At 29.0% G+C, this 72,089-nt stretch overlaps 1 protein-coding gene across 1 annotated transcript; it reads left to right on the forward strand.

Annotated features, from left to right (window-relative positions):
• The first annotated feature begins 13,368 nt into the window (after positions 1–13,368).
• Positions 13,369–44,519, forward strand: LOC121114105 (kelch-like protein 26). The gene is made up of 2 exons (XM_040707960.2): positions 13,369–13,979; positions 43,680–44,519. The coding sequence occupies exons 1-2, from the start codon at positions 13,469–13,471 to the stop codon at positions 44,156–44,158; spliced, it is 990 nt and encodes a 329-aa protein (XP_040563894.1). The 5' UTR covers positions 13,369–13,468; the 3' UTR covers positions 44,159–44,519.
• Positions 44,520–72,089: the final 27,570 nt, after the last annotated feature.

Genomic DNA, 72,089 nt, shown 5'->3' on the forward strand with positions numbered 1-72,089 from the left:
GTACTTTTTCCTATATATATATATATTATTGTTAATTAAGTATCGAGTATTTAAAACTTATAGATAGTTCTGTTTATATTTGATTATATCATGGTCCAATAATTAAGAAATTAATTGTTTTTTGGAGGACGGGACTTACATAAGTGGGACACGGTCCGTTGAGTCATTCTAATCTTTCAGCAAGTTTCAGCACTTTCAATTGGTTTCATTAGAGGATTGAGTGCATACATTCTGGAGCTGTTACATATTTTCAGAGGTTGTGTTAGTCTTGGATCTTAATTAAGTATGGAGACGTTGTTGAATGTGCCTTTACTACGAGCCAAGTTATAATTGCAATAATGTATGACGTATATACATATCTTCAAAATGTTAGTTATTAAAATAAAAAAAATACCACATGGAAAAGTCGTAAGTTTGATGTGTACTTCCATTTTTTGCAAGTTTATAAAAGCTGTACCTTAGTATTTTGATGAAATATTCATCTTTTAGTGTTGCATAAGCTACGTTTCTTTGATGTTGTTGAGTTCAACTAATCCTGAACTATGAAAATATGACATATTTTCTTAATTTATAATCTCAGAGTAATCTTTTCATGTTCATTGATTTTATTCTGAAATTTAAGTATGCATTATTTTCAATTCTCAAGCTTTTAATATAAAAATTATTTGTGGTGAATTTGAGAGATCAAAAAAGTTATTCATCGATTGAGTATTCCGTGAGATATTTGTATTTGAAATCAATTACTAGTTAAGAGGTAAGTTGACTCAAGTTAGTTGGGCAACCTGGTACATATATAAAAATGAGAAAAAAGGAAGAATATTTATGTTTAAATTTGTTATGATTACAGAACAGCACTTAAATATTCAATTTTGAAGTGATTTGTAATTAAAGGAGGATCAAGATTTAAAATGTATTATTTTATATTAAATATATATATTAAATTATTTAAATACTACTGCTTCTTCATAAAATTCTAATAAACCAACTTATCCCATCGATGAGGCAAGCTGGGACAAAATGTTCTAACATTAAAATTGTTATTTCAGCAAAATGACCATTAACTATGTTATGAAACTGGTTCCTATAATTGCCTATTTTTTTAGCTTTGCAAATAAAAAAATCAAGTCTCAATATTACTTCTAAAAGGTGAGTATATATGCCTTTGTGTTTTCTCCAAATGGGTGGTCATGAGATGACTTTAAATGATTGATTCAAAGCCATGGATATTTTTTTTTATTATCCTCAAGTTAGTATACTTTAAAAAATGAAATATTTTTATCGTTAAAAACAATGAGATCTTCGTAATAGGATTTCATTATTTATCAACTACTCTTTTTGAGTGTGAACCTTTAGTTAGAAATGTAATCATGAGTTGATCAGAGAAAAATATGGTAACATACTTAACTTATGTTAAAATTAATCTTTTATTTAAATGTGACTGTTTACATTTTGAAAATATTTTCATTAGCTGCTTGTTTAAGTATACTTACTCATGCGTCTTACAAAGTGCACTTCTCAAACTGTCTTTAACAAAACTACGTCAAATTATTTCACAACTGAAAAACTATTCTTTTTTATGTAGTCGGTCTTAGTGTTGTGTCAGTCCTTACTCAGGGCTGAAGTCTGCAACCCCGTCTAGTTCAGTCTCGGTCCAGTCCAGTTCACTACTAAAAACTTAGCTGCTTCCTTGTGCATCACTTTTTTGACAAGACATATTATGTGCAACGTAGCTTAAATAATTAAATACTTCATATGTAATAAATTTTGTATTCAACTTATATTTTAATGAAGTACTCTTAGGAACTTTATATTAAGAACTAATTAAACCGGAAATTCCCAAAGAAATATTTTTTTCAGGCTCATTTCTCCCAGAAGTAAAACTCTGAGAAATCCTAATATTTCCAAATCTTAGCTAAAATCGATGCATCTTCTATACTTTCTTTGAGAATAGATCCAAAGATGGCTGCAAATAAGCCAGTTACAAGTACCAAAATTAATCTAAATTAATGATTAGTAATTTTGGAACACTTTCCTATAACAGATAAGATTCGAATGATAGACAAAATAATAAACCTTCATTTAGTGAAGGATATGGCTGTTTTTTTTACATAATGATATCCCCACAACATCAACAATTTATTTCCTATTGAAAGCCGTTGATTTATCGTCTGATGCTCTTTTTTAGTGCTCTGAACTTTAATTCATAAAACTCAAATTAAATTTTGTTAAGCTGACTCTAGTATTAAAGGAAGAATATTCCTACAATTAGTGAGTTTGACAACATAAGCTAACTATAAATGTATTTTAAACCTGTTTTTTGTTTTTTTTTTTTTTGAAGCAATGAACCTATTTCTTTGACATTATGATAATATAATAAAAATCGACGTCTCTTTCAAAAGAAATCTATTCCTCCTTATTCTTTTAAAATGTTAAAAATTGGTAAAAAAATAACATGAAATAAATATCGTTTTTACTATAGGTTAATATACCACTCTCGAATTTAATTTTTGAGTGCTCTTAAAAGGTTCCTATTGTTATAAAAATGTATATTCTTTTCCGTCAGCTATTGAACTATTACCATAATTAGTATTCTAAACAACCTGTTTTATTTAAATAAAATAATTAAAACTGTTAATGACCCTTATATTAAATAGAAAATGACGGCATTGCTGAACTTTCAGTTCAGTTTTCTCTTCTCTTTTTTTCCATGTGGCATGAATTCAATTATCAAATAAAATAGAAACATTCCTGGTATTTCTATTCGTTTATCATTTGAATCTCTGGCTTTTCCACTACCTCCTCCTCCTTCATTATTTCAATTATCAACGTAACATTGTCTTAATGGAATTGTTTTTCACCTGGGACGAATACGTTTGAATCACCATTCATTCTCCTTCTCAAGAAAAATGAACGTCAATAGAAAATAACAAAACCAACCAACCCTCCTTCACGAAGATAGATCGAGTAAGATATAAGAATAGGGGAGACTGGTGGGAATTGCAACGCTGAACGATTACCCCAGGCCTTATGTCTCTTAAACATTAAAAAAGGTTACATCCACAGATTTTATATTATAATTGTTTAATATAATAAAAATTATCTTGAAACCAAAATTTTCTACTTTTTCGAGCTATTGAATAAAAAATGATTATGAGGGATAAAGTAATTTTTGAGAGGACAATTTTTGCGCAATCATAAAAAAAATAAATCTTTTGTTGTTGTACATTCAACCCTCTGTAAGTAAACATTGTTCAGTCACGCAGTTAGTGACATGGGTATATAAAAAAATCCAAAAATACAACATTTTTATTTACATGTCAAAAAGTTTGAATTGTTGTACTTTTAAGAAAAACTTTATTAATTAAACCTATATTAAAATGAGCAAATATACAAATAAATCCTAAAAAGTGTTGGCAATTTCCTTGTATTTAGAATGTGCTATTTTCAAAAACCTTGGAAGTCTTTGTATCTTACCTAAAGCTACCAAACATGGCGTTTTACCCGGTTACGATAGATTTATCAAATTTGAGTTGGAAATTTAAAAAGTTAGACTTAATTATAGATAGGAGAAATTCACACTTAAAACGTATTTCATGACATGTTCTTCATAAAAAACATGTTTGATATGATGTTTAATTATATAAAATCATAAAGAAAAATAAAGATATGATGAAAAGTTGCATTAATCCTATTTGTACTTAGAGTTACCCCAAAGTGTAATTAAAACATCACGCATGTTATTTCAGCCAGAGCCGGGCTCTGAAGATGCTTATGACAGTGAATTTCTCTTATCTGTAATCATAATTAGTGATCTGGTAATATCAATCATCTTCTATAATAAGTTGTAATTTAATAATTCAACATAATGAGAAGTCTAGTTATTTATTCATCTAAAAATATTATTTATTCTAATTTTCTAAATTTCTGACTCAAATTTTATTTTTTAAATTGTTAAATGGCAATGGCTTTAAAGAGATGTAAGGGTGTTGCTAGCTTTTTATTATTATTATTTTTTTCCATTTGAGGGGGGAGAGAAGGGCTTAGCCCCAAAAAATTGTAAACTCCGACGGTATAAAGCTTGAGGACGTTGTTTAACTACGAACTTTGAGCGCACGAGTAGATAACATGTTGATTGTTGTTTTGGCAGGTATCCAGAAGTGTTTGGCGTAAGTTGTTTTTCTTTTACAAAAATGGCATGTATCATTAAAGTATTTTCCACAATCGTGAAAAAGGCAGAAAACTCTTGTTGCAATCTATGCCGGACAAGACAGTGTTGAGATACAAAACTTCTTAAGTCTAGACAGTCAGGAGGTACTTATGAATCACTTGCAGATTGTGCTGATTAGAAGATGAGCCAAGATTATTTTTTTTACTTTGTTGGACACAGTGTTTGGCCTTCAAACTCATTGGACCTCAATGTAATGGAATTCTTTAAGTGAGGTGCAGTTGAGCGGCGATATTGTAAGTAAAACCTGCTCTAAGGAATTACGGCAAAACAAAAATTCTTTCAACTGCTCTGGTCTTCCCTACATATACGAGTACACATAAACTTACTTAAAGAAAAAAAACACCTTACGTTTACACGTTAATAATTATCATTGTTATTCACAACTAATTATCTCTCTACCTTTTGTTTTTTCCTTAAAGACGTTGAAGCTGTAAAGAAGAAGGAGGGAAAAGGGAAAATCAAGTGTCATTGTGGTTTACTTAAATTACTTCTGTTAATATTATTGTTATTTTTTTACCTCCCCCGTTCAAACATGACGTGAATAAACTTATTAACATTACCTTAGGAATATGTAAAAAAAATAAGGGGGATGAGGAACAGGCCATGACGAAAGACAATACAATTTTCCTTCACCTTTCTTCCGGTTACCTCCTCATTATTATAGCCACATTAATTCATTAGAAATTTTTTACATATATTTATATTATATCTGTTTTAGAGAAAGGCCAAAGTAAAGCTTTTGTATTATGTACTTCATATAGATACATTATCTTAAGAGACCCTCTAATTTGGTAATAATTCCCTTAAAACAATACAGATTTATCTGAAAATGTTTGTGACTTATATATTTAGATATACGACGGAAATTATTAATTCGTTAATTTGTAGGCTATATTCCAAAAATAAATAATTCCATTTCTTCTATTTTAGTTGTAATACTTTTGTACAACTCTTTTACAACTATCCTGTTAAATTTTTCAAGATAAATTTTATTGCTAGATTTGCAACTTTTTTTTCATTAAATTACCTTTCATTTTTGAAATTATCCACTGACTTTCTTTTGGATGTAGACTTAATACGACAATTCAATATATTATTATTTTGGTGTTGCAACAACTCCTTGGTTGTTTTTGAAGCCTGAAATGTTGCATTGTTCGATTGAAAATATGTTTATTACTATCAAGATTATTAATTCCAGAAAATACCACATACCTCCATTCATATTTAGTGATTGTGACTGCATTCCTTAGACAAACAAATTATATCATCATATGAAAATAGTTTTGGTAACGGTAGTTTGTCTTGTTGATATTGGAAATTAGGAAATATGTTGAAGAGGGTCAAGCAAATTGAGACATTTTTGAATGTATTTTGTTTTTGGTTGATCATGACTATCTTCCATAAAGAATTCAATATAAGTAATATTGGAGTTAAATTTCCTTTCAATCCTCAAAAACTTTTATAGAATCGATTTCACAAATGTCTATAAAAGTATTAAAATAAAAACATTATAGATTTTATTGTTGAATTTTGTGAATATTAATAAATTAATCACTAACGTCTGACATTTATTTTGACACTCAAAAATATATTTTTGTAAAACAAAAGAACATTGACAAAAATTATTTTGTAACTAAATATTTATTATGGTATGAAACTAATTTTTGTAGTAAATACAAATTATAAGATAAACTAGTGCAGTTTAAAGGGAGTTAAGATCAATTTGAACAGGCGTCTTAAGATTATTTCCAACACTTAACTATTATGAACTTATTTAAACAGAGGAAAACATTTTTTTTTATCATTATTAATATCATACATGTGTTTATATAGGAATCAAAAAGTAATATAATGTATTTCAAGAAGGATTTGCATTACGTTAACATGAATAAGCATTTTAGCTTAAAATTAGATCTCCTAGGCAATACCAATTACACCTAAAAACAATCAAAACTTTCAATAAAACAAGGAAAAAATTGTATGAAACAAAGACAAATTAATTATTAATTAATCCATTGCCCGCGTCAACGAAAGCGTTTATAATCCAAACACTTTTTCTAAAATTATTCATGTATGTAGCAGATTCTGACAGTTTGTATTTGTTCACGTCAACAATATTATCCTAGGAACCACTAAACATCCTGGGTATTTTATACATTTTTAAGTTATTGACTTTGAGATCACTAATGCTTTTTTTGATCCAATTTCCTACAATGCTGTGAATTTTCTCTCTCTGTTTGGGTTTTTGTATAAAGAAAGTATGTAACAGTAACGTTGTTAGTCCATTATTTTGGCTGGGGGATTGAACCCCCTCCTCCCCCCCCCCCAAAAAAAAACAGGATGTATTATAAGAATTAATTTTTAAATATTTTATTATTGTTAATACATTTTGATAAACTACACAAGTAACAGAATGATTGTATATGGAAAGTTCTTTAAATATATTGCTTGTATACTTATTTAAATTTGTGGGTTTTTTTGTCCATTTCACCTTTTGCATTTTATGGCAGAAACTAAATTTGTTGGTCAATTTCCATGAAAATTATTCGGATTCAAAAGCATACTTACATCCATTGATGAAATATTTCGCAGAATGATATGTTATAAATTTGTACCAAGAATAGTTTATGAGTGATGTGGAAAAAAATTACAGTATAATGTTATCATGGGGGATGATTCAAAATATGATGAAACTGAACGGATAGCCATTTGTATCACTTTTCCTTAATAAAGAATAAAAAACTTTCCATTTCATTCTTAATATTTCTATGTTTTTCATTTTTGAGACAAAGCCACCCAATCCAAAAAAAAAAATAGCTACAACTCTGATGTAAGCTGGTATTTTGAAAAAAGTATATATATACAACTTAATTTTATAATTAGTTATAAATTTTTAATTTATTGACTGATATTGAATAATTTTTTTATTCGATAGAGTAAATAAATATTTTTTTGAAGCAAAAATATTTTTTATTATACCTCATATTTCTAATTTTAATAAAATGCTAAATATAAACCATAAAAGCGATTATAAACTTTTTTTTACATTTTTTATACAGATTTGAAAAACAGTTTGTTGTCTTTGCGTCCAAAAATCCTAATCCGGAGCGTCTAGGTTTGAACTGATTTTGGAAAACTTTTTTGGGCCAATAGGATAAACTCTTATCAAGCCACTACTTGACAGATTTAGACGTTTGGGGTAGGTCCCGTCCTATTTAAGGACGTACTTTCCATCTGGGAAAACCTGATCAACCCATGGTAGGGTATTTTGATCTTAATTTTTCTTTATATTGATCAAAATTAAGGGAATAACCTTGGGAAACAATGTAGGATGTATAACATTATATTAGATGGTTGTGGAACTCCAAACTGATTCATCAATAAGAGTACCTATAATTAATTATGTTCTCGCTGAGTTGGCTGACTATGTCTTTTCACTAGGGAAGGTCACTTCTCTTCTTGATAATGAATTCAGGTTCTTTATTAATCTTTGGCAACTTTGGAAATGTGAGTAATTAGAGACAATTAGTAAGTATCGTGTTTCACTTCAAAAATTATACAATAACTTATAAAAAGTGTTTAATAATTTCATATATGTATTTATTGTTTTTGTATTTTGTTCTTAATACAATATATAATATTTTTTTATCTAAAAAAAAAACTGTAACTTTTGCTCTAATCCTGTGGACCAACAGATAAACATTTAAAAGAGGCCAAAACATATCCTCTGCTCAACTTCGCTGGTAGATGTTCTTTTCTGACGGCATGCAATTAATAAGTCTTTGATAATTCGGAGTCCCATAATGTATAAATGCCCTGTAGCATTGTACATTTGCTGATGTTCTCTTGCAGCAATGGGCATACTATAAATGCTGCATAACCAAAGATTTCTTAATATGAAGTATGTCTGGATTTGAAAAAAATCTCGATTTTTTTTTAACATTTTAACAATATGATTTATGACACACTATTTAAAAAAAATGTTTTATTTGGAGTTTTTTAGTGTTATAATTAATGAACTACAATAAGTTTAACCCCTTCACATTTTGATTTTATATATATACAGAGCAATATGAGTGAACAAAACATATATTAAAGTTTTTATATGTAATTTTAGTAGATCTCTTCGTCTTAATCACGAATTTGGATTTTTTTTCGTATCAAATCTGGCTTCCAATTTTTTTAAAGTATTTTTAACCAATATATGTGTAAGATAAAAATCCTTAATTTAGCTAAAAATAAACTGATTTCCTAGAAATTCTTATTTTAATTATAAATATGGGTTTAAATATATATAATAAGGTTATATTATGAGAAACTGCAGTGTAAATATCAAACAACTATATTTTAAAGTGGTTTGTTCAGGAAGAATGTTCGAAAATCTAATTTGATATAGAACATATTTGGTCTATGACCCCAAAAGTATGCCTTAATGGTTTTTTCTTTTTTTTCCAAATTGAGAATGAACTACAATGGTTTTTTTAGACAAATTTTCGTTCATTTCTATCAACAAAATATTATTATTACTTCTTTAGAGATATTGGAAATTAAATTTATATTAGGAAAAAATGTATCGTTACAATGAAAGAATTAGAAATTAATAGATTTTATATGAAATGCCATATGGGAGACATATGTAGTCTCATAAATAAAATATAGATTCTAAACTATAGTAAACATATTCAGATATCTTAACTTGTCCCAGAACTGAATACACAGCCTATAAAAGACCAAAATATGTGTATGAAATATTAGACTATATGAATATATGATGCGCAAAAAATATATAACCGTCCAATTCCTTGATTTTTGTTCAATATTGTTTTAGTGTTAACTCACAGCCTTTGTACATAGTTGGTGGTTAACTGACATGACTTCAAATTTATCCTCAGTAATTATGTATACATTAATAAATTTAAAAAAGGATCGCGTAAAATTACTTTTTGACTATAATCGTATATATTTAAGGTTTTTTTAAATTTTTCTTTATTTAGTAACATTTAATTATTTATTAAAATTTTGTTCCTGTGTGTAGTGAATATTATTAGAGTTAAACTTTAGTTAATTTTGCTCATAATTAGATTAATCAGAATAAGAGAATCCCAGGGAGGATTTGTAAAATGAAATAAATTCACTTTACAATTATAGATTTATACAGTTTGCCTCTTTTCCATAGTTCTTGGTATGAAATATAGAAAGCTTCTTTATAGTGTTCCTTGAATACCCTTATGTGGGAATATTTGAAGAGTTGTGTCATAGAACATTGATATGACCGACAAGAGCATTAAAAAAATTAAAGTCATAACTCTAATTGGTGTTTCACCGAATAATCATTCTAGGGAAGTGGAGCAATACATTTTTTTCTGTTAACTATCAAAGCTTTCATCACTTCAAAGCTAGCTAATGGTGTAACAATTTGCAACCAAGATCTGAGTGCAATAATTATTTCTATATCTGTATTATAATTATAAGATATGCTCCAATTTCTGTAAAAATCGTACACTTTTTAGGTAGCTAATGTTGCATCCATCCCTATTTAGGACTAAAAACTGCAGTCCCTTCAAGTTTAGTCTCGCTTCGGTCCAGTAAAGTCCTGGATATCAGTTCTAAAAACCGAACAAATTTCAATCATTTATGACGTCAATCTATATTAATCATTCTTTGTTTAATCTGTTCTAGTACTGACAGTCTTAAAGACAGGTCCAAATGACCGATAGGACCAGTATAGACTGAACTGGACATATTAAAGTAGGCCCAACACAACACTAGCTACTTAAAAAGTCTTCAATTTTTATTATTAGATATCGTATGTCTAATACCCTTTGCTGTTATTCTACGTTGAAGAAGATCGTCCGAAAACGTATGAAATATTTTTGAAGAAATTCACGTCATAAATTGACAAGTTTTAAAATAGTCTTACAGTATTTTATTTTTGTTGTGTTTTAATAAGTTAATTGTTTTTGAATAACATTTACTGCTGTAAGGTGGTTTAATTTTAAGTTAAAATATTTTTTTATGTTTAATAACACAATTCTTCTTACCTTTACAGATTGTTTTAAATATACATATATCAACCATATAAATTCATAACTCCAGATTTCCACATTATTACCTTAAAAAAATAACATTGAGATCTGTTTCCAATGTTCCCTTACTACTACCTATAAAAATTTGTTTATTTTCTCCTTCTTTTTTAAAATAATGTTTATGTCCTTCGTGTCTACATATGAATTACTAGAAAGTTATAAAAAAAATAGTGCCTTTTTTTCCTTATTATTTTTTTATAGTTTAAACGTCTTTATCATGAGTGAGTCATCAAAAAACTCTCTCTATTACATATACCTATATATGTATCTATGTCTATGTATGTAATTGGAGATTAATTTTATTAAAAAAGTTGTTTGTTTGTGAGCTTTAAGTGAGAAATTGAAGAGAAAATTGAATCATTATATAGAAAATATGGACTATGGATTAAAAAAAAACAATGCTTCAATACCAAATATAGGGGAAAAGAAATCTTCATTTATATTTTTTAATATATAGGTGATTTTATTTTTGTTACACGGCAAATTTTGTATATATAATTGGGAAATATACAATATTTTCTTAAACTTATCAGATTTTTTCATCCCAACCATTTGTCAAATAAATAAATCAAAGTAGAAAAAAATGTGTTTTTTTTATTTCTATTGGTCAGATGGAATTAAATCAATTCCATCTTAAAGTGAATTTGATCCATTTAACCGAGAAAATTGAAGTCAATAAACATTTTATATCTAAATCTACTTCCATAAGAGCAATTAAGTATCAAATTTACGTACATTGAATTCAAAAGAATAACTTCTCATTTCAATCCATAGCATTTATTGACTAAGAAATACAATCATATTTTCACGTTATTTATTCAAATAAGCTTGTCAAATTCATAGATTAACCAATTATATTAGTCTTACATTCTCTTTTCAAAGACTATGTTCTATTTTTACATCCTGTCCCGGGCGTCTCGGGACTTTTTTATACATTCGTTCAATGTCTAATTTTATGAAAGACCAATGGTGCTTATTAAAATATACATAAATAGGTAAAAAAATATAATCCTAAATATTTTCTTGAAAAAACAAATATATTTTATTCCAAAGTATCTTTTGTAAATCAAAGATCCAAAAAGTCTTCTTCAAAAAGCAAAAACTGGAATATATGATATTTCATTCTTCTATTAATTATTATTTATTTAATCAATATATGGTAACTCTAATTAATTAGTGTTGGGTTTCAGTCATCATATTCTGGCCCAGTCTGAGACTGTTATAATTATTTGGAAATAATAAAATCCCTTATAGGTGTTCGGTCTGTATCGGTCACGTAGAAAAATTTGATCTAGAAAAAAAAAATCGGTACATATCGATTTTATAAATAATTCTTGAAAACGTCATTTGTGTGTCCAAAATGTGAACATCAGTACAAATTTAAAGTGCGACATGTATCCCCGATAGGGTGATACCATTAAAAAAAAATCCGTATGTTGTGGCTGAAAATATCTTTTTACTATTTGGAAACGATTAAATTTCGATCCAAGGTTTGAAACGTAAGTCTTGAAATAATGAGTTATAAAATACATCCTAGTTTACAAAAACTCAGCGGTATGATAGAGGGATCATTTCAATAAATTTCACCATACCTCCAAGTTAACTTCATAATAGCTTGCAACTACAGGTACAGATGTATCAAGTGAAATAACCTTTTGACAGTAGGCGATATTGTGACTGCTAATTGGCCTTGTATATTATCAGGAAATGTAGACTAGCTCCTATTTTTGCAGAAAAACATTATACATTCATTAATAATATTATATAACCTGTGTATATTTTATATAAATCTTTGTTTTTTAGACAAACTAAGTATATTTAAAAATACCTTCTGTGAACAGAAAATAAATTATTAATGAATTAAATATGAAAAAAACTCCAGAAACTATATTAATTATATTAAAAAAAAACATTTTACTATTATACCGTACCAAACTGTGAAGGATACAACGCGGTTGGTACCAAACCGTGGGTTTAGCGTAACATAATATATCAAAAAATAAATACCCAATATGCCTGAAATATTTCAAAGACAGAAGCTCAATCTAGAAAGACATATTATCAGTTACAAAGTCAAATTTTGTTGGTCTCACCTTGTTCTTTGAACTTATTTTATAAAGTAAGGCAATATTTTTGTTCTTAGATCCCATTATCAATGTCTTTAGGACCAACTAAAACTATTATTGATAAAATATAGGCCTATATGTAGGAACTATATTTGAAAACTTCCTTCTTCAAAAGAATATTAAATGATAAATTAATAATCCTGAAACTTTTTACAAATATTATTTTTCAAGCTACTTGTTACCATTTGTCAAAAGATGTCCATTGTCCAAGCTTATTTTTTTATAGACAAAACTTTTCAAAAATTAAGGAAAAAACAATTTTCTTGCATGAATTCTCATAATGTATGATTTCAAAACCAAAAATAGCAAAACTAATAACACGTATATCAGAAAAAAAAATAATAATAGAATTTCGACATTGTATAATCTAAATGTATCGATTGAAACTTTTAATAATCCTTCATGGAATGTCATTTTCTATAATATGAGACTTGCTTCAATACTTTACAATCAATATTAAAGGAAATAATGGTTTGCAATCTCCTTAAAAAAAAAAAAAAAAAAAAAAGAGGGCGCGCATTTTGAATCAGTATCATGTCTCTAAAATTGTTTTGTTTTAAGTAACCACAATGATATGTGCTATTGCTGGACATCTATTGGTGGAAGTATAAGAGTTTGGAACTTTAGTTCCTTAAAGGGTGAATTTATTTGTTACCTACCTATCAACCATTGTGTCAGTTTAATAATAATACTATATTTTCTGCAAAGTAAGAGATGATTTGAAGTAGTTGTATTATCCGAATTAACTCTCTCAAGCTTATTCAGTATTTTTTGGCGTGTATTTTTCGAAGGAAGAAAAATACACGGCTACTACTGTAGCAACAGGTTTATGTATTTCATTGTGGATTTCACGGCGAGTAAAAAAATATATATATGACGAAGGGTTCAGCGATTATTATTTTTTTTTTTAAATAAAAGTAGGATAGTTTTTTTTTCTTCATGTTTAGTCATAAACAAAAGGTTCAAGCAGACATTTGTTCATCTAATACAAATTTTTTATTGCTACCGAGTTAATAGTGTTACTCAAAATGAAGTACTTTGTCCTCATAAGTACCCTTCTAACTACCCTTTCTAGTGCATTGGACGTGGCCATTATTGTAGGAGGTAGACTCAAAAACACTACCATTACAGATAAAGTGGAGATATTTGCTCCAAATTGTCGTAAATCCGCAGTGGAACTCCCTTCCTTCCCACGGCAATTGGAGAACATTCAAGTGGGATTCGTTCCAAATAAGGAAGTGAATGGAGGTGGTATTCTCCTTGCCTGTGGAGGTGGGCGGGATGACTACGCTTCCCGTGAATGCTTTCGATACTTTCCACGAGCTAGAGTATGGATCTTTCATTCTCAACTCAATGTAGGGCGGCATAATGCGGATAGCGTTGTCGTTGATGGTAATTTCATCATTGTTGGAGGGAATGATGAGAATAGTAACGGACATTCTACTATGGAGATCCTCATTAAAAAGGAATGGCTGTTGAATCCGGATAAAATGCCTAAAGGGGGTAGAAGAAGTCACTGCGTTTCGAATGCAAATCAAGGTAAGATTGATTTTTTTCTTCAGTCATCATTATTATAATATATAAATGATTAATTGGACGTATAAGGATGAATCAATGAAAATGATTTTCCATATTCGTGAGAAATTATTATAATTCATGTGTCTCTCTCAATGAAACCCTAATTCTCGTTGGTTGTGTACAATATATCTAAATACTCGTGTACGTGTGTAACAAGTTATATGCTAATATTTGCATGTCAAAGCCATCGTCACGCATCTGTAAACAAATTTCCCAAAATTAATGCATCATAGTAAAAATAATTTCCGTATTGTCTGACAAAATTTTTTTTTCCAAATCAGAACTAAACTAAGGGAAAAGAAAATGTATAAGCATATGTAGACAAGCTTTTCGAACCATAGACCCTATCTTGACTCCCACACACGCAAAAAAAATATGGCATAAGTTTTGAGCTAATAAAGAAAAATAAACATGAAAGAAAGTTCAAATTTGGTTCTTTTCTTTTTCTTTTTTTTTTACACAAAACCAAATAATTATTGGAAAAATAACCGATCTATTGTTAAAAAAACAAATTTAAAATTTAAAAAAACAACACTTGCAACACTTTACATCATTCAAGTATTTGCATACATATCCAATTTAAGATTTGAATTACTAAGAGCATAACCCAATATAAGAATAGTTTGATTTAAAAAAACAGTTGACAATGTTTTGGACTTTAACCATTCAAAAGTGTATATTTAAAATTCTACTCTTTTTATATATTGTATCCTTGATATAAAAAAAAGCTTACATGTGCTGAGTCCTAGAGTTTTTAATTCCTTTTAGTTAGAAGTGGGTAATTTTTGTAATGTGTTCAAGAAACAAAACTATTTAGTTATAAGCTGGAGATTCACAACTAATTTTTCGAGTCCAACTAAATTCTCAAGTCCGAGTCGAGTCAAAATCGACATATTCGTAAGAATAGACTGTTATTCGTAAGTGTATTACTTCTCAGTTAAAAAGTAACAATTTGAAATGAAGAATTTTTGAAAATTTCAAGCCTCATGTCGTTTTATTTAAGTCTATACCTTTGTTTGTTGCACCAGTTTAAATTTAAACAAGAAACAATGACGTCTCTACATTTAAACTAATGTAAATTTAAGACGAGTTGGTATTGCCAACCCATAATTTCCAAGTCATTATGCTAGCATTTTTATTTAGTGTACAAGCCTGATGTTACAGCTTTACTAGACTAATTATAAAGTATTCAGTTCTGGTTTCAAATCCCTTCTGATAGGCGGGAGTTAAGGGGTATTATATTTACAAAATGTTCCTTTTTAGTAATTATGAAATACATTAAGAGTCATACCCTTACTCACTCTGTATTACTTCCCTTTAAATCCTAACATGAGTAATTCACTAAGGTGTTTTGAAATTCCAACATTAAAATTTGTATTTTTCAATATAATACTTTATTTGTCAGTAGTAGAATTTAGTATTGTCTCAATCCTTATTTAGGACTGAAGACTGCAGTATAGTTTAGTCTCGGTCTGGTTTAGTTCATTTCTGTATATCAGTACAAAAACTAAAAAGTTCTGTCCTTCAAAAAGTCATTCAAACTTATTTCTTTTTTTTTAGTCAGTTCTAGTACTGACAGTCCGAAGGAGATTGTACTGGACCGAGTAAATAAGGACTGATATAAAACTAGTTGTTATTAAATATAATAAATTGAGTACTTTTTTATCACTATAGTTTGTAGTACTTGTGAAGCCATGATTTAATGTATTCGTTTGGGAAATGAATATTAAATTTGGTAGACTTTAGAGAGGATATGTAATTTATGAATTGATTAAATTACTGTCAAAGAAGGCATATTCTATTCAGAAAGGGGCATTTCCCATCTTTCTTTTTTATATTCATCGTTGTGGTAGAAAAATAATAAGAAACCATTAAATACATTCTTTGAAACCTCGATAATTAATTCCATAATTTGTTAATAACTCAGAACTTAACAAAGTGTCACCGCTTAAAAAAGTAGATTAAGCATGTATATGATAAATTAAGAACTTATATAGAAGTTAGAGCTAAAAATATGAAGCACACAAGATATTACAAGGATATTTCAGTTTTTTGGTGGAATAAACCCACCAAGTCAGGTAATAAAGGGCTTATTAAAAATTATTATATTTAGTACATACACAGAACCCATAAAAATTGTGATACAACAATTAAATAAATTTTGAAAAGAAACTTGATGCATATTTGAGCAAAAAAATATCTCTTTTTTTTTTTGCTCAATAAAATTTATATATCTCTACGTATAACATGCATAACCCTTGGGTTGCAAATACCTACCAGATTTATATATTTTTGTATCTAAAAAGTTGTAAATTTTTTTTTAAATGTACCTATGTGATAAATTTCCTCCGTTATTTGTACATTTAATGTACTTAAATATAATTCGTATTTATGTATATATATTTAAATTGAAGTAGCTGATATCCACGATAAACATCTCATCTCTTCCAATTGTAAGAAAAAACGTATAATCTGTACACGCTCCTACTTTTAGATTACATTATTTTTATATTATACATGATCTAGATTTTTTGTGTTATTTTTTTTTCAACATGGACATAATTTTCTCTTCCAAATTGTAATCGGATATTTATCATTGCATGTATGCAATTTTGTCATTGATAGTGCTTTGTATCAGTCTATCGTTTTGCTCTTTAGGGCATTTTAAAGTATGTAGTGAAATAAACTTACTTATAATTGAATAATACATAACTAATAATTTAAAATATATTGAATAGGCGTAAAAATGTCGTCGCCTTTATTGTATTTCTTAACCTTTCCACCAAAACAGAAAAAGAATAAAGGTCTAAAATCAAATAGTAAAGATTTGCCAATTCTAGATCAATTCTTTCCAATTACTACAGAATCATTAGAGACAAATATCCTACCCTCTCTATTGTTGTTTTCACCTTCAATAAAGAAATAAGATTGTATAACGATGTAATAACCTATTTTTAACAGATATTAGGATCAGATTTATAATAAAACTAAAAATTATGATAGATAGCAAATAGCCTGTCCTTATTTCTGGTATTTGTAATCTCAAGAATAAATTTTCTTTTCCTAGCTGGTGTCATTTAACCCTTTTTCTTATGAATTAAAAATAGTTAAAATAAAAAAAATATATTTTTTAGCAATGTTTTGAGTATAAGAAACATAACCCTAGAATAAAAAAATATCATCATCATGAAGATAACGTCTATATATATAAAATTATTTTATTTTAACATTTTATAGTAGTCATTATTATATTTAGTTAATATTAAATTTTATTATATAAAACACAATTTTTATAATAAATCTTGTAATAAATAATTTCCTAACAATTATCTGGGCAGAAATATATAAAGGTTATTGATATTGAAACAGAGGTGAAACAGGTGAACTCCGGTATTTCCGATGCTGAAATGCATTAATATTTATCCCTAAACACATATTAATACGATAGTTGTTGCAAGTCATCCTTTTTTTTAATGTAATTTGATAATAGAGACTATTTTCTGAGGTCTTGCTCCTGGGCAATGTTATGAAAAAAGGGTTAACTTCTGAGTAGTGAACTTCCTTTCTTAATACATTTAGTTATATTCAAACTTGATAGAAAATTCTTGTGTGCTCATTAAAGACTGAAATTAAATTTGAGGATTTTTGAACAAGTAATAATAGTAATTCCTAGTTGGACTCAGAGTAGAATTGAGGATCGACATTGGAGTATTATCACTAATGTCCATGTTTATTTTATTCTCACCCTACTTTCTTATCACAACTGATTTTAGCTGATATAATTGAACATAATGACATCTAAGCTGCTGTACTCCAAAACATTATTTGAATTGTCCCGTATAGTATGTAGATTATATGTTTCTTTTTTTAACATGGTCAAAATACAAACGACTTTTGTAGCTATATATATTTTCGTCTTTAGGAGTATTGGGGAGACGAACCTTCGTACATGAAATTCAGTGTTATAGTTTCTACATAGCCTCTTTGTCCATTGAGCTACGACGTTTCATATTTAGTTATGAAACCTTATTCATTCATAGAATTACGAATCCTTCAATTATTCAATATTTATTAAATTCGTATATTTTATTTTGCTACATTTACTTATAACTTTAAATTGTGATCATCTCATTTGCCTATAATAACATAATAGTTATATGTAAATGATATCTACATGATTGATGAATAATCATTTTTCCTTTGACGAGTGTATTTTTATCTTTCTTTGAATTAAACTAAACGATTTATGAGTTTCATTTGAGTAAATATATGTAAATTAAAATATGCCATTGTAAGGGATTTCATCATAACACTCTTACCTCTTAGAACATTTTGCAAAGTTTTCAGTTGTGTTGGGATTCAGTACAGAAATCAAAGACAGGCCTAGGAATGATAGAATCATTTTTCTTTGTAAGAAGTTTGATAATAATTGGTCAATTAAAAAAAAACGACATTAATTTTTCTGTCGTAAAATTTGGTCTACATTAATTTTACAGATATATTGTCGAAATAACGAGGTGTTTTCAAATTGTGAAGATCAACACAATTGTGTCATATGAAATTTAAAGTTTTGATATGTGTAAAACTCATATAACTAGGTAGGCGATAAAATCGGACTATAAAATTACACCAAAACAATCAATCTACGAACTGAAAACGATTAAATTTCTTGCATTGGTCTGAAACTATAGGCTTGAAGGAAATATTGGTCCAAATCGAAAAAATCACTTATGATTTAATCAAAAATAATAAAATGTATCAAACCAAGCCTTAAAAAAATTGTATATATTTCAAATTAATAAAATAGTATGTTTGGGAAAAAAATGATCAATTTTTTAATAATGTATTTTTGTCGAGGAGCCTAAGTATTTAAAACCTTAAGTTATAAAATACGAAGTACAATTTTAAGAAAATGATTTTCTTTGAAACCCTAAGATGCATGAAATCAGTCAAATTTAAGTAAACATTAACATAGTGCTGAAAAAAATCATTTTGTTTTTGTGAAATAATTTCCAAAGCTTTTAAAATACATTTTAATCAGGTGTGATTTATGCACAATACTTATTTTGTAGGAAAGAATAATAATTTAATCTAATTTTAGTTTAATTAACTTATAATGTGTGCAAGTCTATAATAATTTTTCATTTTACAACCAGTGATTTAACTAAAATAATGTTATAAAAATAATAATTATAGTTAGAAAAAAGTTGATATATTTTATTTAATATAGACTTTAATTGCTGAATTAGGATAGTCATATAAAAAAATGTTTTATCCCAAGATTTCTGAAAAATTTCAAGGGTACCGTGGAATTCATTACAATCTTTATAAGCAAATAATAAAAAACATATGATCAACATATGAATATTAATCATTGCAAATAAAATACTTGTTTGGCAAAAAAAAACACATCATGATTTTTAAACATATAGTACATAGATGTCACACGTCTTATTTAGACTTGAAATATGCTTATAAAAAGCTTAACCAATCAAAGCCTTCTATCATTTAAATGAGTTTTTATTCTCCAAAAAAAAAAAAACAACGGCCAAATAAGTATTTTCCTATTTCACAGATCGTGGACCTCAATCCAAAGTGTCACAAGTAACATTTAGTAATTCTTTGTTTTAATGTATGAAAAATTGTTTTTGTATATCACTATTGACATATATCTAACATATTGGTTTTGGAAATTGAACTATTGGAAAGTTAGTATTTGAAAATTTCAGAGGAATGTATAAATATTATTTAATAAAAACACTCTTTCATATGTTAAATCAAAGAATTACAAACTGTCGCATATTACATTTTTACTCTAGGCCCACGAGATGCTGATGAAATGGGTTCCAAGTTAAAGCACGTAAATATTTATGGAATATAAAATATAAGTTTATTATACAACGATATAACATCTTTTTTATTATGAATGGTAATCCAGCTGTAGAGTTAGTGGGTGTGGTTTTATTTTTAGTGTGCTGATTCTAAAGTTTTATTTAAATACAGTCATTTGTTGACATGTGCGGGATTAATCAGGAATGTACATTGGCCGTTGAAAATGAATATTATGAAAAAATTATTAAAAATAATATTTTATAAAAAAAAACTAATTGTAAATTAGCTACTGAGATTTTCTTATTGCAATTTATGTAAACTAGTTAATTGCTTCAATTTAATTAATACAAATAAAACGGTTATTAAATATAAAAATTCATAATTTGACATGTTTTTATGTTCCTTTAATTGGTTAGATGAAGTTGCACTGATTAAGTATAAGTAAATATTATAGTATCACATTTATTCCATCTAAACTTTGATTCTTTTTGTAAAATCCAAAAACATAAAGTAGATTTAATTCTCTATGAATCACCTGGCACGAATGTACATTTACAACATTCTTTGAACGCAAATAACTCAACGGATAACAATAATAAAAATTATAAATTCCTATGATTAAATTTGATATAATTCAAGGATTTTGAATTGGTACGGTATGTTCTAATCAAGTAATTGAAATTAGATTTATTTCGGAACGGAAAACCTAAGTTTTTAGAATATTTGCAAAATTGCCAAAAACTAATTTTTAATAAAATTATCATACAGAATTTAAAAGAAACATATGTCCTTATGAATTTTACGCATCTTTTTGTAAAAATAGTTATCTGTCTAAAATACAACTTTATTTTAAGGGAAAAAAAATAAAAATCATAGGGTATTCAAAAACAGAAATTATGTGAGATTATTTTAAAAACTGTGTAAAACAAAACTACTATATTAATTATCATTATGCAATCAAAATAATTTTTTTTTTCATTTAGAAACATTTCTTGCTCTCCCCTGCATGACAAATAATTGAAAATAATTAGTTTTTAATATATTAAGATTAAAAATACTTTGACGAAATTTTTCTAGATAGTAAAAAACAACGGGATATTAGTCAACAATCCATATTACTGAATGAGATAGGCGATAGATTTAAGTGTTACCAGGATTACTATTCCTTTGTTACAGAGGTGGGGAGTCCTGTTTTTTTAGGGGGGAGGGTATGGCCTTATTTTTCATGCATGTAACTTATTGAGCAATTTATGCATGAAGAAGGATTGAATCCCATAACGGATAATGTGTACTAGGCGTGTATGGATCAGAAATGATAAAAAAAATATCTCCTTGTCGTGTTATTAATCGTATTAGCACGCATCGACCTTGATATTATAAATATTTTTCTTAGTACATACATATTAATAGTAATAGGAACATATTTGATTAGTTTCGTTATAAGGTTCCATTCTCTTGTACTCAATTAAGCATGTATTTAGAGCTTTGTATTTGTTTATTTATTTCAATAAGTAGAGAAGCAGATGAAATGATGTTCAGGCAATGCATGCTATTAATAGCTAATAAGCTCATTTTTTGCTTGACTAAATTAAAATGCAGATATATATAATTTTCGATCTCATATGATTGTTAAAATCTTATGTAGCATATGATATTATTTAAACCATCTACTTAACAGTAAATACCATACGTCATTTATAATATTAAGAGGCCTTTAACTATGGAAAATATAACATTATGATCAATCTAATTTGAGCTCTTCAAGGTTGTCTGTACCTCTACTCCTTCTTTGACCTTTAAAGTTGAATAACTATGCTCAATAAATGCAATGCACCCATTTACTTACCCAACATGAGATATTGATCCTAAAGGTAGTCACTTCAAGCCTTAGAATGATTCACCTCTATATTTTACAACACTTTTTGGGAGATATGGTGTTTTGCAAAATTGGAGATGATTCAAAATATTAGAGGTTGTCAAAAAAGTTGAAGATTTTTAAATGCATATTATTTTTCTTTGCATTGCTCTGAAATATGAAAAGGAATCCAAATTTATTGGTTTATAATTAGAGCTCTTTTATGTGTTAATGTTATTTATTTGTTTGCAAAAATTAATTGCTTAAATTTCATAAGACATTAAAATTTTTATTATTTCAAAGTCTATAGCAATCTGCATTACAATTCCCCATATTTTATCAAAAAGAGAAAGAAAAAATGCTAGAAATTAACAAGTAGTTGAACGTTCTCCTCAACTGTTGGACTTCATTGTCTATTTTGTAGCAGAGATATTCACAGCTTAACAATACATTAGTTGAGTACTTAAAATCAACGTTCAGAACACTAATAATAGGCAAATTTAATACAAAAATCAACAGCTGACAAGACCACAAATAAAAGTTTTTTATGTTGTAGGATATCCTTGTGAAATGTAGATATCTTTTAACCACTGGACTTTTACATAAACTAATTATGATACATTTCTAAGATGAAGCAAAATTATATTTATTGCATCAATATTTATTAGTAGACACTTGAAATTTAAAAATGCTGTATAAAATCAAATACATATTACAATATGAAGCTATAAGTATCCCTTTGATTTAATACCCCCCTAACGTTTTATAAAGGAAGAACGTACTTTTTTTTGCCAGCATGCCAGCAGCTTAACTTTATGTTCAAAAATTGTAAATATATTCTGGAAATCCTAGACCGGTTTGAGACCGTTATAATTTTGTTGAACAAAATTAGTTCGGTCCAACAGAAAAGCTCGGTCTGGACCAGTCTCATATATAAATTTCAGTCTAAATCGGTGTAAAGGAAAAATTCACTCTAATTAGATCCTAAATAAATTGGTCTAGACCGATTTTATAGATAAATTATTTATAATATGACATCATATATTTTTTCAAGTACAATGACGTTATACGAAGTTTAAACGGAAATAGTTCAGATTAAATTTGATCCCGTATGTATAAAGTATTTTTTCTAGAACGTTTCGTTGACTTTTGAAATTTTTTGAAAAAAATGAATAATAGTTGATCAAAAAAATTAGTCTCCCATAATATATGAGACCAAAAAAACGGTCCATGAAGTAAGACCGAAAAAAAAATCGGTCTACAAAGTCAGACAGAAAAAAATCGGTCAACAGTCTGAGACCACGGTCTGTACCAAAAAATCGGTCTTGACAAAATCACTTAAGACTGAACTGCAAAAAAAAATCGGCGCTGGACCGAGTTTCAACACTAGTAAATATTCTTTCGGTAGTTAAAAAATTTGGCTCCAACTTTCGCGAGAGTAAGCAATATTTGAACCATACTAGATTTTTTGACCAATCTCTTTATTTTTGACGTAGAAATCATAAAGTTGCTCATCTTGAACTGTCCCAATGCCCTATTGACACCGTTAAAATGACATAAGCTTGATTTAAAGGATTTTGTAGCCATTTTATCAATTAGTGAGGTGGAACAATGAACGTTCACTGCAATATCAGCAGTAATGGTTCGCACTTACGGAAAATTAAAGCCCCTTCTATAGACAGCTCCCAACCAAGAGACAATTCAAATTTATAGTAACATCCATGCATCTTTTACATAGATACTGCAATCGTTTTGAGTACAATGCCAGATTCTCCAGAACATTGTTAATAATAGCATAGGTTTTACCCATAACAAAGATTTGTCGCTCTTTCCGGAAGTCATAATTACCAGGTTTCCTCGCTATTCCATATTTTTTTCACTCAATATATGTTCAGAATCTTCCATATTTATGAGATTCTCATCAAAAACGACCATGGTCCTATTAAAACTTACCTTAATGTCTTATGGAAATTTGTCCATTATTGAGGCATTCGCTTTTTGACGACTTCTATGCTTATCACACATTGAGGACATGTCCTGATCTGAGCACCAGTAAAGGCATTTAATCCAAAAATATCTTAATGGTTAGGAATAATAATAAAATCCAAAATATCAAAATGTTTGAATTTTTCAGCATCAAATAACTTTCCCGTTTTATATTTTCACCACTAATTAAAACAAAATTCTGCCCTTATAATTTTTTACTTAAGACTCACAGGTAAAAAGTACCTACTACATGACCTGGAGTATTTCAAGAAAAAAAGAAGTATTTTTGACAAGTTAAAAATAGAATCTTAAAGTATTGGATACAATTTTTTTTGCAAAATAATTATGGATTGAATGCTAAATTTATTTAATTATAGGCATTTATGTAAGAAGAAAGAAATGAGGCTAGATTTTGATGATTATTTTATGCTTGATATATGCACGTTTTTTTTTTTGGTTTTTTGGCTTTCATGTTCAATGCATATAATTCATGGATGTGTATTTAAAATATTTTGATTTTGACTTTGAACATCATCTCTAAGTGAAATCTTCATTGAGCTGAATCATTTAAAATAATAACAAAAATATATATTGTTATTTTTTTAAATAATTGTGATGAAACATAAAGTTAAGTTATAAACAAAATAAATATCGGATAAGTAAATGCGTCCATTTATATGTACCACGAAGCTTACTTGATTTAAAATGGTATACCTTCATTTTTTTTTCAATGTTCTTTTTTATGTTTATTACCATATCAAAATTTTATATATGTACAAATGTATATAATCTATCCAACCACACATTAAGTTCAAATATTTTTCGGGAAATAAACGTCATAGCAGGTAGTTTATTTTTTATCAAATGTATCTCTGTGATGAGTACTACGTTTTCTTTGGATTTTGAATCACAATCAGTAACTAGCCATGTTGTAGGAAAGTTGTTGATGATGGATCCATTGATATGGGCTATCAAACCAGGCGTTCAGAACATCGTACCATCAAAATGTTAAGCATTCAATAATTCAATTTATGAAAGAATGAGGTTTTGAACCAAAAGTATTTTTACTTATAATATTAGTATTTTAAGCGAGGAATGTTTACTGGTCATTTTTAGGTTTTGACATCTAAAGAAAGATATTTTTACCAAGTGGTTTAATGTCAGAGCTGTTCACGGGTCATGTAATATTTGTCAAAGTCAAATATGGTCTCCATAAGCGGTAATTTAGTCAATTAACTTTAATTTTATGTCAAATCTAGAGTATGCTCAATTCTGAAGTTGTATTTTAATTATAGTTAATTTCATGAGTACGATTCCTGAGCCTTGATCCATTCATCCTTGTTTTTAAAATTCAATCTAATAATCAGATACATTGTATTTAAACAGTATTAACAATAATATAAAAATGATGTATATTTGTAGGTATCAGCTTTACAAACTGATTTAAATATGATCATTTATACTTACAGTCCTAGTCATCTTTGAAGTCACAATTTTATTAATTTAAGTGCAACTTGTATCTAAGTTGTGAGCATACTCGTATTAACAATATGTTAATATTAAATGGACAAGTTTTTGATATCAGAGAGATTGTTATCTCGAATACAAGTATTTGCTAGGTTACTTTTCATTCCATAATGCACCAAAAAATAGAACCTTTTCGTGGTACTCAATTAGGATTGGATAGGGCCAAATGTATATATTTTAGACTCATTTTTTTCATTTGGTAATCAATGACATAAGGACGTATACAAATATTCGTTTATTCATATGAGGATAAAAAATATACTTCTTGGTGATTGAACGGTCAGAGAAGGGCTCTTTTATTTTACATAAAAAGATTTAGATTACGTGGGCATATTAAACATATAAGGATAACCCCTTTGTCCATTTAATCTATAGGTGCTATCAAATAAACTAGAAGATGCATATGCTCTCAGCTTATGTTAAATTGTATTCCTATACTAAATCTTTACAACAAGTAGCAATTAATTCATACACAAAACGAATAAATTGGCCGTATAATTTCACATCTTACTCTCACTATTTGTAGAACATGCTATAAAACATTTAATTGTATTCAAACATATACAAAATCCCTTTTTTGTAATTAATTTACAATTTATTAATCCTTTTTCTATTCTTTATAAGCCATATGTGACCATCATAAAGATGAGAAAGACAAACGTACACAGATCCATCTCTCTACACTTTTCTAGAAAAATTATTTATAAGAATCTTAACGACATTCAATATATGATTACTTGAAATTAATCTTAAATAAAGGATGACTGTCTAGCTGGGGATAAATTTTTTCTAATTTGTAGAAAATTCATAATAATATCTTAAAGTAAATATATGATTTACAAGAATTTTGCCTCTCAACCCATGTAGGAGACAGGGGGAGGGCGTTGTACACAATGAGAGGAAACTATAAATAATTGGGTAACCTTCCATAAGTGAATTGGGACATTATAGAAGCCAATATTGATCAAAATGCTCTTTATTCCTTAGAATGTGCATTTTATCGGTAAAACATTTCCGTAGATATATATTTTATCTCATATAAAATAGGCTTAAAACTATAGCTATTACTTTGTATAATACACGTAACCTCATAAAAACGAAAAAAATCATTTTCAAACGTCAAATTCATATTGTTAAGATTATTTTTAAATTAATTGCTATTTTTTCAATTAATGGAAATGTGTAAAATCAATGGAATAGTTTTTAAAAAAGGATACATTTTTTAATTGCGCAATGATTATAATCGTTCAACTGATTATCATGGAATTCTACGGGTTGTATTATTGAGGTTACTTCTTTACACAATTCACTAACGGTGTTATAATGAAATTGTTTACTAACAAAGTTAATATGATATTAAATAAACGTTATTAAAGAAAATATCTTCTTTTTTTTTTTTACGTCAGCAAAAAAATCTAAAATTTATTCTTATAAAAAAAATCTTAGATCTAAATATTCGTGCATAATATGTTCCTAGGTCTATATTTAAATGCAATCCGTGTACGAGTCACCCACTCCGATCAAACTTGATGTATCTATTGCTTCAAGTTGCAATATACTTACTTGTACCGATAATACAAATAATAATTAAGTATCCAACAAAGACAATGGTTTTTTTATAATATAGAAACCATTGTATCAAATGTTTATACATATTTTAAACAGGTTCTGTACCACAGCGGCTTCTTCAACTTTTCTAAGGAAAAGTTGTGTTTTCTTTATTTTTGGGATGGATACAACATAAAATACCTATGTTTGTTTTATATTCTAATCTTATAACTGAAATCTCTCTAGATTTTCTACATGTATCCACGTCTTACGAGTATACATATGTCATTAAGAATCGTATGACTTCTTTGATTTTTCTTGTTTTTACAGAGGTAAAAATAATGAAAAATAATTTAACCTCTGTAATACATACATACATATATAAAAACATAATCAAATAAAGGGCATTCAACCTCTTGGTTAGTTTCTTTTTATTTTCATGGTTTCATTTTAAACTACATGACTATTTCTTCCATTTACATTATTAACAAGCAAATATATTCCCCAATCCCCTTTGTCATAATAAAATAAATATGCCAGTAGTCAAGTAAATGTTCCTGGAACAAATTGAATCAAAATATATTTAGAAAAAGGTCCTATGATGCTTTTTCTTATGGTCTTGCAACTTTTTTCTCATAAAAACTAAAACAATGGCGAAAATCAAGACTTCAACTAATTATAAGTAATTGTTCACAGCCCAGAAAAATCCAATTTCAATGCAAGCAATAAAATTTCAAAAAACTGATAAGGAAAAATAGAAAAACAGATAATTCGACAGCTGAAAACAAAACACAGTGTTATTTTTTGTCAGTGATGTATGTAATTCCGTGACATATAAAGTAGGTATGTCAAGAATTACATCAATATTCGTGTCAGAAAAGTAAACCGAAACGGATCAAGTGAATTTCACCATTTGATGATCGTTATCAACCTGTTCAGAATTTTAATGGTTTCCTTATTCGTGTCATAAATAAACCGTGTTCTTTTTTCAACTGTCAATTTTCTTTTTGTCTCATATTATTATTCAGTACGTAGATTGATTGAAGTAGAATTATCTTTTGTTTAATTATGAATAGTTTTATTTCATGAGTTAATGAAGAATAGTCTCATGATTGGAAAAATAAGATTAGACAACATTTGGGAATTGTTGATAAGGGGTATATGTACTTGTCGTCGGACTTAATGAGTCCTAATATTATGACACTGAAATTTCTGTCTATAATTTATTGACTATTATGGATTGAGAAGAAACCGAAAGCAGAGGATGGGAATTTTATTGAAAATAAGTGGTCTATTTTAAATGAGACATTTGTTTTGGATATATAAATACTTTATTTCGGCATTTTCAAATTTATGTTTTTAAATATCTGTGTGTTGGTTATTCTGAGTATTTGCTTGGTTGTTTGTTTGAAAAGGTAATGATGTTGCTGTTACTTTTAGTTGTTTACTTTGCACATTATAAGCCGCCCGAACTCAGGGTTAAGAAAAAAAAAGAATGTCCCGCAATTGGGGAAAATATTCTAACTCTAACCAATTAATTTATTTTTTCCATTTGAAGGAAAGATTGTCAAATAAAAGTTAAATAGCACCGTGTTCCTAGTCTAAGGTGAGAAAATATGGTATTTTTAGGATTGATTAAAGTAAGCGAACTCAAAACTGGTCATGATCTCGTATTGGTCTCGACTCTCCAAAGACTAGAACTTGTATTGATTACAGATAAAGTTGTCTTGAACAAAACAAATACTGTAGTGCAAAACGTAAGAAGTTTATCTAAATATCAGCTGTTACCATAACTAAAAATATTTATGTCCTTCTCCCTGATTATATTTCGATGTTAGATCTCCTAAATGTATTATCCAAAGATGAAAACATCCCTACAGTTACAAAAAATGAAGACACAAAACTGGCTAACAACTGATTTTCTACCTTTGTTCTTTCGCTTTTTGAAAGAGAGGTTGAGCAATACAATGAAATCCTTAAAGTAAGAGAAATATATATTTTTATTTTTTGAAATATATAGTTTAGATGCCCCCAATAATTTTAACTACTGTTTAAAACTTTGAATATATTTGTGGGAACTTCATTTGACACTGATATGTCATTTCAAATAAAATATATTAATTTCTAATTATTTGGTTGTAACCAAAGACTATTTGTTAATTTATGATGTGTTTGCGATGCCTCCAAAAGATTAATTATAATTATATATAGTCAAATAATAAAAATGTTATCTGAATTCAGTTTTGGGGAAAAGATTTCTTGCTTGCTTTTGTGTTGACGGGCTACATTTACAAAGAAGTATATTCGAAATCATTTTTTTTTTAAATAATTCTTATCCTATGCATTCTTTGAAAATATATGTAGAGCTCAAACAAAAAAACATTAATCTTTTAATTCAGAGACTCACAAGATAAAATGTAGATACATTTTTCAGGAAAAGTTTTATTTGCGAATAATCTGGAGAGAAAGCGAAAATAATTAAAAATTATCGAATTGCACATCTTTTTATCACTTAATGCAATAAAAGATAATGTGACAATGGCAAGGTAGATATTTAAAAACCCTGTGATTATATTCCTATAACTAAAAAATACATAAATATATAATATTTCAACCTGTATTTGAACCATCAAGCCACAAAAATGACGTGTGGTATCGTTTTCATACATGAAAATATACATAGTATTTTATTGCAAAAAAATGGATCTTTTGCAAATAAAGGTTAGTTAAGCAGAAATAAATAATTTAATTAGCTTTTTTAGATTAATATAAGAAAGCCACAGTATGTGCTAATTGAAATGTAAATTCTGCTTCATTGAGTTGTTTGTTGTTGTGTTATGATTATTTTATAATATTTTGTGAGTTTGAAGAAAAAAAAGATCTGGAACCAAAATCAAGAGAAATGATAATTCAATTTATGTTGTAATATGCCGAATATTTTGTAGATATATTTCGGCCAATTTAAGGATTGATATTCAAATTTCTAGGAAATATTGAAATACCCAAGAATATCAATTATGATTACGAGCCTTCGTCTGATTTATGAAATTTTAGTAGGCCCAAATAATATTTTTCAAACGAAATATATCATTTTTTTTGTGACAATCTATTGATTGCTACTCTAAGTGAATTTTGCTGCGCCTTCAAAGAATTAATCAGAATAACATGTAACTAGAAGTTGAAGATAATATGTAAAAGAATAAAAAAGTAATCCAAATTCCACTTTGCAAAAAAAATAAAAATATGCAAGCTTGCTTTAGCGATGACGGGCCACATATATATGTAGATTTTTTTTTTACAACTCTGTATATCAAAATATAGTAAATGAAAAATAGTATTAAAAAAATCATGTCTCTATTTTTATTTAATTACCGTGATTTTTGATATTTTGTTTTCCCTGAAAAATTGTATATTACATATTATGAAGATACAACTCATAATTTTATACATTATTTATTTCTAAGAAAGAAGTTCCCCCAATAAAAAAACCCGTTTCTCATGCTACCTATTCATTATTGAATAATAAATATTACTTTTCCGTGTTTTAAGAATAAAATATTATCAAAAACTACAAGGTGAAAATTGAGAATTCAATTTGCGAATACAATGGGAATAAAGGGATTTATGAAGTGTGAGCTTGTGTATATAATTTTCTATGATAAAATGATTTAGTTTAAAAATTGACATAGGAAAATGTTTTTACGTATGGTAATTTAAATTTCTTATGAAGAAGTATATCAATATTTATTTCTCAACCTTTCGTCTGAAAAGAAAAAGAAAAAAGGTATCAAAATTATATGGAGTTTTTTTGTAAGGTATACCGGTACAATAGTGCTACCGGGATTCTGGAGTAGTTCAAATTCTATAATGCAATTAATATAGAACCATTAATGACGCAGTCACACAATATTTTGACTCGATCATTTTGAAAAAATAGAATAAAAAGATCTCAAATTTCTGAGATTCACACCACCATCAACAAAAACCCTAAGGACACTTCTTTAAATACACATAAATTTGCCTAAACGAAATTTTGGTTTTAAATGTTTCGTCAATAAAGAATTGAAAATCAGAACTTTTATTTATGCCATAACAATACAAGTTGATAGTGAGTCAATTCATCAAAACGGTGAGATTATTCTTCATTTATTTATAATAAAGTGATTACTAAATAAGAACAGCAGATTTGAGTATAATTTATCACCCTTCAGAACATGCACTAAACGGGACTAGACAAATCTAAAAATGTAAGTCACAGGAGCTACCTACCAAGTTTGGGATTTTTAAAGAAAACCCGACGTATCTTGCAGAAGCAGATATAATTAGTGCACATTTTTTCACTAATAGTTAGATTTAAAGCGGTGATAGTTTTGGAACTTAACAGATCTCGACTTTCTTTGTACGATTTTCTTGATTAAACAACAAATAAAATTAAGGTTTTAGTTTCCCTTATGTTGTAGTCTGTCATTTCCATGTCCAATGGTGCAATTCTTGAAGTATTGCTACCAAAGGGAAGTCAACAAATGAATGCTGAACGCTACTGAAAAGTTTCCCACAGTCTTTGGAAGAGCTATGAAAAAAGTGACATTTTGTGGATCTTTGGAATTTTTAAGTGAATTTATTTCCTTACGCTACTCCAAACAGGGATTCCCTTATTCCTATAAAATAAGCCTCCAGTACTTAAAAGTTAAACTACTAGGTCTAAATAAAGTTTTATTCTGCTATAATATCCATTTAAATGTTGGAGTGGCCTAACCCTCAAGGGAAGTACTGGCATTAGAATTGGAAGGGAAGAAATAAAGGATTCAATTATTAAGATAATTGAATAATGTCGAAGAAAATTAGATATTCAACCTCCCAAAGAGGGTTTGTGATCAATAGATAGGATGTTTTGTACGCAAGGCATTTTATACATAATAAAATATCAAGAAAATAACAATATGACTGATAAGATCAATTGCTACAGAAACACTTTACCATTAAGTAAATGATTTTTAACTGTGAGTCGTTTTACATTGCATGGAACAACTTGAGGAAGAATAGGGGGATTGTAAGTTAGTACTTATTAAAAATAAAAACCTGTGGTGATTGAGTTATTTTCTATTTAAAATAATTATTTTTTGTGAGAATTTAATTTACTTTGTTCAAGATCACCGATCCCGATCCAAATATATATTAACTCATATATTTTGTTAAATTGTTGTTTTTTTTATTTTGTAAAAAAATCTGATGAATTTATTACAACATAGAAGTTTTAGATACACACTTTATCCTCAACTTACACTATAAACCTTCATTGAATAACTCAAGAAGTAACTAAAAATCTTCATAAAAACCATTTCCCCCCTAGAATTACCATATTTACTAAAATAGAATGAAAAATTCCCCCTTTTTGAAATGAGAGGGTGGGAAATGAATGTGATTTTACTCTATGAGAGAGACACAACTCACAAAGTTGGGGAAAATTACATTAATAAATAATCAATTATATTTTTAGCTAAAATTAATTGTTGAAAATCTATTTAAATTTGAGATGCGGGAATATATTTTAATAATGTAGTAAGGAACTTGCTGTTTAGTTTCAAACCATCCAATTTCTACTGTAGCAATACAAATATTGAATGTTAAACTATTTATTTATTCATTATTGAACACTTAAAATATTTACATGTCAGAATGAGCATTTAACAGAACTATTTTATTTTTTCTTATTTTTTTTTATTTGCATTTTGGCAAAATGGCAAAAAGGATGCGATTCAATATGTGAATACAAAAATGAATTATCCATCAATTTTTTGATATTCTCAACTGTTTCTTCTAATATTAGTTGGCCATTTAGCCTTCAAAACAGAGGGGTTTCTTGGGGAACTGTAGCAGTTCTTAATTTGATGTTGTTGAATTAATTATGGTTGCAATGTACTTTTTTATGCTCTAATTAATAAATGATATATAAATATATTGCACAATAAAAATCCAATGATGTTTGTGCTTTTAAAAAATTACGACGACTAGTAATATGTATTCCAGACAGTTCGTCGTCTATGACTTTATAGTTTAAATAAGATGCTTAATTTATTGTTATTATCTTTTAAGTAATAGTAGAAAACACTGCCTGAAGTAATGCAATTAACAACGAAACATTTAATCTGCAATTTTAAATGCTGGAATGTCTTTTTCAATTATTTTTTTTCTTTGTAAAAAATGCAAAAGTTATGGCATACATCTTAACATACCTCTTGACCTAAATTTAATCAGATCTTTTCATATTAATTGGCATACATTTTTATAAAACCAGTATTTTATTTTTACATAATGTGTATTTGAATAGATTTCTCTATAGCAAATGCCCTTATTGATACAAGAGATTTTTTTTTCTTGTCACATGTCTAGTCATTTGTGACCCTGCTTAAAATAAATCTCAAAATAATTTTTGGATTTTTTTCTCGTACCATAGTACAACACTATCCTGCTTTTTTTTCTTCATAAAATATATAATCATTGGTTCCACATTTTGTATTTTTACACCTTTAAATATTTTGTTTAAGACCGATGGCTTATTATATAAACAACATATAAAATGTCAGCTGTTATTAGAGTCCTCGTTTTTCTAGAAATTTGAAATTTACTCTTGATGGAGACCAATATGGTAAAACTTAGATTGAACTTACGACTCGATTTAGACTTGAGGTCATATTTTGAAGATTTGCAACTCGATTTGTCGTAAGATCAAGTCTTAAGTTGGACTCAAAAGCTGTTTTATATTTAACTTAATAAAAATCTTTACCTTACGGAGGTTTTATGATAATTATGGACTTGAAATGATATCAAAAGACATCCAAGGACTCTAATTGGACTTGATAAAAATATTTAAATATTTTGATCTGTGAAAAAATCCTTTGTCTTGGATTTGTAGCATAAGTACTTTTTTTAGACTTTCATTAAATTTATGAATTAATTAGAGAGTAGCTCTGAATTAGAGGCTTATAAAAAAGTTTAAATTGATGACAGGTAATTTTGGCTTGTATTATAATATGTATTAATAGTTTTTTAGCATATTTAATATTGTCCTGCAATTGACATTTAATGAGCTTGGCCTTGTTCTTAGGGGGGGGGGGGCTAATATATCAGATTAAAATAGAAAAACCGATATATAGGACAAAATATCCAATATCTGCATCGTAGAAAGTTATCGAAAATATCGATAATTTATATTATGCAATTAGAAAAAAGAAGATATTACAAAAAAGTTAATTTTTTTTCCAATGGAATGCATATTACACTGAAGCTTAAATGAATGAGTGAATGCATCTGTTAATCTGACCTGTGTACTTCTGAAAAGTAGTGCAGCACAAAGTTTGCCGCTCTTATTAATACATAAAGTAAAAATCTCAGATAGTTTTTATTCATTACAACAGCTTGTCAAGTTTATCTTCCATTTAACTAAATTTTTTTTTTTTAAACGGCTATCTCCCTAACATAATTACAACAGGATAAAAGAAATTTATTTGTGATTTATAGCTTAAATATTGTTATTCAAATTAATTTGTCTCTCACGAGTGAGCTCTTTCAATCAAGTAAATCATTTATTAATAAGGGCTAAAACAAGATTCTTGAGCAACATTCTCTTAAATTTTTACAACCACAAAAAGGCAAGAGGCCTAATATAGGTCTTGTCAAGGGAATACTACTAATAAATATTCAATTTTGTTTTTTTAGAATATTGTATCCGAAGGATATGAATATGTTGAGAAAAGAATGAAATCTATATTGACAAAATTAAACACATGTTTTCATGGATATAGATACATACATCTTATCATTTGTAAAATATCGGATTGGATAGAATTTTTTTTTTAATCTTATCAGATTGGTATCGGATCAGAAAATATTTTGGCATCAGCCCATGTTTAGTTTAGACAACAAGTCACTTTCTTGCAGCAAATACAATTTACCTATTCCAGAATTTTCAGATAGCCCTTGACGATCCTGGAAACTGCATAAGCCACCTCCTTCGAGGTTACTCTACATTGCTCCAAAAGTGCTCAAAATTGTCTTTGTACCATTATTTCAATTCAATAGTTGTTGTTTTTTTTCTTAGAAAACGCAGTTGTATTATTGTTAACTTAAGTAAGGAAATCCCTATAGACCTTAATCCAATTATGATAACCTTAATGGAACTCTAATTTGAGACCACTTTTTATATTTTTACCCCGCAAATGTATTGAAGTACAACACTTGGGTGTGGTCCTACATCACATTTGATCTGTATATGGTCTTACAGATAATTTAGTTCTTAAAATTAAAAATAAACATAAGGCCTGTTTTTATATTAAATGAACTAAAGCTCTTTCAAGGACAAAGAGTTGAACATTAAATGCATCTGTGGGTGCTTAAAGCTCCATATGTACGTTGGTTGTTCGTGGTATCTAAAATATTTATACATTTTTAAAGCATTTCAAATAATAATAAACTTTTATTAAACATTGCTGAACTTATGGGACGTGATGTAATAAAACTCTATTCAATAACTTAATGTTTCTCAAATGTTTCCGTTTTAGTCCTTTGACAACTTAAACAAAAGACTGAAATCAACTCGTATATTTATTTATAAAATTAAACAATCCAAAATGCGAACTCTAATTCTGTTATGATACCAATATTTTATAACCAGTTCTGGTACAATATTTAGGAAACCAAAAATGTTTTTAAGGGTAATTCACATATAGTTACAAAGGTAAACGCATGATTTTTTTTTTTTTTTTTTTTTTTTTTTTGCTTTATAGCTGTTAGCATTGAAAGTTATATTTTAAACTACCTGCAATTATGTGTTTCCAGTATTCAAATTATTGTATAAATACTTTTTTGATATATGTGAGGAACGAAAATAAAATAAGTGATTGTTTTTCCGGTTATAAGAGTTATTACTCATCAAAAATATATCCTAACATGTAATTAGTTATTAGGAATTTGTTTGATCATCACTTTTTATATCAAATTGCTCAATAGGCAGCTGATCAAATATGTAAGTAAGGAATTCAAAATACAAGAATTGATTCACATTAATTATATTTTTAGAGGAGTTCCTTCTGTTTTGTTCATATAAATCTACGTTACCATGAAAATGTATAGTTTTTTTTGTTGTCAGCTGTCTCTATTTTTGTATCCTTTCTTCTATTCAGTGTTCTGAACTTTAATTGATTGAATCAGCTTTGAACAATTACCAACAGTCATTGAATAATAATTATGTTGTTGGGAAGAGTTGAAAAACTACCAAATGATTTGAGCTTTTTTGTGCATGTTTTTTGTGTATTTGAAAGGTTGTGTGATACAATAATAAAAGTAACGACGTGATAATTTGTTCGTTACATATGTGGTGCATTAGTATAAAAAGAATCTTAAACAAAAATTAAGAAAAAATAGAATAGAGCCATATATACTTACAATTAAAATAAACATACAGTTGTATATTTTATTGACATATATTGGCCAATTATTATTTTTGTATTAAAATTTCAGGCATAAGTTGAGAAACACAATAATATGAATTATAGTTTAGTATTTTTATTGGACTTATAAGATATGGCCCTGGAAATAAAATCGATCAATTTCTAATTATTTCATTGTAACAATTAATCTTTGCTATTTTTAATTCAATTTGCGGCACATACAAAGAGTTCATGGAAGTTGCTTGAAACAAACGAACAATGATTTATCGAAGAATGCAAATTTAATGCAGACTCCATTTTGAAAAAAAAATCTTAGCTTACTTTGGTGTTGACAGTCAACAATTGTGTATCATTCAAATTAAATTCATTCAAGGGGCTATTTTGTTAACCAATTTAATTTGCACTTTGCAAACAGGTAATCTAATAATAATAATATTTATGTATTTGGTCAACTTTCTAATATGTAATCACAAAAAAGGATTTCTATCATCTCAAACAGGTTTTACTCGTCCATTTTTCCTACAAAAATAGGCTCAAATATTTGAATATCTATGAATATTTAAATAAAAGACAAATTCTTAATGTTTTATCCAATTTCGATTTGATATGACCTAAGGGGATAATCATTATGATTTCAAGTTATCCATGCAAATGGCTTAAAAAAGAAAGTTTTTATCGATATAATATTTAGAAATTGATATTTTATATTATACATTAGTTTCCAATAAATTTGTGCAAAAAAATGTTATGTCTTTTTTTTTTGTTAATACACTGTAAATACCTTCTATCATTGAAACACATATATTTCTCATTGTAAGACGTACATATTTATAAATATACATAAAATTCCTCGTAACTTACTTTACCCAATTTATAATAAAATCAATTTTATTGAACAGACATTCCTAAATCTGATTGTTATGTTAAATAAAGTTAAATAAACTATTGATATGTGGTTTGTCAACAGAAAAACAGTCAAATATAACTTTTCTTCAAAAAGAGTCTGAATTATATTTGATTTATTTACGTAATTATTTTTCATTTCTATAAATAAACTATTCTGACTAATTATTTGTATACGTCTTAAATCAAAAATAAACATTGAAAAAATTACCAATTCAAATAAACGAATAGGATATTTGAAAGTCATTGGGGCCGATCCTTAACTGCCGGTCCTTGGAAATTTTCCTATAAATATCAATGGTTTATGAAGCCGAATAAAATATATGAGAGATGTATTAAGAGCATATTACATAAGTTACAAAAAATATGAATGTTTCCATAATAATGAAATATGAAACGAACATATTATATTTTTCCTTGATTTAATAATTTGTTTTATTATATAACATAATAATTAATAAAGGAAAAACTCACTCCATGACGTCACAAGGGATTGATTTTACCTTCTTTATGGACAAACTAGTTGACTAGACTCAACTGAATTGGCCCGGATTGAACCAAGGCCTTTGGTCCCAAATAAGGACCGACAAAACTCTAGTCCACAACACAAGAGCATCTGCTAGGATAATAAATTACATTTTAAAAAAAATAAGATATGACTTTTGTCATTTTTTCAAAAAATAATAATTAAATCTCTTTCTTAACAAATAGTTTGGTTCATTTTTGACATTTCTTTAAATAACTGCTTAATGTATTTGTTCAAATACCTTTTTGGGTCTCTATTTCTAGAAAGTGTCATAATTATTTCTAACAAGTCAGTTTGATAGACAATGTATTTTAAATACATTATTACAATTAGTGGCGACATTTTTATTCAATATGTGAGGCCTCAGCTCTAAAAATTGACTCAATACGAGACCTAAAATCCCTTGCAGACTTTGAATGAGTAGTTAGACTTTAGCTTGGTCCACTTCTTCTTGATGAAAGCCTTTAAAGACTTGATACTCCGGTAAGGAGTAGCAAACAACCTCTCCTACAGATACTTCTAGATAGATAATTCCGTGAGGTTTTGCGTATGGAGAGAAGGGTGGTCACATGTTAAGGTCTTAAAAGTCCAGAATCTTGTCTTTCATGAAGGCCTGAGTCTTAAAAACGGTATGCCATGGAGCTCCGTCTTGAGTGAAAACAAAGTTGTCCCCGAAATTTTCTCTATCCTAAGATAGTAATTTCTTATCCAGAAGTTCAATGTAAGCATCTGCATTGAGCCGCTCCTTCCTCTCCAAAAAAAAAAAAATGGAAGGGCAGACTTCGCCTGAGCTGGCTGCTCGATTTTTTGTCAAGATGTTCGGTTGTGATGTAATGGCTGTTATGCTTATTCACAGAGGCATTAAGGTTGAAAAAAAATTTCATCAGAAATGAGTCAAACTTTGCCCAAATTTTTGTTGGGCTTTAGAATCTTCTTTGCTCGTTCGAACCGTCTCAGTTTGCTCTTCTCAGAGATAAGATGTATTGTTGTGCTCCTCCGTGAATTTGCAACAATGTCATTCCGGATTGAAAATAATAAATTTATACCACAAGATAAGATCAACCCTGTAGTTTGGATGTCTATGTCTTTTCCAGTTTGGCCACTTTCCAGGATTATGACGTCATATGAAAACACTCTAAAGATTTATTATATTATGAACTAACAAAGGTGTAAAGGAGTATATTTTTATCTGTAGAGGGGATTCAAAGGTTACACAATTATTTGTGACTAGCATTTTAAAAAATTATTGTTTTTACAATGTTAAAAAAGACATTCTTCATGACATTTTTTTAGTTTCTTAGGAAAGAAAAAAGACAAATATTCCCTGAGTACACCCCTAATATTGGTAGTTCTACAAATATTGGTATGCAATTTCTACTTGTATACAAGTTATTAGTGACCAATTATTCAATTTGAAACCTTTTAAAAGTATTCTAATATCTGGAGGTCTGTGCTTGAAGGGATCTTTGGATCAGATAAACTAGATGATTCTAGTCGATATTGAACCAACTTATGCTCAATCTATGCACTAAAACATCTAAGACAGAAGCTTTTTTTTAATCCTCAATACCTGCAACATTTCCCAATTTAAAATCAATTTGTATATTGCATATACTTTGAGCTATAATCAGTTTGAATCAAATGCAAAGTAGAAAATTTCTTTAAAAGCATAAGTTAATGGTATGAAAATAAAGGCATAAAATTATTTCATTCAAATATTCGTAGATTAATATGTTCGAAAACGTTTATTTTATGTATTAAGATGCAATTACCTCATTAGGAATTGACTTGTGATAAAGGCATAGATTGATGCTCCATTAGGAGATTGACAACTGGCTTATAAACTAATAATATATGGTACAATATTTCTTAGCTTTTACATGCTATTTTTCCTAATCAATCAATCACGTTCATAAATTTTTATTTTTCTATATACATCAGAAAAATGAGACACAGACTCAAAGTTAAAGGATTCAGACTTAGGACTCATTTACTTCAACCTTTCCGACTATTATGAATATTGTGATTCAATTTATATTTATGGAGCCAGTACATAAAGATACCGGCTACAAAATTCCATAAAAAAAATCCCAACGCAAACACTGATTGAGAGAAAAGGAGCAGAAATTTTGACAGCTGACAACAAAATACTGAATAATTCTTGTTTTTGTAATGTTGTTACCCACCTGATATACTTTAGTGCAGTAGTTCTTAGCCTAGGGGCGAGAGTGAGATAGAAGTGTATAAAACAGTCCCTAGAAAGTGGGAGCTGGTGTTTATTTAATAATAAATAGGACTACTAATTTCTTGCAGATTATGAACATTTACATTTATTGAAATATTTGCTCACGAGAATTTGTACATAAATAAACATCACGTTTAAATTTGTCATTGTATTTTTTTTTTTTTTTTAAATGTCAATTTTGTTTTGAAAATAATTATTTTTGATTTGTTTCATATTTTCTTGTGGGAAGGACCATATGAAAATTGTAAAATTTGGTAAAAGAGGTATAAATATAAAAAATCACTAAGTTTATCAGTCCAAATTTTGTAATTAAAAATTCTCGAATTTTGTCAAGTTCCTTAGATGTTTTTTCATTTTCGAATCAACCTTTTCTATTTATTTTTAATAATTCAGGTTGAAATACAGTTAGTTAAGAAGAGCATTTTAATGATAATGATTTAAATGAAAAGTTATAGCAATGTGTAAATTTGCCATCGATAATTGTTACCGTGAAAACTCTTGAACGGAATACAATGAAAGATATTTGGTTTTTCAACAGGTGTACAACTCCGAGGATTTTAGCACCGGAGGGTTCAGAGTTGGATTTTTATTACCATGGTACTAAGATTTGATCAATGATTTGGTTCTTAATTAATTCATTACATACAAATTCGAAATTTATTACATTAAGTCAGTCATTTTTATTGATTGAGTCCTACACGGCGTTACTTGACTAACACAAAATGTATACACTGTATTTTTTTATCAGCTGACAATTTTTTGGATTCTTTTTTTCTTATCAGTATTATGAACTTTATTTGTTGAATTATGATCAGCTCATGTTAAGCTGTAAAATTTTTCAATAATCATAGAATAATAATTACATAATTGGAAAGAATTTGTTATCAACCAAATTATTTTAAACCTCTTTTTATGTTTCTTTTTGGAGAAAAAGGTGTGATATACAATAAAAGTAACGATGTACATTTTATCAAAAGAGCTACAGATTATCTAATTAGAGTTGAGTATTTTTTTATGTCTAGAATTTTGTCTTAGAACCCATATCGATTATGAATTAATCTAATGAAACTAATTTAGAATAATCAAACAACAGGATGGTTGACCAAAAGCTGGGATCTTGTTTTCGCTAATATCTAGCAAAGGACAGGCAAACGTGTACATGCCCCCCCCCCCTTCCAGTAGTGGTGTCTTTCGAGGCATACGTCCACTCAAACCTCCTCTGTGCCAGAAACTTGATGGTAAATTGTGATACAATCGTCCTTATCTAGACAGACCTCTCGACATGGTACTTTTGCAATTTTGGGGGACACTTTACACTTCCTGCCACACCCATTAAGTTTTTCCCTATGATGTGTGTTCTTTATTTTAAACAGGATAGTTACCACAAATACATTATTCTGCTTTGAAATGGTAATGTAATCTTTTCTTCCAATGTGGGCTCACACAAGATTTTTTTTTTATTGTGATAACCAGAAATTAAGATTCACCTAAATAATTTTCCTCTATATACAGGGAGTGGGAATCAAATTGTCGCCTAATTTAAACCTTGATAACTTGAAGACGACATTATCAAATAAAAACTGGTTACCAAATAGGAAAGCTATTCTTGTCAGCTGACGATATGTAGTTCAGTTAGCATCATGCCGTCATCATATGAGGAGGTAAAGAGCTATAAGTGGAACGAGGAGCTTTCGAGGTCCGCCGTAGTCATGGTATTGGTTAATAATGGAGGTGAAATCTCCAATTCAACGATTGCTTCAACCTTAGGAGTGAATTTACGGACTGTTCAGCGTATCCGTCAGAAGCTAGATTACACCTGGGATGTTGATGCCGCCATAAAGAGGGCACCCAAGGAGGAGGGCGCCGACAGGAAGGTCAGGGACACCGACTTTGTCGACAAGGTGAAGAAGATGATTGAGGATGACCCTACCAGGTCCATGAAGACCGGAGACAGGCCCTGGGTGTGGCAACAGGACTCAGCATCCTGCCATGTGTCCAAAATCTCCATGCAGGGGTTAACCGAGAACTGTTATGACGTCGTAACTAAGGATTTGTGGCCTCCTAACTCTCCCGACCTTAATCCTTTGGACTATTTTGTCTGGGGCTATGTCGAGAGACATACCAACAGACATCCCCATAGCACCAAGGCCAGCCTGATGGACTCCATCAAGGAGGTATTCGGCAACATGGACAATGAGATGGTCAAAAGAGCCTGCGGCCGGTTCAGAGGCCGTATTGAGGCCGTTATTGATGCCAACGGTGATTATATCGAATGAATGGCTACACTATACCTCTATGCTCGTCATAGTTTTGATTTTCAATAAAAAAGTTAGAAAATGTATATTTTGTGTTGTTTTTGTACAAAAATATTTTTGGCGACAATTTGATCCCCGCACCTTTTATACTCTACTGTAAAAATGCATTTTTCATCATTGTTAAAAATTTGGACAACAAAAAAAAATATATATACCGTTATGAGATCATGTAAAAACTTTAAACAAAAATTTACATACTTATGTTGAAATTTTTGTTATCTTTCATTAAAAATATATATATATTTATAACCATGGAATTTAGAGATTCCATACTTGAGTATTGTTGTCATTCTGTCATTTGTTTATCACATATAACTCATAATTATTTTTTTTAAATGTGTTAGTTCACTACCAAAATTATCAAGGGTATGAAGTTTGAGGACAAGTGTAGTTCCCAAGAAACATACAAATGAATGCAATTTGTTTAACATATACAAAGCGTCATGTACTCTTATAATAGAATGAAACTATTTTTCGCTAATCAAAAATTTGTATGAAAATTTGGATGATGTATGAATCATTACTACCAATTCCGAACTATGATTCTTAGTTACGATTAATCGGTTACTTTGTAAACTTTATTGGTAATCTGTCAAATTATATCAATTAATTACTAACTGACTTGCTACTAATTAAGTTTTTTTTAATGGTTTAGCTACACTTTTTTAAGATTTTTTTTTAAATAACTATCCCATCTTTGTATCACTTAAGATTGTAGTTGTTTCACAAGTAACGATGTCATTGAAGACAATGTTTGTCTTAGTTCTTTAAAAAAAAAAAAGTTATTTTTTAAATTGTTGGCATTCTCATAAAAAAGAAGCTTCTCTTTTGCTTATTTATACAGTAATTTATGCAAAAGGTAAAAAGAAAATCCGTAAGACTCCATTCATAAGCACTCAATTATATAATATCTGAGTATATGGGATATGTAACAGTACTTGTATATATTCCAAACGTATACCATAAAGAGTTTGCAAGGCTAAAATAGTGTTCTCAGTGAGATTTTACATTGTTATATGTATTAATGCCATTTACTGGGTTGTTTTAACTGTATTTACGATGTATAAAATTGATAAATAATGATCGGTGGATTAATGGGTAATCAGCCAAGTTGTTTTTCTGCGCACCCCTAATTCTTAGTTATGCTTGACACTCCTGTCATTTTTTTTAAAGTGATTTTTGAATTATGAATGCATGTTGTTATTTATCTGTTTTTAAAATATTATTCATATTATTATGCTGTTATAACCCTTTGTCAAAATAAAAAAAAGGAGGATTGTATGACCCTAGGAGCCTACAAACAAAGGCGTGGAGAAGACCTATCCACGAAATAAAAGGCAATATTACAACCACTCCCTCGTAGATCCTATACTTGGGTTATTTATAAAATTGAACGTGATGTCCATACTAAATTTATTTACAATACTCAAACATATTTACCCATAAACTCAGGATTAATGTTGTTTCATTTTTTCCAGGATTCATCGTTGCTGGAGGAATATCCAATCTCAATTATGAACTACGCTCCGTATATTTTTACAACATCAGTTCCAATATTTGGGAGCGCCTTGAGGACATGAAATACCAACGGGAGTATCATTCCTGTATTGGAATTGAGTCAAAAGGAAATTATCGGTACTTTTTAGCAGGAGGGGCCTCTTGCTGTGTTCGAGACAACTCCTTAGAAGTATTTGACCTTGAAAAAAAGACTTGGACTTTTGAAGACGCAGGTAAATTCGTATTGGGACGGGATGGAGGTCAGTTACTTCAATTAAATGCAAATATTTATGCACTTGGAGGACGGCTTCACCACGATTCTGTTGAAATGTACGATCCAGAGTTGAATACAAGGTGGAAGTATATGGATGATTTGCATTTGTTATATGGTAGACGTTTTGCTGGGGTTGCAAAAGTGCCAATGGAGTTTTTCCAAGGGGATATTCGATGTGAAATTTAAATAAATTAGGAAATGGTTTTTTGTTTGTAAATCTTTTCTTTAACAGTGTACATATCTTTGTACGTAGGTTTATGTGATGATGATACTTGAAGCCCAATGATATTGATGAGTTTTCTAGTGTTACGTATATGTATTTGTAATTCATTTGTACATTATGTCATATGGGCATTAATTTTATAAATAGATATGATAATGTTGACTTTTGTCACGTTCTCTTTTTATGTAAATTGATTATAATTCTCCTGATTTTATAAATTGTAACTATTTGAATGATTATATATTATTCGCATGTATATCTTTTTGTCTGCTTAAAAAGGATCTCATAGTGTTTTAAAAAATAATAAATCTAACCATAAAAACATATCATATATTTTATTCAATAAATCTACCTAGATTTTACAAAATAATTTCGTAAATTACCCATGAGACTAAGCTGCACAATTCCGATCTTCATTTTCTTTATTTTAAGTAGATACTACAGTGTGAGAGGTAATATAGTGGACTTTTTGATAAGGAACAAATTGGGTAAGCTTTTGGAAGAATGAAAAGGAGTACACCATAGAGCCTTTATCGGTGCGTGGACAAAACGTTGACCTACAGTACGTCGACTGTAGAATATAAAATAAGGGGATCCTCCAAATGGGCCTGCGATGTATCCCATTCGCACATTTCTTGCCAGAAAGATACCCCCCCCCCAACACCACCATATATAAACTATCAATAAGGGCCCTCACAACCCCTATTTACTCCTCAAATTTTGAAGAGGTTGCTGGGTACTGGCCACAAAATGGCATGAAACCCACCGCCACTATTTAAGTAACTACTAAGAGCCCCTCACAACCCCCTAATTTATACATCAAATGTTAGGGCTGTTTTGAGGTGCTTCTAAACCCCAAAATGGGATGAACCCCACCACCACTACCTATATTTACCCCCCCAAGGGCCTGGAAATTAGAGGCTATTTTGGGTTTCATCTCTTTTGGGAACTGGCGGTACCTGAAAGCAGCCCTAACTTCCTGGATATAAATTGAGTTATTGGGAGTGGCCATTGAAGGCAACTTATCTTGGTAGCGGGCTCCATCCTTTTTCGGGACCCGGTAATACATGCAAACATCTCAACTTTTGGGGTTTAAATAGGGGGTGGGGTTGAGGGGTCATTAATGCTTTTTATATAGGGGGAATATCTCAGGCAGGAAATTTCTGCAGAGTAAATTTTGCAACACCAGAAAAAATAATATCTTAAAGTATATGAAGCCATCCATATTTGGCCCTTTTGCCATCCCAATATTTATATCATAATACGGGCTTTGAGCATTGATAGCAAACAGTATATTTGGGAGTTTCTGAGGGTTCCTTATTTTAGTTATTGGAGTTATGGGGCGGGAAATGTCTGGAGTGAAATGACGTAGAAACAGTAACATTTTCCGGTTGACATTTTTCATTGAACGTTCTGTCGGTCGACATTTGAGCTACTACTACCTTTATCACATACTTCTTCACTTGATATATCTTTATATTTTCAAAATCATTTCTTTCGGCTGCTACCATGGCATGCTACGTTTTGTCTTTTCTCTACCATGGTGACCTTTACCCTTGACTTGATTTTTTTTTAAATAACACAAAAGAAGGTTTTTGCCCTTCAGAAAAATCAAGTATAAAAAAAGGTATAGTTATACATAGAATTAAAAATTTCCCATTCATTCTTAAAACCATGTCATTCTTCCTTTAGAGGCCATGAAACTTTTTATGTGAGTATCTTCAGTGTTGCTCTATTGCAGAATAATTAAATTTGCAACACGTCCCTTATAATTTAACATTGATTGATTAATGTTAAATTTCCCAAGTAACAGAAAGCCATAAATAAATTCTACTATTATTATGCCTATGAAATTAAATTAGGCAATTTCATCTTTATTACATACTGGCGTATTGATGCATTGTATTTGATATTTTTCTCTTAAATTCTTGGAAAATTATTGATTCTCCTTAACTTATTAAGTAAAATATAGACCTACTTAATTAGTTTTTTTATAGTTTATGTATTTGATTATGAAAATGAATTCTCGTTATTTCTTGTTTTTATAAATTATTTCTTTTGTAAAATACTATGATGTTGTTGATTTTATGTTCCAATTCTTTGTTTGTTTTTCAAATTGAGAATAATTACAAATATTATGTACGGCTAGGATTTTTCTCTCAGGATCCCGTTTTCATGTGATTTTTAGGGGTTTTAAACTTTCCCGAAATTCCCTGGAAATCTTGCATCTAATCATTTTATACTATAAGGTTTCATTTAATCAAATAAAGTTCATTAATTGAAACGTTGAATAAATATTAAGTGAATAATCCTACGGTTTATAAAGCTGTTCATTTAGCCATGTCCGACTCTCCGAGGTTGGCAAAAAAATTTTCAGATAGGTCCATGGTGTTTGAAAGGACAGGTGATCCCAATTCATGCAAACTTAGTTCGTTTTACTCTAAAGATGTGGGATAATTCTTTTTTCAGAAGGAGATGTTAACATCACGACGACCTATTAAATAATGAATAAAAAAGAAGAAAGAGCACACACAACAACAGTTTTTCTTTTTCAAGATTTTAAAAACTACTCAATTCTACACATTCTCACATGTGCAAAGCGTAACCAAAGTGTACATTGCATCCTTGCCAGTTTTTTTGCATATAACATAATCTGAGCTTTTTAAACTGTAGAACCGTTGCTTTTTTTTTGTAGGAAAGATAAACCATATTCCTATCCTTTTCTTTAAAAAAAAAAGTAATTTAAAACCCTCATCTAATGTTTATACGGTTTATGGATAACAAATGTTACGGTATATGTATTGTTAATACATTATGACAAACACAGTGGCACCCCTGGGATTCCAAAAACTAATGACTGCACTATTAGGAGAAACATATGGTACACCTGAATTAAGAGCGGTTTTAATATACTCTGCCTATTATATGATTCGGGAAGGGGGGTGATGAACTACTGCTATTAAGAGGAGAATCCATTTAAAATTGCATCTGTATATGGAAAATATTAAAATTTTATTTTAACATATGTATCTCGCCTTCTCCTTGCGCCCTTACACAAATCCCGTCTCTACATATGAACAATACTAGCTTAAAATGTATACTTTTTTTGAAAGGTATACAAAGACGAACATAAACTAACCAGTATATATTATTTACTAACAAGATCCTTTAACACCAATTACCATGAAAATGAGAAACCTTATCTACTTAAACATTTATTTCTAAGGATGCATCGAATTATATATATATATATAAACCATATTTGATTCCTCACATCACCTTTTCTTTCATTGTGTTTATCCACTGAAATATTCATGCAATACATCTTTTTTACTTCATCTTAAATTTATTTTAATTCTTAATTTATTATATAATAGCAGTAGTTATTGGACATCGAATAACAGATATATTTTGCCTAAAAATAAAAATAAAGCTAACTATCCTAGAAATCCTCAGGATTACTCATTGTTTCTCACGAGCACACTCAAACGTATTTATTCAATACATAGATGTTCTCTCCTCTAGAAATAATATGACGTTATAACAGATGAGTCAGGGAGTACTTTAGTCTTTAGAGAGTCAATGAAAATGATGTGCATTTTGGAAATATTAAAAAACGAAAATGAACATCGTAACTGACAATTTGAAGAAAGTTCTGGAGGAGAGAAGCTTAGATGACATGATGTTTCATTAGATCCGCTACAATCAGTTGTAGAGGTAGAAGGAAATAAACAAGGGCATTGACAAGAATTACGCCGATGTCGATCATAAATTGTACTCTGAGTACACACAGACTTACAATAATTATAACTTCACAAAAAATTTGCCCCTGTCTTTTATGAGCACATACGAATGTTCAATCAGGTTTTGAATGTAGGGTTGGCTGATTTAAATCAAGTTGACTTAATTCATGATTTAAATTGTTTATTTTGTTTTTTTTTTATAATCATTGATTTAATTCAACTTTATATTTATTTTCACTTGAATGCAAATAGATCATGCATTATATGAAATAAACAATTTACTTTGCGATTAATTTTGACCATTTTGAACTTGTCTACTTAGATATTTTCATAAGAATGGGCTAGTATTTAAATATGACTCAAGACAATCTAATAATGTGCTTCAACGTTTTTCTTGGTATATGATGAGAAATTTTGCACCTTCCTGTCGGGTCATTCCATGTCAAATCAACGAAAATAAATAAAATTATCCCCCCGACACATTCAAATTTGGAGGGTTTTTGGCACACAAGCTCAAATTCATGAGTAAATTAAGTGTACCAAATTCCACTACATAATTCTGAGTCGTTTCTGAGATATAGATACTCGTCTTACACCAAAATTTTCAACGTCGCTTTAATGTCTTATTACCTTACGCTTCTTTTTCTTATGTATTTTTTTATCCAAAAGAGCTAACCTCTTTAAATTGGGTGCTTAACTATTTTGAAGTGTGAGGATTCCAAAAATGAAGTCAAAATTAGAATATTTAAATTTCTTATGACCTCAATTTTGATTTAAAAATAGACTTGACTTGGAACTGTTGTCCTTTCACTCTTGCTACTGCTGTTATCACAATGGCATCAATAATCCCTTTTTAGGGGTTTAAAGCCCCCCGAATTTTTTATTAATCTTTGAAAACCCTATAGTAAAAAAATTACATTTATAATGGTGGTGCAGGTTAGTATAAGAACTTTTAACTTTTTTTTTAACCTTGCCACCATTTTGATGAATTTGGTGACAGATGTTACTGTTTAATCTTTGCCAGAAGTCACAGTAAACCACCTTGTGATGGAATTGTTGGTACTATGAAAAGATTGATAGCATGAGTTAGTCTGCAGCGACCATTAAAAGATCGAATACTCGGCCCAATTTGTTTCTTCAACTTCTGCCGAGATGTCATCTTATTTTGATAAAAGTGATGCGGATCAATTGCGAGAAAACATGCAGAAGAGGTATGAAGATGCAAAGACCATTCTAGGTACAAGGAACTTTAAATATTTTCTTTCAATCTTTACTAGCAAGAGACTCACAGAATAATCTAATTACTTTATAAAGCTTCGTTTTACTTATTCATCTCCAGTTGTAGCTGTAAAAATATCACAATTTACTACTTAGACATATTGTATGGATGTCGTGGTTATAAATGAAGATGACGAAAGCAAAGACATAAGTATTAAGTGTTTTGATCATTATATTCCATCCCCTTCTTATCAGGCTTCCTAGACATGATGTTTGTTGGGATCCTATGACCCATGTTATATGCAAGATCAGGAGCGATACCAACTTTCATCATTTAAAGCTTCGCTCGAAACATTATGGACACAGCAATATAATTAATTATAGAAATAGGTTTATTTACAAATAAATATCTGATTCTTTATGGGGGATGGGCGGAGGAGGGATTTATAAACACTTCGGGGGGCTTTAAACCCCTTAAAAGGGGTTACCAACGCCATTGTGATAAGAGAAGCATCAAAAGCAAAAGGACAAAAGATCCATATCTAAAAAAAGGAACAATCTATTTTGATGTTATGTCCAACTTTACACTCAAGTACTCTTTTATTATTTGTTAACTTATATCAATAATATGTATGACTCTAGTTCAGTTTTCTTTTTTCAGTGTATATAAATCATAAAGTAAGTTTAAGATATAAAAGCGTAAGTAAAATTGACCAAATTTACGGAGAAAAGTAACTTAACATTGAGATCACAGCCTGGGAGCTATGATAAAAAAGCCAACACTATTTTTTGGCATAGTGATACCCCTATTTATATAAAACATGTCACTAAAGTTTCATATTCATAAGAGCTGGATAATTTATTTTATTGTTGATCAAGTACTTGCTAGTGTAGTTCAGATTTTTTTATACCAAAATTGAGGTCATATATTCTAATTTTGACTCCATCTTTGGAGTCCTCACACTTCAAAATAGTTAAGTACCAAATTTCATGAGGTTAGCTCTTTTGGAGCAAAAAATATACACAAAAAAGGAGCGTCTGGTAAAAAACATTAACGCGACGTTGAAAATTTTGGTCTGAGACGAGTATCTATATCTCAAAAACGACTCAGAATTATGAACTGAAATTTGAATTATTCTGGGGTGACTAAAATAGTATTTTCTTATTGATTTCTTTTCTTCTTATAGGTTACATAACCTCCTTATTCATAAGAAAGAATTGTTCAAGTTCTTTACAGTTACCAAAAGAAAATTATACAAGTTTTTAATCTTGGTTTGTATCTTGTAGATATTTGGACAAATATCGTTCAAAGACACTACTTCTTGGGAGTTGAATAGGATAGCTAAGTTTGGAAATTGTGTGCGTCATTCTTGCACAAGAACTAAACAATTATTTTTTTATCAATTAAATTCTAATATTCGTACTATCATTAATATCACCAATTACATATTAGTCTTAAAAGTCTAGTATAATTTGTTTTTGTTTTTTGTTACGTTTACCATAGTGATATAATTTGAAGGAACCTTTATTCCTAAGAAATTAGCGTGTAGACTTGATATCATGACTATTGAATTTATTGTAATTTGTTTTTAACATGACTATATTCAGAATAGTCCAAATATTTCCATACTTGAGCTAAATTCCGAGCTACATATGTATATATATGATAATAATCGGTAATTGGGCAGAGTTGCTGACTTTTGCTGTTATCTATCCCCCTAAAAACAAGATCACATTTTTTGCAGAAAATCAAATTAATAACGATATGAAAGTTGTTAAATTATTTTACCCTTAAAAATCATTTTTTTGAAAATTCATATTTCTTTCTTAATCTATAATTAATGTAATCGACTCTAATGATCAATGTAGCTTTAAACATCTGACCTTACTTTTTTAAATTTCATTTTTTTAACATTATTTGATTATTTATTGCTCAAAGACTCAAAACTTATTTATAATACCTTATCGGCCATAAATACATTGAAGACTTTTATGTTCTATCTATACAGCAGTTATTCCTCAATTTTATTAAAAAATTAAAAAAACTTAACAAAATCTTGGGAGATGAGTACATTGGCAAGTGTGGGGATGAGAAAAATTATAATCGATAATCAATAAAATCCATAATTTAACTTTACTTTATGGAATTACTATCACTGGATTTTCAAGGGTTAAATTGAAAAAAAAGCAACGGCTGAGATCGAAAAATATTATATTTTTCATAAACCAAAAAAACTGCATCGATCAAAAAGTCCATATAGGCCCAATCATAGCTTAATATTAATTAAAAAAATGTTGTTTGGCTGTTGTTTCAGTTTATTTGAAATAGAAAGAACAACTCCTTTATAGAGTGGGGGACCCAAAACTTGCAATAATATGACTAAATTTTAAAAAAAACCGTGATTTTGATGGAGTCACGAAAGGACAATTCAAAATTAATTCATGATGTGTTTGCATACTATATTTAGCTATATTAAATATCCAATATTTCTTCCTTCACAAGAAATAACAGCCTCGACACACTTTCGGAGAGATTAGCAGCTCTTGACGATGAATGCCGTGTCCGTGGGCAGTAATGGTAGCTCGAAGCAAATCCAAATTTGGATTGGAAGTACACCAGACACTCTCCTCCAAGACGCTCTAAACTCCAAAGTCCGGAGGTTTGAGGTCAGGGATGGAGGACGGGTACATAAAGGCAGGCCAGAAGTCACCCATATTGTTTCTGTAGAAGTTATGGTTGTTCTTAGTTGTATGGGAGGGATGCCATCTCGCGTCAAAACATAACTCTTCTAAGGTTAGGTGCTCTTCAGTCACAGCAAGACTGTTTACCGCAGCATCTTGTAGTACTCCTCCATACCCACTCTCTCTCCAACCTTGAAAAGGTATAGCGGTATTTTCTTTCCGTTACGTCTGGGAACATCACTTGGGCTGGGTTCTTGGTACGGAAGATCCTTTGAACCTCCTCTCTTGTTTATGCGAGGCAACGATTAATTTGCTTGTTCACAGCATTGTCAAGCATGAATATATTCTTGTCAGAGTAATTCTTGACTCCGACACCATTGACAAGTTCATTGTTTTTTTAGTTGTTGCTCAGACATTTTTATACTTAAACCATAAAAACAAAATCTGTCTGGTTTTTTTTTGTTTTTTTGTTTCATCTGTCATTTGATTGCATAATGAAACCTGGAAATTGTAAGTAACGGGGGGCAGGGGGTAATCGTAATAAAATGCTACTCCAAGTTTTGGACCACCATTCTGAACAGACTCATGAGTCATGGCCAATGATAATAACTTATGTTAAAAAAGTACTTCATGCAAAGTCACTAGACAATTTAGTCCATCAAATTATAAATCTTACACATCTTGCTATTCCTAAAGTTCACCCTTTAGGAAGCTATAAACTGTGGACCATTTAGGCCAAGTTGAATCAACTCTTCTTAAATTTAAGCAAACTTAATTTTATAATAACAATTTTAGCTTAAATTCGATGGCGTTTAATTAACTAACTAAAACTGGCTCTAGTTATCTCCAAGAACAATAATAACAAAACAAATCTACAAACATTACAATTGAATATTTAAAACTATGATTTGTGTATGATTTCGTATTGATTTTAATTAAAATTATATTTAATTTATTATTTTACTTTTCATGGATAAATATGATTTAGTTCTTCAAATTAATTGATCATTATGAATTTGTAGTATACAAGACACTCCTTCATAATGGTTAATCCTATCTCTTTAAGAATCTTGAAAAATGTATATACTTTGTTTTTCAATTATGAAACTCTAATTGAGGACTTAAAATGTCATTTTTAACATAAAATGTAATAAACATTTGTTAAAATAATTTGTAACTTAAATAATATAGTTTCCTCAATTATGTGATACGTTGATATTTTATTGTATCTCGCTACTGTTCCTCCTAAAAGAATCAGATTAAAAGGCATAAGGTCAGTTGTAAATTAACCAATTATTTCCTACTTTCAGCCAGATTGGTCTATTTTTTTCTGTGTGGCATTCATTTCAATAGAGGAATTGGGAGGAAAGATTATGGCAACTGTCTGTTTGGATTTGCAAGGAATAATCCTCATAGACCATCTAAAAAAGAGTAAAACTATTACATGTGCATGTTATTTATCGTTACTGGAGTAATTGAAAACCGAACTACAAGAAATACTCCCACGATTGGTCCACAAAATAGTCCTCTTACATCACGAGAATGCGCCAGCTCACACCTCAGCAGTTGTGGTCGCAAAACTAATGGAAATGGGGTGAAAATGATTTCTGGAGTAGTAACCTCAAGAGGGCGTCCAGAACTTTCAGCGTCAGTTGTGCCCACATGCCCCCTCCGAAATTTTGAAACCACTTATAAACTGTTCTAATCGAAGGTACAGAATGTTTAGCAAGCATCTTTTTAGTCTTTTGATGTGTTTTGTCTCACATAAAGTAATGTTTGATCGACACACGAAATTATTTTAATCCATTTTTTGAAAATCACTCCACTTCCTCGATTCAAACGAATGCCAAGCAGAAAGAAATACACCGACCCGACCTGGCTGAAACTAGATGTAGGCTCTTCCAAGAGATGCTTTGGACTAATATAACGCCGATACAGGCCAATAGTGTCATTTCTTAGACTTTGAACGGACTTTTCAAACGACTTTTTTAGTTATTCTTAATTCTTGAAAAGAGAATATCTGAATATAAATTATGAAAAATATGTGTGCTCATGAAGCACATAAAGTAACACTTAGGGTTTGTTGGATCCAAAGTTATATTAAGAATTGACACCGGAGTAATTCTGCTTAAGTACATACTAGATGAGGAGTTGGATTTGTGTTTATTTCCCATATATCATAGCTGCTCGCAGCTAATCTAATAAAAAGCCATAGTAAATAAGGTGCTTTCCTCCGAAACATTCGACGAATTGTCAGGTTACCATGTCATTTTTTGGTTTCTTTACTTATAAATACCGGGAGGCTATATTTTAAACAACTCTACTGCTCAGTATATTTTGATTTTTATGCATTTTTAATTCAAAATAAGTGTATTTTTTTGTATCGATATTCAACCATCGTTGGATATTTGTTTGTGTATATTGTAAATACGAAGTGTTGTTAATTTTTATTGGAAAAATTATTTTATTCAGTGTACACATAGTTTATGAATAAAATACTTATATATATCTTTTGCCAAAAATTTTGAACCATAATCAATATATTGACCATAGAAAAAATATCAATATTGATAAATGCATTCGAGTATAGCAGTTGATAACCCTTTCGTGTGGATTTTGAAAATATATCTATACAACAATTTAACTGACGTCACAAATGGCACCATAATTGAAGGAGAGCCAATTGGGGAGAATCAAAGTTGATATATTTACCTCCACAACAAAATTAACTTTTGATATGTTCAATTTAAGGGAATATCTTCATTTGTTGGACTGACCTGATTTTTATAGGATTCGACAACAACGGCCAGTTGTTAGTTTTCTTCCAGCTTTTATCCTACTGCGTTATTTAACTAAACCTCCTTTAAGGTAGCTTAAAACATTCATCATGGGTGTACATGCAATTTATTTCTTTGAACTTTGCACATTATAATCTTCAAATCTTAACGATGCTCCCTATCAAAAAATATGAGGTTATGTATTTAGCCCCACCAACATAGTTGAGTAGAGACTATGGTTGTATTTCGGTTTTTGGTTTCTTCTTTTATAAGTCGCCAGGATTACGGAGAAACTTACGTATCGATTTTGATCAATTTTAGTACAAAGAGGATATAAGGTCACAGTAAGAAGCCATTAAATTTCGAGAGGTCAAGATAACAAAAAAAGTAAAAAAAAAACATTCTTGACCATAACTTTGAAACAAATTGAGATACATAAGTCATTTTGATTTTAAGTTGAAATTTTTGAACTCTACTTACTGCACGTTATAATTACTACATAAAATGTACAATTTTACCAATAAATCTTAATGAAACTCCCTCAAATGGTTTTAAGAATAAAAACCTTAATATCTGCATTGAATACTACTTGATGCAAATGATAAATACTGATATTCGAATTAAATCAAAGTATTGAACCATTAAAAATACTTCAATATGTACTAATTTTTTTATCGATTAGGATATTTTCAGAAAAATATCTAAATTTGTAACTACAACATTAAAATAAGATTCTATAAAGATATAATAACATATTTAAAATACATTTTAAATACAGATATATGATAAAACTAGGCAATAAAAGAATAATTTTTGATAGACAGTAAGGTTTAAGTCCTTTAATTAGTTGGTCACATTTTTACTTCCATAAAGTTCAACCTTGGTATATAGGATTTTTATTTTTATTTTAATAAATATAAATCAAGAGCCTTTGTTTATAACCCTGTCATTCATTCTTATTATGATAAAATAATAAATTCAATGTATTTAATAATTAATAGCTACTCTCTAAATACTACTTAATAGTTGGGAACAAAAAAAATATCGAATATTAGCTACTATATGTTTTTTTCAATTTTTTCTTTTCCCATTTGATAATCGAAATTGAGAGTGGTTGAAAAAGCTAGTCGCGGGGTTGCATTATTTCTAATAGTAATTGTAAATACCATGGTAAGATCTTCAATTCAGTTGTCCAACCTTTTTCTGAATGCTCGTTATTGCAACTTATTAAAAAAATTTGTTGCATGGAACATAAAAAGACTGATGAACACCTTGGCAAGTTATACCTCGTTCAAAATTATTCGATGACGATAAATGTAATCGTATTCAGCATTCAGAAGTCTTAAATTAAAAAAAGTTAACATTGAATGAACCAAATGATATTATTGAGTTAAGAGGTAGTTTATTCTGGCTGCTTCAAGATATATGGCGATTCAAAGGACGATACCTCGGTGTAAGATATGTAGGTAAACATTATACGTTTTCCCCCAAATAACCCTGTAAAGTATATCAAAATTATAAATCTTAATGTGAAAGTCTTCAATATACAAACCATGGCTCCTCTTTAAGATCTTCCACACTTTTACATTTATTAGACTATATTCATTTCATAGACGAATAAAACGTCGATATATTTAAAAATCGTGTGTTGATTGATCCATTTCATTAATGGTATAGATTTTTAGGGTACTTTTTTAATTTTAAATATTTACAAAAATCTAAATGGGTACTTGCCTTTCGGGACTAATTTTAAACTATAAGGTGTATTTATATTTTTTATTTAATGTAAATTCCCAAGTTCTGATCATATATATTATTATAAAATAAATACACACAAAAACTAATAATCACATGAATTAATAATGGTTAGATTTTACTTAAAAGGAACCATATCGTGATCAAAATAAAGTCTTATAAATACAATAAAGGATTTAAAATATAGTTTATAATTGTATGTATCTGATTTCATCCCAAAAATTTATGTACAAAGCATATAATTGACCAAAATATGTCTATGAAATATGCGGCTCTGTGTATGTATATTGTAAATATATATATTTCAGATTTTTACTTTTTGGTTTTTTGTTTTTCGATTGTTTCTGTGTTAACTCGCCAGACGTTTGTATTGTTGATGTCGATTATTTTGGGAGCCTAAACATACCACACTCTGTCACCTCGCTAAAACAAAAATACCCTTTGTATTTTTGTTGTCAGCTTTCAATTCCTCGTCTCCCTTGATACATCATGACTATTTTATAATTTATTCTTTTTGACAAATAACAATATTAATAAGTTATCCTACACTAATGCTCCGTTTCCAAAGGAATAGGAATACAATTTCTTGTAGATCCCTTGTTGTTTATATATTATATATATTGTCCATTTTATTATTTCATTAATATTGGCTATCATACACAAATACAGATGTCTAAGTATTCTTTTAATAAAATGTTACTAAGCAATATTATACTACAGCATTGAATAAATTACTATGTGATTTATCAGTTGTTGTAATTAATTTTTGTCAATTCTCCCAAACTAAAGAAATTTATAAATGTATCTGGGAGCCCTGTAAGTTATTTGATTTGGAAATGGAAGAAGAATACCCATGGGAGTTAAGTTTTTTTTAAGATGGAGATTTTTCAACATAATTATGTATTTTATTTTATTTTAGTAGCAGGCTTGTTGCTGTGCACCTTTTTTAATCGTTAAGTTCACATTAATTGTCATTTCTTCGAATTCGTTTAGTTTACTATAACAGTCACTTTGAAATCGTTTAATCGGTTATTGTTCACTTTTTAAACGACTTAATCAAATTCCCAAAAATAAAATGCAATCACAGTAAATCCAAAAATGTCCAATAAATTTTAATACAAGGGGTGTCAGACTACGACTGATTGGCCACATCCAGTCTGACGTATCATTTTGGTTTGCCTTGTTACTACATAAACAAGACCTTTGGAAATTGTAGATTGTTAAAATTATTTTGTATTTAACGAGTGCGTGTAGCTGAGATATATTTCATCTACTAAAATATACATATATTGTAAAAATACAGGTGGGCGCGTCTAAAACTAAACACTCCTTTAAATTTTACAATATGCACATATTCGTGATTTTATTGAGTTGAAACCTGTTTATACTTCGAGGCAAGGGGCTTGACTAGTTCTAAACAAAACTCCAGATTAATATAAATAGCAACAGTGAAACAAAAGCCGATAATATGGAAAGACGTCGAGTCGCAATTTTGGAGCTTTCCGCGCTGGGAAAAACTCCTACTGAAATTGCCAAGGTTCTGAACTGCAGCCGCACCGTCGTTTATAGCGTGGTAGCCAAAGGGACTCCTGAAGCGACCACAAGATCTAAGTTAAGACCTCGAAGGTCGGACGAAATGGTTGCTGCCGCGAAAAAGTATGTCTAGGACAAGAGAGGCAAGGTCACCGTCAGCGGCCTCTCCAGGGAGTTCAACGTCATTAGAAGGGCCATGGACCGGCTAGTTAAGAAAGATCTTGGCCTTAAGGTCTACAAGAGAATCCCTCGTCAAGCCCTCAAACTGTAGACAAGGAAAAACTCCTCGCAAGGTCGAAGATTCTTCTCAAAAAGCATAAAAAAAAGGCCTCACCCGCCAATACAAGTCCAAGGACCAGCTGCAGTCTGCCCTCAAGAATGCCTGAGCCAACCTCGCCCAGAGCTTCATCGCCAAGTCATGCAGCAAGTTCCGGTCCAGGCTGGAGTTGGTAGTGGAGAACATGGGCGGCCATATTAAATGGACATGTGTCTAAGACTCTCATCTTTCATGTTAAATAAATTAATTCGTCGACCACTTTAAAAATTTCAGAGTGTTCAGTTTTATACGCGCACAAATGCATTGAGCCAAGTACTCCGAAGCATCTCAAATAATGTCATGAATAAGAACTATATATGTGAGAAAATATAACTATCGAGAGAAATTGCAGTACTTCAATTAAAAAATTAATAAACAATTTGATCATATAAGATATTGAAAATGATTGGGATCTGAGATAGTTTATTCGAAATAAACGATGAACGATTTAAAATTTTATTTTCAGTCGTTTATCGTATACTTTTTAAATTTTTTTGATTGTTTACCGTTCCTTAACTATTCTTTTGAACGATGCACGATTATCACTTTGAAAATTAATCAACAAGCCGGATTATTAGTAAGTAAATAGATTATCTAATTGATGGGAAATAATATTTAATAATAAATCTATTAGCATCTTGAAATATATTTTCGTTGTTCGAGAGAATTTTTATTCACAAACTTCAGAATTATTGCACTATTCAACAGTATTTTTACGGCAGGCTGAAACCTACATTTATTATTGTTATTAAAGCCACGATTTTGTCTCATATTTCGACATGAAAGACCTATATGGATGAAAATCAAAGTAATTTTTCTTCCAGTGCTTTATGTCCTCCATGAACTTATAGAATAGACCTTACATACATTTCGATTTGTTTTCAATCGTTTAAAAAAGGTCAATTTTGATTTATTTTTGGATAATTTAGTTTTTTAATATTTAATAAGGTATTGTCATAAAATAAGCTGGCTAACTTGTGTTATATACAAATCCTGATAATATTCCGGGGGAAAAATTAGAACTCTTCATGAGTTTTTAAGTAATAGTATATACTAATATGAAATAATAAGTTAGATGTTATGAGCTTAAAACAAGTTTATAAATGCTTCATATGCAAAATAATTTATAAATTGATAGCTATAAACAATTATTTTTTTTTTCCAGAGTATCATTATAAAATATATTATGCAGCCTAACTAGCATATTTTATTAAATTTTTTAATCAATATTAACAACTAAATTAACCAAAAATCAATCAAAAGCATCCCTTTTTTTAGAGGCATTTTTTTTTTAAATACAAATGTAAGGTATCTTCTATAACATCAGATAAGATATAAAGCACTTGAGAAAATATAATAAGGATATTCACTTTTAAGTAAGGTCCTTAATTTTACTCGATTTTTAGTGGTTATATACATTTTTTTTATTAATTCTAATCAAAATAAAGTAATAATTCATTTTGCAAATGCTGAATGTTTGTATCAATTTGTTATTTACTTTGATTTTCATCTATAAATTTTTTTCATGCCAAAATATGCCACTGAATCGGAGCTATACCTTACAAACTTGATTTGTATAATAAGGCTTTAAAGGCCAACCTGTAGATGTTGAATGTTATGATGGGTTTTTTGTGTTCTACGGCTTAAATTACAATAATCAATTTGGGTTTCAGCCTACGGGCATTTCAAGACATTGATTTTGTTCCAATTATTGAATAATTATCAGAAGTAGTTCGTAGCTTAACAAAAATTAGTTCGAATATAGCGTATATAATAATAATAATGGGAAAATTGAGAACAGACAACAAAATACATTGTAAAGTTATGTGTAAATTATGTAATGCCGTGTTCAATTACACAGCACTAACCCAGAACTCCTATATTCAATATTAATCCTTTCGTTAAATTTCATTAGTCAGCAACCCAACTTCTGCTTAATTTTGACCATGTTTTAAATTATATTTTTCCCCTTAGAGAAACACGAAAATAAATTTTCGGGCCCAAAACTTCTGCTATTATTGTCTACAAATTAATTTCTCTAAATAAAATTCCCTAAAGCGCCATTTGTATAGCACATAATTATTTTTTGTTATGAAAGATTTAAATAAATTATATGGAATCTTGTAAAATATAATATAATTTGTGGATATTCGTTATAAACTTTTAAATGACCTTTTTTGACATGTTGAATGGGAGTAAACCACGAAAACAAATTTTAATTTTAAACTATCATATTTATTTATGTATGGATATATTACGCAAATTTCCTATTTGTATTTATCCATTTAAATAAAGACCTTCCTGTGGAGAAAAAAATTAGGAAATATGGACAAATATATAAAACACCTTTTTTTGTTAAGTTAATAAATAAAATACCATGTCAATAAAGACAGCAATATTTTAAAGATATACAAAAATAAATTATTAACTTGAAAAAAATATTTACTGAAAAATAAATAAAAGGTTTTGTGTTTACATTTGAAATGTTACGAATAATAAAACTGATGTAATATTAAGGTAGAGATACAAAGGGTTTCTACTAAAATTATTGAAATAATAAGGTTGCGTACGAAATTGTTGGGGTAATATCTAATTGTAACCAGAAATTAATTTTTTAAAGGTAGGAAAATTAAACCCCAAATTTAATATGTTTCATATCCAATGTAGTTCACTAAAATTTACTGATTATATGTAAGTAATCTAATGGACTTATTTATATTGAATTTATGAACTTTTCCTTCCTCTAAAATATTTATTACTTCCTATAATTAGTCAAATAACTTACATAATCATATTTAGTTTGGAAACATTTTCACAAAACCTTACACAATAATTTATTAAATATTGTATAAGAAAATTAAAAGTTAAATGTTGACAACAATTTTTTTAAAGTTATTATTGAAAGGTTTTACTTAGTTTTAGCTTATAATATAATACAATTGAAAAAAATATTAGCTTCCAAATAAGAACATTCATTTTATTTGATTTTTCTTTTATTAAACCCATTTTGTGGATAATGTATTACCGATAACTTAATGAATACTTTATCTTTCGAATGCTGGAATTTTTTTAATTAATTGTTATTTCTTTTAAAGTTAATTTATATTCATAGTTATTTCATTTCAAAATATGGCTCTTTATCGAAATTATACTCTAAAAACGTTATTAAAAAAGTCTTTAAAAGCCCAAACTTCTTGAACTAAAATATCATTTTCTTTTTTTATGGTGTAAATAACCATATTAAATGTTGATTTGAGCTGTTGGGTGTTCAAAGACATGAATTTGGTGTTATGAACAATAAATAATTTACTATGATGTATTGGTATAATCATATTCAGAGATGAGGGGGCATTCAAAAACCACTTTTTCTTAGGGGAAAGGTGGGGGGAGGCTTAAAAACATGTTGGCCTGAACTTATACCTAGATCACATAAGGTATTGTTACTACTAGAAAACATATTTGTTGTTTAAAAAAATCCTATTATTTGAAATTATTTCCAAAAGTGTCATAAGGAGGCCTTTTAAAGAAGTTAAGTATAAGAATATAACATTCTTTCTTTTTTGGTGGGGGTGGGGTGTGTCGTTTTTTTGTTTGTAATATTTATGTGAAATAAAGAAATACATGGTTAACAAATGACACCTTTACAATTTTAGTATTAATAATTATATCTTTCACTAAAGGGATGTGAAAGGAATTTTAGAAACACTATCCAAATCCATTTATTTATTTATAAACCCACATGTTGCAATTTAAAGTTGTGTGGCGTTAAATAGTAAAAATAGCAGAGTTTGACCCATTCATACTTTTCCGTTCATCTGTTTATTCCTATAAACATTCAATTCAGACAATCATTGCTTAATTCATTTCTGTTCATTTTTTTTTTTTTAAATAAAAAAACGACGAACACTTGGGATGTTTATTTTGAAGTATGAGCAGATGTTAAAAAAATATGAAATTTGAAAATCACATTATTTTTATAATTAATACCTTAAAAGATATTTTTATTTACCAAAGCTGACGTCATTATTGTTTTATTTTTGAAGAGAGAACAATAACTATAAAGTAATTATTAAAACCATCCGTTAGTGAACATCTTTTTTTTTTTTTTTTTTTTTTTTTTTGACGTAGTAAATTAACTTGGGTTAAACCTTAACCTCAATATTAATCGAATTGTATTTCTTGATACACAGTTGATAATTTGATTTTTGATCAATCTTAGATGAAATATAAATTACTTTGAACAAATATTTGGTACCAAAAATAGTCACACTAACTTTGATAAGATTGAGTGTTAATTATGGGATAACATCTGATATTACATTTGTTGCAACGTGTATACCTTGAAATGAAAAAAGAAAAATAGACAAAACAAAAAAAAAAGGAATTAAAAGTGAACAAATACATCAAACTCAGCAAACTTTCATTAAAAATTTGCAAATAGTTCCAAGAAAATACATTTTTGAAACTAAAAAAAATAGCATCTATTCTGAAAGATGTTTCAGACTCACATTAATGTTGTTTTAAGCATTAAAATTTATTTTAAACAGATTTTAAGCAATTTTATCAATGTTGGGGCCAAGAAAATCCCAGTTTACTAAAGAAGGGTAAATGCGTGAAAGATATGGAATATTACTGAAGATATAGACCAAAAATTTATATACGCAAGTCTTTTTTGAACTCCAAGTGGAATTGAGGATTGACATTGCCGTAATTCCTGTGAATATTATTAATAGAAACGGAGTGGGATTTGTAATTATTTCCTTCATGGCATGGCTATTTGCAGCTAATTTAATGGAACGTCATAACAGTTAAGCTGTTCTCCACCTAAACCTTTTTGAAACTGTCAGGGTGACCATGTCCGTTTGCGGATTTTTTGTTAATATACCGATGTTTCATATTATTTGTATCTCTGGTTATCACAGATGGCATCACTTAATTATTTGACTTGTGCAACTTTTTCTTCCTTTTGGAGAATTCTCTTTTCTGAATTGATTGAAGTAGCGCTGTTAGTTATAGAATAAATCATAATAACTTCAGAGTTCTTAACAGAGACAAAAGTATGCTCGTAGCTGACTAAATTTAGACACAAATTGAGAATGGACTCATCTTTTTATCACATGATATTAAGCTTTACCCCTGAGATAAACGATGACTTTGATGAACAATGAAAATAGAGTGCAAAAATGAAGGACTATAAGATATGAACACCATTCAAAGTTTTTTGCCTTAATTTTTAATTATTTTTCAGTTTAATTTCCGAGCCTGAATAATAGTTTTAGTGTGTACTTTTTCATACGAATTATTTATATGTTCTAGAATAATCTGCTTCTATTATTTACAAATTTGAAAGAGCTTTTATAAACAAAAGTTTTTATTAAAGTTACATTCATTGAAAGAAGAGAAATAATTAAGTAGTTATTTCAATTAATTTTAAATTCAAACATTTTTTTTTCTGTAGAAGCTCCATTAACTACTTGAAATAATATATTTTAAAAATACTTGAAAAAGTTTTTTCCCCATTATTTAAAAAATGGAGGAATCAACATCCAACTATAGTAGAGGGGGAGGGGGATGGGGGGAATGAAATCGAAAAGCTTGTATTAATGTGGTGTTTATTCTTTAAAAAACTAACAATTATTGTTTCAGTAAAAAAGAAAAATGTAAATTTCGGATATATTGTTGTTAGTGTTGCATAAGGCCTTATTCAGTTTTGAAGGCTGTAGTCCTGCCCAGTTCAGTTTCGGTCCAGTATAGTTCAGTCCTGCATATCAACAACTGCATATATTTCGATGGAAATTGTGACTTAATAGCTTATTTTATTTCTTAAAAGATGTTCAGGCGTCTTAAATCCATTTCAATTTACTGAATTGCTTTCATGTATTTTCTGAAATAAATAAATGTTCACCATTTCGTTATTTCTTTAATAAAATAAGCTTAATTTTTTAAAATGAGGCACTAGCAAAAAAAAGAAAAAAACTATTAAGAATAATGTTGTATATCACTGAAACTTTCCTAAAAAAATTCTTTTTTTTTTGTTTCTCTTCTTATAGTTATGCTAATCTAAGAATGTATCACAATTTGTGCTTGGGTTCCATTTTCTTTTAATTTAATTTGCATTTTAGAACTATTATAATTAAAAGAATGACTTATAAAAAATGACTTTACATAATGACATTATATTCTTTTTTTAATACTGGCATGCTGATGCGTGCCAAAAAAAAAAATTATGTGATTATACACATAAATGAACCTGCAGTATATATTTATCCAAGAAAATTAAAAAGATAATGACTGTAAATTAGATTTAAACACATAAGGATGCAGATAAAAAATTTAAAGATAGTATATTCATTAATTATTACTGTCTAAATATGTCAGTGTAGTACTTCATTGTTTAACTCATACATCTTTTTTATTGTTTCTTTCAGTGATCATACTGTTGGTAGAATATTCTAGTTTATTTATTTTGTTATGTTCTTATTTTTTAAAAGGAGTTGCACCAACGTATAAACTTAAAATTATATATATTCTCTGCAAGGTGGAGTGACAGTCTGAACCTTGTTGTTTAATAAATGTTGCATGCTCAGAAGAATTTCGACAGAACCCTCAGTGTTAGGAGCATACACAAACACATGTTATTTTGTATTAAATAGCAATATCATTTACGGAGTTGCATTATTTTGCCATTAGACGTTATGTTTACAAACTAATATAACGATCATACCCGATTATATAAACGTATATATAGACACTTTAGTACTACAATGAATCTATCTCATCTAAGAAATTGAATTCAATATACAAACTTTAGTTGAAAATAATATGATTTGCCATTATGCTACAAAAAGAAATTGACATTTTCCGTGCTCAGCCTAACAATTTGAAGAATATATAGGAGAAGAGCCGAATTGCTCTCAATCTCATAAAGTTTCATTAAACTGCCCGCTGCTATTAGATAATGGAAATAACTACAGATCCCACACCGTATTTAGTAATTATATATGGTTAGGAATTACTCGAATGTCGAATCTTAATTCTACTCCTAGTCCAAAAAGGACTTTCTCCTATTAATCCACAACAAATCGTCAGTTTCATTCTCGGTCTGTTATACGCTATTGATTACTTTATACTTTTATGTTCTCTCTTCAAGAATAATGGTAATAGCTTTGGAAAAGCAAACTAAAAATAGTCAATCCTTTGTCCATAATGATATTATTTTATCTATGATTATTAGGGTTGTCAATCCCAAACAGTTTTTAGCATGCAAGTTTTTGTTGTGGTTGGTAACATAAACAGTTTTTTTTTTTGGTGTTTTTTTTTTCTAAAGTGGTAAGCATTATTATTCAATTCTTGAGGAGATAAAATCTAAGTAAAAAGTGTAGCCACGAGTGTATGAGCTTATGGATAATGGAAAGTAACCATGATGATTGGTTGGGGAGCTATAAGTGTAAGTACAAATTGGGCTCAGAGTAGAATTGAGGAGATCTAAAACAGAGTCATCCTTTTCTCAAAAACTATTTTTGCTTGATACGGAGTGAGATTGTCGCTATGTCCTTTTTTTTCATAGCTGCTTCCAGCCAATATAATGTAACAACTTCATGCCAGCTAAATTGCTATCCCCAAAAAAATATTATTCAAATTGTCAGAGTGACCTTGTTAATTTTCAGTTTATTTATTTTATATTTTGAAAATGTTTACGATTCACAACACTACATAGTATATAAATATCTCATTCCTACAGAACGAACGGATATCGAGCATACGCTCGAGAGAAGTTATTGAATAGATTTGATTCTCGGTCAGTCCTAGAGAAGGAAATAAACATTTTACACATTGACTTTAAATAACAGTCCTAGGTCAAATAGAGTAAAAGGGGGATCACCTGCAGGGTATGGGCTGGATGGCTGTAGCCCCAGGCTTTTTTTCTTGTGTAGGGAAATTTGAAATTTAATTTAATTTTTCCAAAAAATTTAATTTTCTGTGAATAGCAATTGATTTTTGAAATTTTTCTCCAAAAAATTTAATATTTGAAACTTATTGAAAAAAGCACCAAATATCTTTTGTGAAGTTTTTTCTCCTATATGCATCTAGTATTTTTGAAATTCCCTTCGTTTGTCAATAATATCATAGACGAAGTCACCATGCTGAAGGAGGAGTGAACAAACTCGTGAATACTCAGAAGGTACTTTGTCTAAGAATAACTCATAGCCAGGAACTTGGAGTATTCGTCCTGAGAGAAAGAATGAGGTGATATGAAGAGATTCGTTGATTCAGTCTCATTAACAGAATAAAAATTAGGAACATTTATTATTATTGTTATTTATTTATTTTTCATGATGATAAACAAACTTGACAGAAATCATATTCAGGAAGAAAAAAAAAAACTTACAATCTCCTCACTGGATCCTCTGAAGGAAAATAAAAATTGAAATTATATGTGCAGCTAGGCGTTTCTTAAATATTTAGCCCTTTTTTTATTTACATCATTGATAAACAAACATATTTATGACGTATTTTGAGCATAGGGAAATTTATGTAATCTTAGACACACTTTTCTGAATGTCCTCAGTTACATATTCTGAGATCATTTATTGGCTTAAACGTTGATATAATTATGGTGATAATTATGTTCGGTGTATTATTGAAAAATAAAGATAGTATTACTAAAACTTAATGGATAGGAATGCTTTATTAAACGTTAAGGGTTACATAGAAAAAAATGGGTATCTATCTGAGAACCCATTGTTGCGAGGGATATTGGTACAATTTTAATTATGACAGATGGCAAGATACAGAACGTTCGAATTGAAAATTTCAAAGGCAATCAAAGGTGCTTGAGGCCTTCGATATTATTAGATATAATCAAGCTCAATTTTACATTTTCTGATATTGCGGTAAATACTAAAACTTTTTAGAAAGAGCTAGAAGAATCGAGGTAGTTCTTAGCCTAAATACGATTTTGTTTTTTATATTATATATTTATATTTTATTCATTTTAGGGGCCTGTTTACTATTTATTTATTTTTATTTTAATTGGAATGGATATGAAAATTGATGTATCTTCTATTGTTTTATTCTATTGTATTTTATTCAATTAGTATTTTTATGTACATATATTGTATTGTTGAGATGATAATGTTTTTTTTTGTTTTTTTAATTTGGATTTATGAATATTTATGCTTGTAACTATTAATCTGCTGAATAAATCTGCAGAAAAATATTATAATTGTATTTAAACTGTGCTTGCACGTCTTTTCAATAAGATTCATTTAATGCAAGGTCGGGGAACAGTGGTAAATTACCCAAAAATTTAGGGAGTAATAGGAGGCAATGTTCAATATAGTCAGAAAACAATAAAAAAATGTTTTTTTAGGGATTTATTTTCTTAAAAAAAGTAATCAAATTATGCTGTTCGGAAAAATTTAGATTTTGAAATTTTTTATAACAATTCAAAAGACAAGCCCCTCTCCCATCAAAAGAAAAAAATAATAATCTCGTGGACGGACCTGCACTGGTTTGGGCTAAATTAATTTTTATTATTATTTCTTTTGGATTAATGGTAAAAAAAGTTCCCCGACACCTGATCTGATGTAATTTAATGGAAGTCAACGTTTCGGAGAGGATTGTATATTTTTCTTTAGAATAAACTTGAAATATAAACTATTAATTTAAACCATAGTTCATAGTTTTTCAACCATACTCATCCTTTCAAAAATTATAAAAGTTATTTTATAACAAATATACAAACCCCTAATCCTCTACGAAGGGTATTTACATTCTATATTTTTTGATCGAGGTTACGTGAATCCTGAAAATAATTCATATACATAGTTTTTCTTTCCTTTTTATATCAATCATTCTCTCTTATTTATTACTGGTATTTAGCTATTTATTACTTTTCCAAGTTGGGAAAAACAAAATAGCCTCCCCCAAGGAATTTAAGTTATTTATTGGAAAAAAAAATTATTTAAAATTTAGTTAAATTTATGTTTAATTTTTCCCAAGAATTTAATTTTCTGTGAATAACTTTGTATTTTAAAATAAATCTCCAAAAAATTGAATATTTGAATTTTATTTCTAGAAATTTTGTATAACAAATTTAATTAGCTGTGAATTTTTGAAATTCTTTATCAAAAAATTTAAAGTTTTTATTTGTTTAAAAAAAAATTAATATTTTAATTTTTTCAAAAAGATTTATTTTTTGTAAACTTCTATAGATTTGGAATCTTTTTCCCCAAAAACTTAATTTTTTGAGATAATTTTGTGAATTTTTGAAAAAAAATTAAATATCAAGCTGTATATTTGAAAAAAAAAATCAAAAATTTTATATTTGATTTTTTTTTCCAAAATTAAATCGTTTTTCAATTTAAAAAAGATATTTTTTTATTTTTATTTTTGTTCAAAAGAAAATTTAATAACCAAGCCCCGTAAAATATAGGCCCTGATAGCAAAAAGGTATTTCTTAACTATTATTTAAAATACTTAAGAATTCAATTTGTCATTAGAATTTTTATTTTGAATTGTCTCATCACTAATTTTTTGACATACAAATCCAAAAAATATTTTGATATATTATGTATAATTTGAGGTTTCAATTATATGATTGGAAGTTTTTATAATTGATTTTAATAGATCAATTCTTAATAAGGTCAATTTTTGTGGAGCAACAGTCCTCATTACCCTATGTGGAATCTTCCCAATTGCCTGTATTGTTTGTCGTTGAGTCTTTAAGACGATTTTTGGTGGAGTATTGGGAAAAAAGATCAAGTAGAACTATTAAATCATACTCCACAAAATCCACGAACAACGATACGGCCAATAGAGAAGGGTCCATAGGGCTATGAGTCATAGTTCTACTTTGCCTGTTGCTCACCCAAAAATTGATCTAAAATCTCCATTTTTGTAAAATAAGAATCCGCTTATTTTTTCCCCCTTTCTTCATTTCAATTTATATTAAATCACGTTCTACTCAATGAATCCCACAAATCTCTTCAATCAGGGACATATATAGTATGTATACTTATAAAATAAATGTATGTAATATAATTCCATGCTATTTGAAATACAGACCATAATTATTGGCTTTAATCAAAAAACCATTGGGAACAATTTAAATATAATTAGACTAATAAAAATGTTCAATTTTCTTTATGGTGGTTTTTATTTAAATTTTCTTCTCTAAAACGAAATAAAATAATATTGAAATAGCTCCTTTTCCTTATTATTTATAGCAAAATCCTCAATTGATTATTGCAATAAACTCCTTATGAAATATTAAATTTCACCATAAGAATTAAATTTCATAGATGTATAGAGTCGATAGTAAGTAGTCAAACTCAATTGTGTTGCGTCGCTAAGGATCGACTCAAGTCCATTATTTTTTAAAAAGGAAAAAAATAAATATATAAATTTAACTAGCAACGCATGACCAGTGTGCATTTAGAAATATATATTAAATGAAAAACTTTCAGTGAGCACTTTTATTTCAAAGAGGAAAATTAAATGCCCTTCAATATTATACTACATTTATCTTTAATATATTCAAGGTTTAACAAATAAATCAGAACAAAATTTGGCTTCATCAATAACAACAGTAACATGGTTCAGGTCTACAGACATAATTAAACAAAATAAGTTTATACATAACATTTTATTCGATTCGGCCGCCGTCAACCGTCACCTTAGAGAAGTGATATGGCCAAACTTTAGTTACTTCAAGATCTTGTTGAAGTACTCAATTAAAATTTTCAGGCCGGCTAGGAATGCCAGGGTCATCTTCTTGACACTTTTGGGTCCCTTGTTAACATCCCCCGAAGGGTTTTAAAATATTGTAAATGGTCCTCCTGGGATGCTTGGTGGAGTTTATGATAGCCCTGTTGCCGTTTCCTACGAAACCTAATTCGGCAATAGTTGTTTCTATGGTTGTTCTTGATATTTTTGCAGTAAAATTGGAAATAAATGGTTGCTAAGACTCTCAGCCTAGCTTATATAGCCTTTAACTAAACGACAATGCCCTCGTTATTCAGCTTGATATTTATCTTTGTGACACTCAATAAATTATAGACATTACTTAATAGGCCGTTAGGTGTGTGTGGGGAGGGCATTTACCTACCGAATAATTGTTCAATTCCATTGTTAGAAAACTTCCAACTGCCTAACTTATCTACTTTTTATGTACTATTTCAACGAAATTTTGTTTGCATTGTGAACTTATTTTTTTAAGTAACTGTGAGATTGTGTAATTTGTTACAAAACCCTGGTAAATGTTTTGTCCATAGGAGCTCCTAAAAAGTCCCTTGTGTAATATTTTACCACTTCTATTTCGATCACAATTCCTTTTTTAGCCCCATTTGAAGTTTTTGCCCTCGGAAATTGGAAATTGTGATATAAGAGTACATAGAATGTAAATCTCACTCAATAAAATAAAAAGTCGACACAGGTTTTTATAATTTGACAATTGATTCACCATTTGAGATGAGTCGAGACAACACTATTTAGAAGTCCAATTAAGGTATATCAGTGATAGGGAATATGCCATTGGTAGAAAAGCTTAATTAATCTCAACAAAACTTGAATCCTAATGAACTTAGAGTGACTTTTTAGATAACAAAAATATTTTGATATATTTATATGAATGTTTTTCTATAAAGATAAATATTTGTAGAGTATATTTCTAAATTAATTATAAGGATATCTTTTCAACGTCTCTTTGTGGAAGATTCCAAGGAGTAAATATCATTTCGAAGTCACAAGGTCACACATACATAAATAAAAAACTTTTGAGAAAAATTGTGGAGAAAAATGAAAAATAGTTTATCTATCTTGGATTTGTCTGACAGTGACACTCTAATTAAGTTTTGTGAACCTTATGAAAGGAACAAAAGAGCCTTGAGCATTGTTGAAATATTAATTAAAAAAATATTTCTTAGAACATAATAGTCTTCATTGCATTTCGCAACCTCTCCTTCTATAATTTGAAAGGAAAAATCAATTAAATCACTGATAAATTAGCTAGCCATTACAGTCATTCAACTCTTGGACAATTTTTTACTTAGTGGAAGGAGTTAGGGCTCTCACTATATCTGTATCTTATCATGATATAATATTAAGTAACAAACGATTCTTATTATGATATATCGATATTTAATAAAGTATCATATGATACGCTGCCCCAATCATCTTTATACATGCTACACCTTGTACAACTGTTCATTGTTCATTTTTCAATGAGCCGAATGCGCTCATTTTCTCTTCTTTATTAATAAAGTTATATATGTACACAATCATGAAAGTGATATCATCTGTTGTTATGCTAAAAAAAGAAACCGAAAATTAACGTGGTCAACCTGACAATATGAAGAATGTTGGGGAGAAAGGAGCAGCTTATCTGTCATGACTTTTCATTAAATAAGCTACAAGCATCTATGAAGTCAAACAAATAAAATAAACCCCAACCCGGAATCTTGTAAAGATATAGAGAGAAATTACTTCGATGTCGTCCTCAACAAGGAATTTGTCTTAAAACCCTGTAACAAATCCTTGGTGTTACTATTCGTCTTCCACACACTAATGAATACGTTATACTTATTGTTCTCTTTTCAAGAATAAAAGAATACTGACAACAGCTTTGGAAAATAAAAATTAAAAAAATTTCAGGTTTCAAATACAATAAGACGCTCCCTTTTCCATTATCATATTTTTTTCATCACTGTTTATACGACATAAAACTAGAAAAGTGAAAATGTGGGCATTTTTAATCATCTAAAAATACGAAAAATTACTTGTACAAGCAATTAGTACAATTTTATCCTTGCACACTTAAAAGTGCGCAGATTTTCACTCTTATAATAGGGCCTAAAGAGTCTCTAGA

This window comes from Lepeophtheirus salmonis, chromosome 3 (genome assembly GCF_016086655.4).
Source record: "Lepeophtheirus salmonis chromosome 3, UVic_Lsal_1.4, whole genome shotgun sequence".
NCBI lineage: Eukaryota > Metazoa > Arthropoda > Copepoda > Siphonostomatoida > Caligidae > Lepeophtheirus > Lepeophtheirus salmonis.

Bases quoted from the DNA above. Each gene is read 5' to 3' on its own strand.
- LOC121114105 (XM_040707960.2), top strand. From the start codon at position 13,469: ATGAAGTACTTTGTCCTCATAAGTACCCTTCTAACTACCCTTTCTAGT. The intron at 13,980-43,679 runs GTAAGATTGATT...CATTTTTTCCAG, and splicing joins CGTTTCGAATGCAAATCAAG to GATTCATCGTTGCTGGAGGA.